This window comes from Oncorhynchus clarkii, chromosome 17 (assembly GCF_045791955.1).
Source record: "Oncorhynchus clarkii lewisi isolate Uvic-CL-2024 chromosome 17, UVic_Ocla_1.0, whole genome shotgun sequence".
Classification (NCBI taxonomy): domain Eukaryota; kingdom Metazoa; phylum Chordata; class Actinopteri; order Salmoniformes; family Salmonidae; genus Oncorhynchus; species Oncorhynchus clarkii.
The window spans coordinates 37,615,462-37,687,550 of NC_092163.1; the positions used below are offsets into that span (position 1 = coordinate 37,615,462).

Genomic DNA, 72,089 nt, shown 5'->3' on the forward strand with positions numbered 1-72,089 from the left:
AATTCTGTGGGTTGTCTGTTAGGCAGCCTACCACGACGGGTAACCTCCCAGCACCTCAGTTATCCAGCTGTCAGCAGCGTGCATCTCTCCCGGCCACCCCGGCTTCCTGAGAACCCCGCTTACCTCCTCCGGAACGCTTCGCTGGAGAGTCAGGAACCTGTCAGGCATTTCTCACTCAGTGTTCCCTCATCTTCAAGCTCTAGCCCTCCTCCTTCCCCTCGGACCGCTCGAAGATAGCATACCTCATCACGCTGATGTCCGGGAGGGCTCTCGTCAGGGCTACAGCAGTGTAGGAACAACAGTCTGCCGTATGCTTCAGTCTGGAGCAGTTCATGGCTGAGGTGAAGAAGGTTATCGATTCTCCATTGTCCGGGAGAGAGGCTGCCCAGAAGTTACTCCAGCTTCGGCAAGACTCCCGCAGTGTGCCAGACTATGCGGTGGATTTCCGCACATTGGCGGCTGACAGTGCCTGGAACCTGGAATCGCTGTTTGACACATTCCTGCACAGATTATCGGAGGAAGTTAAGGATGAGCTAGCAGCCCGGGAACTACCGACGGATCTTGACTCACTCATCGCCTTGACCATCCAGATTTATGGGCGGCTATGGGAACGTAGGAAGGAGAGGAGGACTGATTCCACCTCACCTCCGAGGCATCCCGGAAATCCCCGACCTCTACATTTCCGCGAAAATCCGATGCTACTCAAGTTCCCCTGAGAGTCTCTAAAGTCTGCCGATTCGCCTCTTCCCGAGCCGATGCATCTAGGCAGAGATAGGTTGCCGACAGTTTACGCAGGCTTAACACGGAGAGTTTCCTGTATTGCATGTCCAATAAAAGACCAGGCTCACCGGTAGGGGTGAGTACTCTGGTAGGCCATACGGAGAACTTTCCCTCTCCGCTTACTCGCCATGCTTTTTTTCCTCACAGAAACCAAAGATAATAAGAGAAGACAAGATGAGTTTGGTCTGTTTATAGTATGCATTTTGAAGGGGTGTGTTTACCATCGTTCACATCTCACCATTCACTTCCTGAAGTTCTCAAAAAATGAGTGAACCCTTACTCACCTAATTTTGTTATAGCATCTTTGGTCCGACAGACGATTACGTGAAACCCAGAATGCATTGTATGCCAACAAACTTGGCTCCATCCATCCAATTAGCTTAGCTAATCATAATCAGTACAACCTTCAAAAAATAATTTTACACACATAATACAGTGGGGCAAAAAAGTATTTAGTCAGCCACCAATTGTGCAAGTTATCCCACTTAAAAATATGAGAGAGGCCTGTAATTTTCATCATATGTACACTTCAACTATGACAGAAAAAATGAGGGGAAAAAAATCCAGAAAATCACATAGTATAAATTCATTAAAAATCCTACAACGTTTGCAACTCCCTTCTATTGTTACTATTGTTTGTACAAGCATTTGTAAATTGCTCCCAACGATGAATCAGACTTGTGGAGGTCTAAAAAGAAAATTCTGCAGTCTTGGCTGATTCCTTTTGATTTTCCCATGATGTCAAGCAAAGAGATACTGAGTTTGAAGGTAGTCCTTGAAATACATCCACAGGTACACCTCCAATTGACTCAAATTATGTCCATTTGCCTATCAGAAGCGTCTAAAGCCATGACGTAATTTTCTGGAATTTTTCAAGCTGTTTAAAGGCACAGTCAAGTTAGTGTATGTTAACCTCTGACCCACTGGAATTGTGATATAGTGAATTATAAGTGAAATAATCTGTCTTTAAATGTAACGACTGTTGGTGGAAGAAGGTGAGGACCAAAGCGCAGCGTGGTACGTGTTCATGTTAGTTTATTGAGACTGAACACTACATACAAAAATAACAAAGGGAATAACTGAAACAGTCCTGAAAGGTGAAAAACACTAAACAGAAATCAACTACCCACAAAACCCATGTGGGAAAAAGCTACCTAAGTATGGTTCTCAATCAGAGACAACGATAGACAGCTGCCTCTGATTGAGAACCACACCTGGCCAAACATCAAAGAAATACAAAACATAGAAAATGAACATACAGTGCCTTGCGAAAGTATTCGGCCCCCTTGAACTTTGCGACCTTTTGCCACATTTCAGGCTTCAAACATAAAGATATAAAACTGTATTTTTTTGTGAAGAATCAACAACAAGTGGGACACAATCATGAAGTGGAACGACATTTATTGGATATTTCAAACTTTTTTAACAAATCAAAAACTGAAAAATTGGGCGTGCCAAATTATTCAGCCCCTTTACTTTCAGTGCAGCAAACTCTCTCCAGAAGTTCAGTGAGGATCTCTGAATGATCCAATGTTGACCTAAGTGACTAATGAGGATAACTACAATCAACCTGTGTGTAATCAAGTCTCCGTATAAATGCACCTCACTGTGATAGTCTCAGAGGTCCGTTAAAAGCGCAGAGAGCATCATGAAGAACAAGGAACACACCAGGCAGGTCCGAGATACTGTTGTGAAGAAGTTTAAAGCCGGATTTGGATACAAAAAGATTTCCCAAGCTTTAAACATCCCAAGGAGCACTGTCTCCCCCGGAAGGAGTATCAGACCACTGCAAATCTACCAAGACCTGGCCGTCCCTCTAAACTTTCAGCTCATACAAGGAGAAGACTGATCAGAGATGCAGCCGAGAGGCCCATGATCACTCTGGATGAAATGCAGAGATCTACAGCTGAGGTGGGAGACTCTGTCCATAGGACAACAATCAGTCGTATATTGCACAAATCTGGCCTTTATGGAAGAGTGGAAAGAAGAAAGCCATTTCTTAAAGATATCCATAAAAAGTGTCGTTTAAAGTTTGCCACAAGCCACCTGGGAGACACACCAAACATGTGGAAGAAGGTGCTCTGGTCAGATGAAACCAAAATTAAACTTTTTGGCAACAATGCAAAACCTTATGTTTGGCGTAAAAGCAACACAGCTGAACACACCATCCCCACTGTCAAACATGGTGGTGGCAGCATCATGGTTTGGGCCTGCTTTTCTTCAGCAGGGACAGGGAAGATGGTTAAAATTGATGGGAAGATGGATGGAGCCAAATACAGCACCATTCTGGAAGAAAACCTGATGGAGTCTGCAAAAGACCTGAGACTGGGACGGAGATTTGTCTTCCAACAAGACAATGATCCAAAACATAAAGCAAAATATACAATGGAATGGTTCAAAAATAAACATATCCAGGTGTTAGAATGGCCAAGTCAAAGTCCAGACCTGAATCCAATCGAGAATCTGTGGAAAGAACTGAAAACTGCTGTTCACAAATGCTCTCCATCCAACCTCACTGAGCTCGAGCTGTTTTGCAAGGAGGAATGGGAAAAAATTTCAGTCTCTCGATGTGCAAAACTGATAGAGACATACCCCAAGCGACTTACAGCTGTAATCGCAGCAAAAGGTGGCGCTACAAAGTATTAACTTAAGGGGGCTGAATAATTTTGCACGCCCAATTTTTCAGTTTTTGATTTGTTAAAAAAGTTTGAAATATCCAATAAATGTCGTTCCACTTCATGATTGTGTCCCACTTGTTGTTGATTCTTCACAAAAAAATACAGTTTTATATCTTTATGTTTGAAGCCTGAAATGTGGCAAAAGGTCGCAAAGTTCAAGGGGGCCGAATACTTTCGCAAGGCACTGTAGAATGCCCATCCTAGTCCCACCCTGGCCTAACCAAAATAGAGAATAAAAGCCTCTCTATGGCCAGAGCGTGACAGTACCCCCCCTCCCAAAGGTGCGGACTCTGTCCGCAAAACCTGATTCTAACGGGGAGGGTCCGGGTGGGCCTTCTTTACGGCGACCGCTCCACCTTAGGCTTTGCCCACTTAGGTGGCGCCTCTGGAGCGGGGACCCTCGCCGCCGACCCCGGACTGGGGACCCTCGCAACGGGCCCCGGACAGGAGGGCGACTCTGGCAGCTCCGGACAGGAGGGCGACTCTGGCAGCTCCGGACAGGAGGGCGACTCTGGCAGCTCCGGACAGGAGGGCGACTCTGGCAGCTCCGGACAGGAGGGCGACTCTGGCAGCTCCGGACAGGACACAGGCACAGGATTCACCAGGCTGGGGAGACCTACTGGATGCCTGGTCCGTGGAGGAGGCACAGGATAGACCGGGCTGTGGGGGAGCACTGGAGATCTGGTGCGTAGCCTTGACACCACTCTTCCAGGCTGAATGCCCAGTCTAGCCCGGCACGTGCGGGGAGCTGGAACAGGCCGCACTGGCATCTCCTGGGGAACTGGGGAAACCGTGCTTAGAGCCGACGCAGGATATCCTGGCCCAAGGAGACGCACTGGAGGTCTGGAGAGCAGGGCTGGCACCATCCGTCCTGGCTGAATCCTCACCCTAGCCCGGCAGATGCGGGAATGTAGCACCCCGGGCTAAGAACGCGTACTGGAGATCTGTAGCGCCAAGCTGGCACAAGACGTGCAGGGCTGGGGAGGCGCACAGGGGGCCTGGTGCGTGGGGCTGGCACAGTCTTCACCAGACGGCTAGCACTCACCTCAGGACGAGTATGGAGAGCTGACTCAGGTGACATCATCATCATTTAAAGGCACAGTCAAGTTAGTCTATGTTAACCTCTGCCCCACTGGAATTGTGATATAGTGAATTATAAGTGAAATAATCTGTCTTTAAATGTAACGACTGTTGGTGGAAGAAGGTGAGGACCAAAGCGCAGCGTGGTACGTGTTCATGTTAGTTTATTGAGACTGAACACTACATACAAAAATAACAAAGGGAATAACCGAAACAGTCCTGAAAGGTGAAAAACACTAAACAGAAATCAACTACCCACAAAACCCATGTGGGAAAAAGCTACCTAAGTATGGTTCTCAATCAGAGACAACTATAGACAGCTGCCTCTGATTGAGAACCACACCCAGCCAAACAACAAATAAATACAAAACATAGAAAATGAACATAGAATGCCCACCCTAGTCACAGCCTGGCATAACCAAAATAGAGAATAAAAGCCTCTCTATGGCCAGGGCGTGACATTAAACAATTGTTTGAAAAATGACTTGTGTCATGCACAAAGTCGATGTCCTAACTGACTTGCCAAAACTATAGTTTGTTAAACAAGAAATTTGTGGAGTGGTTGAAAAACAAGTTTTAATGACTCCAACCTAAGTGTATGTAAACGTCCGACTTCAACTGTATTTATATGTACATTTTCTTTTTAATCCCTTTACGTTTGTGTGTATAAGGTAGTTGTTGTGAATTTGTTGGATTACTTGTTAGATATTACTGCACTGTCGGAACTAGAAGCACAAGCATTTCACTACACTCGCATTAACATCTGCTATAGTTGCTTGCGAACGTATTCACCCCCCTAGGCATTTTTCCTATTTTCTTGCCTTACACCCTGGAATAAAAATAGATTTTGGGGGGTTTGTATCATTTGATTTACACAACATGACACTTTGAAGATGCAAAATATTTTTTATTGTGAAACAAACAAGAAATAAGACAAAAAAACATAAAACTTGAGCGTGCATAACTTTTCACCCCCATCCCAGTCTCAAATCTCTGGAAGACTGAAACAGGTTTCCCTCAAGAATGTCCCTGTATTTAGCATTCCTTCAATTCTGACCAGTTCCCCAGTCCCTGCTGATGAAAACATCCCCACAGCATGATGCTGCCACCACCATGCATCACTGTGGGGGTGGTGAGAGGCGTTGGGTTTGCGCCAGGCATAGCGTTTTCCTTGATGGTCAGAAAGCTCAATTTTGGTCTTATCTGATCAAAGTACCTTCTTCCATATGTTTGGGGAGTCTCCCACCTGCCTTTTGGTGAACACCAAACGTGTTTGCTTATTTTTTTCCTTAAGCAATGGCTTTTTTTTGGGCCACTCGTCTGTAAAGCCCAGCTCTGTGGAGTGTACGGCTTAAAGGGGTCCTATGGACAGATACTCCAATTTCTGCTGTGGTGCTTTGCAGCTCCTTCAGGGTTATCTTTGGTCTCTTTGTTGCCTATCTGATTAATGCCCTCCTTGCCTGGTCCGTGAGTTTTGGTGGGCGTCCCTCTCTTGGCAGGTTTGTTGTGGTGCCATATTCTTTCAATTTTTGATAATGGATTTAATGGTGCTTCGTTGGATGTTCAAAGTTTCTGATATTTTTTTATAACCCAACCCTGATCTGTACTTCTCCACAACTTTGTTCCTGACCTGTTTGGAGAGCTCCTTGGTCTTTATGGTGCCACTTGCTTGGTGGTGCCCCTTGCGTTGTGGTGTTTCAGACTCTGGGGCCTTTCAGAACAGGTTTATATATACTGAGATCATGTGTCAGATTATGTGACACTTAGATTGCACACATTTTGTAACAGGGTTCTTCCTGGGAAGGAGAGGCGGACCAATACGCAGCGTGGTTGAAGTTCATGGTTCTTTAATAAGAAAAACTATACATGAACAAACTACAAAACAATAAATGTGAAAACCCGAAACCAGTCCCGTGTGGTACAAACACTGACACAGGAGACAATCACCCACAAAACCCAACACCAAACAGGCTACCTAAATATGGTTCCCAATCAGAGACAATGACTAACACCTGCCTCTGATTGAGAACCATATCAGGCCAAACACAGAAACAGACAAACTAGACACACAACATAGAATGCCCACTCAGATCACACCCTGACCAAACAAAACATAGAAACATACAAAGCAAACTATGGTCAGGGTGTGACACATTTGGACTTTATTTAACTAATTATGTGACTGATATTACTGTTCTAAAACATGTTCTTGGGTTTAAAATAATAAATACTGAAACTTTCAAATTAAGTTTGTGAGTGAGTTAAAAAATTGCTTTCATTAGCTTTTTCTCTCACTGCCCTGAGTTTGGCTGTTTTGGATCTACGAACATTTCCATTCACTTTTTGCTTTAAGGAGAAACATAAGAAACGGTGCAACAAAATGTCCAATAACCTTTTTGAGGAATAGCAACTTTGCTTAACTTCCTTCTTAAGTCTATAGTTAAAGAAAAAATGGCTGTTAAGAAGACATTTCTTCTTACCCCCCTGTTGTTTTCCAGTTGAATTAGACCTATTTAACTGTTTTCTCTCTGAAAAATGTAGTTGATTTAATCTGATTGCCATATGGTTCCATGACTTTGTCCACACAGAGCATCTGAACACACAAAATACATTTAGATGATTTTCATTACATTTTGGGTGTTTTATTTAACTTTTGTACACCTGTGGTGTTCCCGGTCAAAAATGACCGGTCATTAGAAATGAATTGGTGAGACTACAATTAGTGTATAAAATTGAGTTCAGGCACATGCACATTCATCAGATGGACACACTTCTTCTCCCAGACCCCCACATGCATGTGTGTTTGAGCACACACACGCACACACACCTCACTCCCCTTCTTGGCTTCCATGGCAAACCCCAAGGGGACCTTTCCCCAAAATAATCTTTCCCCCACGGGAACCGTTGGAACTGTTGGCATTCTCACAAACAATCGCAACATTGTTTCAATAATATATGGAACTTTTCTCGCAGCTCTGGTATATAAAGCTTTTTTGATGTCTTGCTCACAATTCATTCTGTGGCAGCCCAATGACCAAACGATATACTGTATGTGAGGCTCTTGATCATATCTTTGATCATGACACTGGTGAGGAGGAGAGAAGCCAGGAAACTGACAGGGAAGATGCATTAGAGGAGGAAGTGTCAGAAGTTGAATGCAATACCGAATATGATCAAGACCAAGAGACTACCGATGTGGAACAATCCAGTGATGAGGAAGAGGGCCCTGCTGAGGTTGTTGTTACATTCCGGTCAAAGAATGGGAATTTGTCCTGGTCTTCATCCCCACCTGAGAGGTTGGCTGTCGGCTGAAAATGTTATCAGGATGACCCCAGGGCCATCGAGATACGCCATATCCCAGGTTGATGACATAAAATCCTGCTTCGAGCTGTTCCTGACAGAGTCAATCGAAACTATAGTGATAAATATGAGAAACTTGGAGGGGAGACGCGTTTACAAAGACAACTGGAAGGAGGTACACCGGACAGACATCCAAGCATACGTGGGTCTCTTGATTTTGGCTGGTTGGTACAGATCCAGAAACTAATCTACCACCAGTTTATGGGATGCAGAGTCTGGTCGGGCAATTTTTTGTGCCACTATGTCACTCCAGACATTTCACGTGTTGTCACGGGTGATTCGCTTCGACAACCGTGATACAAGACCAGGCCTCCGTCAACAAGACAAGCTGGCAGCGATCAGAGAGATTTGGCACAAGTGGATGGAGTGGCTGCCACTCATCTATAACCCAAGTCCGGACATCACAGTGGATGAGTGTCTGGTCGCTTTTAGGGAACACTGCCCATTCAAATAGTACATGCCGAGCAAACCGTCAAAATATGGAATAAAGATATGGGCAGCATGTGATGCCAGGACAAGTTATGCCTGGAACATGCAGGTTCACACCGGGATACCTGCTGACGGTGTTCCCGAAAGGAACCAGGGGAAGCGGGTGGTCCTGGAAATGACTGCAGGTCTCTAGGGGCACAACATAACATGTGACAATTTCTTCACCTCATATGCTCATGGTCAGGAGCTACTCCAAAAAAAATGACCATGGTGGGCTCGGTCAGGAGGAACAAGCCTGAGTTGCCTCCTGCCTTATCAACTACCAAGGACAAGGATCGTTTTCCCTCAAAATTTACCTTCACCGATACACACACTCGTGTCCTACTGCCCGAAGAAAAATAAGAACGTGCTTCTGATAACAACTCTGCACAGGGATGTCGCTGTGAGTACCAGTGAGGACAAGAAGTCCAACACTGTTCTGGATTAGAACAGGAACAAAGGGGGAGTTGACAACCTTGATAAGGTATGTTACTTTTTATCTTTCAAGTCTCATGTACTTTTTTTCCTATTACCAGATTGTTTTATCTGCACCATAAAAATAAGACATGTTGTTGTTTGGTGAAATGCTCGATTGAATTTGTGAACAATATGGAGGGAATTCTATTCATTTGAATATGTAAATACTCGCTTGATGCAATTTTCCACGTTACCATGCAAGACATGAAGTATCAATTGCATGTAGTCATTATTTTATTTACTGATTGTTCCACTTCTACAGGTTACTGACACATACTCTTGTAAGAGGATGACGGCACGTTGGCCCTTGGTGGTGTTCTTCAACATCCTAGATGTGTCGGCCAACAACGCGTTTGTGGTGTGGATGAAGGTGAATCCAGGCTGGAAGCAGGGGAAATTCTTCAAGAGGAGACTATTCCTTGAAGAGTTGGGGAAAGCCATGGTGGCACCCCTCATTCAAAGGCGTCAACATCTTCCTCAAACACCATCCTCGGCTGGATTGGTGAGAGATATACAAGAGCCAGAAGCAAGATATACGGCCACCAGAGACAGAAGAGACAAAAGGAAGAGGTGCAAAAGAGATGTCAAAACGAGCATTATGTACCATAAATCCAGTGCATATATTTGCAAGGCACATGCAACAACCACCAGGGATTGTCCAACATGTGCATGAGAACACACAAAATGTAACCACCATTGATTGACAGATTGTGAACATTTGAATGTTTTTGTTATTGTTAGTAATACTGTTATTGTTACTGTTGTTCTTTAATGTGTTCAGACATTCATTTTGTAATATGGTAAAGTTTTCATGTGTAGTTTTGGGCCTATGTCCTTTCTTTACTAATAAAATCATACCGGTCAGTTTTGACCGTGAACACAACAGATGTTATTTTGTGCTACTATTTAAACATTTGAAATGGTTTCAAAACAAATGTCCTTATTAAACTTTGACACAAAGTAGTCTATGATAAATAGCACAATATGTTTCATCTGAGTATTTTTATAGTCAAAATAATCCATACATTATGCTTTTTTTACTAAAACATGCTCAGGTCAATGAGGTCTACAGGCCATAAATAGCAAATAGAAGTTCAAAACTTGTAATGTTCACAATAACTTAAGTTGATTAAAAAGATCTAACACAACAATAGGTAATAATATATGTATCATTATGGATTTATAATCAGCTATATGGGGCGGTCATTTTGGACCGGGAACACATAATTCATTAACATGAAACGAACACAACAGGAGGATTAATTAAGAAGGTTTTGTGACTCTGGGCCCAGGGCCATTAGAAAATATTTAAGATTCATGCCATGAACTGGAACTCCTCAGAACCATCTGCCGCCTTTCCGGAAGGTAAACAATGTAACACTTCCTGGCTTGAAAGAAGTCGCGTGTTTTTAAACTTTTGCACTGACGAACCTACATGGGTTTTTTCCCCCAACGTCTTTGTATTGCTACTACAGCTAATGACCTATGTAGTAGCTTCATATAATTCATATGACGCAATGTTAGTTTGAAATGCCGTTGTAACTTAGTAAGTAACAAGCTTGTTCCTTGCATGACTAGTGTAAGCTGGCTAGCCGGCTAACGTACGCTAGCTACCGCCCGGTAAGTTAGTTCAGGAATTGTTGGCCCATGCCATGTGTCTCACTCTGTATCGATTAAAACGTAATTTTGCATAGTATATAGCAAGCAAGGCAACGTTGTCCAAAAGGAATTTGTTTTGTTGAGTTCATTGACTTGTGTTAGTTGGTGGTATTCATTGAGACTTAAAATAACGGTAGTATCAGCTAACGTTAGTCCAACATGGTCTTCTTCACGTGCAATGCGTGTGGTGAATCACTAAAGAAAGCCCAAGTCGAAAAACATGTGAACATGTGCCGTGGATGTGAAATTTTGTCATGCATTGACTGCGGAAAAGACTTTTGGTAAGTGCTTGTGAATGTTTTTTTCCCCCTTCTTGCTGTGTTAGTTACATCGCAGTTTGGTTGCTTGCTTTGCATAGCCAACATTGAACCAGTATCTGGCTGTGCGTTTAGACACCTCTAACGCCCAAAAGGCTCAGATTGAAGCTCTCATTCACTAGCTGTGTAAGCGTTATAACGTTAAAATACGTTATTGCATTCATCAAATACTTCGTAAAACACAGATGTAGACTAACAGTGAAATGCTTACTTACGGGACCTTCCAAACTATGCAGAGAAAGAAAGTATACGAAATAATAGAAAGTTAATAACATGTAATAATAAATACACAATGAGTAACGATCACTGGCAATACACACCAGGTATCAAATCAAGCTGTATTTATACAGCACATTTCAGACATGGAATGCAAAGCAATGTGCCTCACAGGGAAAACATGGAGGGGAAAAAAAAGCTCTAATATTACCTCCACAACAAACTTAAAATAATTTTAAAAAACGTGACATATGGAAAAGCAAAGCTAAAAAAGATTAGTTTTAAGATCTCTTTTAAATATTTCCAGTTTTGTCCCCCCTTAGGTTCTCTTGCAGGTTATTCGAGAGGCTAACTAAAGGGTGCCTTGTCATGCATTTTGGTCCTAGGCTTTGGGGTAGTTAAAAGGCCAGTGCCAGAGGGACCTACTGGGTGCATAACTTAAAAGCATATCTGACATGTATTGGGTTGCACAGTAGTGGATTGATTAAAAAACCAATAGAAGAATCTTACAATTAATTAAAACTCACAGGCAGCCAGTGGAGAGACCTTAAAACTGGTGTAATGTGTGCTCTCAGTCTGGTATTGGTCAGGGCACTATTATGTTCACTCTAAGGAAATGGGAGACTGTCACGAACACGATGGTGTGTCACGGGACTAGTCTGAAGGTAACCGGTACTGGTTTAAAAAAAACAAATGGAAGTATGAAGGTAGTGTTGTGCTACCCCCCAAAAAAGGGTTAAATATGTATATATGTGTATATGTTAGAGGTCGACCGATTTTATGATTTTTCAATACCGATACCGATTATTGGAGGACCAAAAAGGGAGTACTGATTAATCGGACATAAAAAATATATATATATATTTGTAATAATGACAATTACAACAATACTGAATGAACAACGAACACTTTTATTTTAACTTAATATAATACATAAAATCTATTTAGTCTCAAATAAATAATTAAACTTGTAAACTTTGGTTTAAATAATGCAAAAATACAGTTGGAGAAGAAAGTAAAAGTGCAATAAGTGCCATGTAAAAAGCTAACGTTTAAGTTCCTTGCTCAGAACATGAAAACAAATGAAAGCTGCTGGTTCCGTTTAACATGAGACTTCAACATTCCAAGGTAAGACGTTTTAGGTTGTAGTTATTATAGGAATTATAGGACTATTTCTCTCTATACCATTTGTATTTCGTATACCTTTGACTATTGGATGTTCTTATATGCACTATAGTATTTCCAGCCTTATCTCGGGAGTTGATAGGCTTGAAGTCATAAACAGCGCTGTGCTTCAAGCATTGCGAAAAGCTGCTGGTGAACGGATGAAAGTTTGGTTTGAATGAATGCTTACGAGCCTGCTGCTGTCTACCACCGCTCAGTCAGACTGCTCTATCAAATATCAAATCATAGACTTAATTATAATATATAATCACACAGAAATACGAGGCTTAGGTCATTTAATATGGTCAAATCCGGAAACTATCATTTCAAAAATAAAGTTTATTCTTTCAGTGAAATACGGAACCGCTCCGTATTTTATTGAACAGGTGACAACCCCAAGTCTAAATATTGCTGTTACATTGCACAACCTTCAATGTTATGTTATAATTATGTAAAATTCTGGCAAATTAATTACGGTCTTTGTTAGGAAGAAATGGTCTTCACACATTTCGCAGCGAGCCAGGCGACCCAAACTGCTGCATATACCCTGACTCTGCTTACACTGAACGCAAGCGAAGTGACACAATTTCCGGCACCGCATTGATTATATGCAACGCAGGAGAAACTAGATAAACAAACTAGTAATATCATCAACCATGTGTAGTTAACTAGTGATTGTGTTAAGATTGATTGATTGTTTTTTATAAGATAAGTTTAATGCTAGCTAGCACCTTACCTTGGCTCCTTGCTGCACTCGCATAACAGGTAGTCAACTTGCCATGCAGTCTCCTCGTGGAGTTCAATGTAATCGGCCATAATCTGTGTCCAAAAATGCCGATGATCGATTGTTATGAAAACATGAAATCGGCCCTAATTAATCGGCCACTTCGATTAATCGGTCGACCTCTACACCAGATACTGGGAGATTTAATTCAGCAGGACAATAACCTAAAACAGAAGGCCAAATCTACACTGGAGTGATTTTTTTAAAACCCAGATGTGCTTGAAAATGTATGTGAAGAGTTGAATGGTTTTCTATCAATGATCAACAAATATGACAGGATCATTTAAAAAAAGAATAATGGGCAAGTATTGTACAATCCATGTGTGCAAAGCTCTGAGACTTACCCAGAAAGACTCACAGCTGTAATTGCTGCCAAAGGTGATTCTAACGTGTATTATCTCGGGTTCACATTGTCACTATGGGGTATTGTGTGTCGTTGGGTGAGGGAAAAAATTAATTGAATCCATTTTGAATTCAGGCTAAAACACAACAAAATAATTGTGGAATAAGTCAAGGGGTATGAATACTTTCTATAGGCACCATAACTAGGACTAAACTGATTAGGTATTGGGATAGATACCGTCCGTAATTGGAGTAAATGAAGATGGCTGCTTAGTGAAACTCCATATTTTGCGATCAGCAAATGTGTTTTGACATAACACTTGCAGAGCTGGTGAATGGGAGTTTGAATCTGTGCTTTGTCTCAAACACATATACTGGTTCAAGCCAACATCACACGTTGAACAGGTAAATGATTATGATGGGTACATAGCTATTCTATGTCTTCCCCCAACAGGGGAAATGACTACAAGAACCACATCAAATGCATCAGCGAGGATCAGAAGTATGGAGGCAAGGGCTATGAGGCTAAGTCCAACAAAGGGGATGTCAAACAGCAACAATGGATTCAAGTGAGAAATAGATCGTTCATCTGATTTCCCTCTTTTGTTTCTCAGCACTTTGTGGGGTAGATGATTAATGGATGCTATTTTTCCATAGAGGATCCAAGAAGCCATGAACAAACCAGGAATTGGTGCCAAGCTGAAAGATGTTCTAAATCAAGTCAGTTCGTATGACAATGTCCCACGAAAGAAGTCGAAGTTCCAGGTTGGTTATTTCTATCGTTGCTAAGGATATGATGGTTTGTTTATTGTCAGTGGTGCGTGACTTTGTGCTGGCCCGCAGTGTCCGTTTACTGCTATTTTATGCTTGGCTTGCTGAAATGTTAAATCACTCTGTTGTAATAATGCTGTCACGTGGTGCTCACTCCATCAGAACTGGATGAAGAACAGTCTGAAGATCCACAATCCCACGCTGCATGACCAGGTGTGGGACATCTTTTCAGCAGCAACCAGCAGCGTGAGTATCTCTTAAAGGAAGGGTGTTAACATAATTATGGTTATTTAGCAAACACTTTTATCTAGGGAAGCACCGACATTACATTTTTTGGCCGATGCCGATATTTTCCTTGCCAAAAACCACAATACCGATACCCAATATTACATTTTTTAGCAGCCTTTTAAGCATTCTAGTACAGTTAAATAGTTGAAAGACACACACTGGCCAAAGGTTATTTTGTTGGCATTTACGTATGGCCCTATTACCAGTAAAACATCATCAAAACCTATTTCTTTCACTTACTTGCTGTGCTGTTTCGTTGTTCATTTGTTCAGCTGTTTCATTCTCAACCAGGATTTCATCATACATGTCAAGCAGTGACGTTTCAGCTCTGTCTGTCTGTGGCCTTTTCTGTCCTCTTCCTCGGTGTGCACTCTCACTGTGTTCTTTTCCATCTTGTCCAACTGTCTGTAACATTTCACGTAAACCCTGTTTCTTGTCTGCATCGAAGTAGCGGTCCTTGTACCTAGCATCGAACATGGTGGCGACACAGTAAAGAGGCTTAGAGAGAATGCCACTGAATCGCTTGTTCACAGCCTCTAGTAGAGTACTTTTGCAAGTTTTAACCACACGGTCTGTGTCTGCAGTTTTGTTGAGAAGGCTTTTTAATGCCATGTCAGAGGGTATCGCGTCTGCTGCAGATGCAGTTGATGAGCTTATTTCTCGAGTCAGTGGAGTTAGGAGTGTGTTCATGTTTCCAAGGTTCAAACTAGAGGTCAACTGATTATGATTTTTCAGCGCCGATACCGATTATTGGAGGACCAAAAAAGCAGATACCGATTAATCAGCCGATTTAAAAACTTTTTTTTTTTTGAATTACAAAATGTATTTGTAATAATGACAATTACAACAATACTGAATTAACACTTATTTTAACTTAATATAATACATCAATAAAATAAATTTAGCCTCAAGTAAATAATGAAACATGTTCAATTTGGTTTAAATAATGCAAAAACAAAGTGTTGGAGAAGAAAGTAAAAGTGCAATATGTGCTATGTAAGTAAGCTAACGTTTCAGTTCCTTGCTCAGAACATGAGAACATATGAAAGCTGGTGGTTCCTTTTAACATGAGTCTTCAATATTCCCAGGTAAGAAGTTTTAGGTTGTAGTTATTATAGGAATTAAAGGACTATTTCCCTCTATACCGTTTGTATTTCATTAACCTTTGACTATTGGATGTTCTTATAGGCACTTTAGTATTGCCAGTGTAACAGTATAGCTTCCGTCCCTCTCCTCGCTCCACCCTGGGCTCGAACCAGCAACACAACGACAACAGCCACCCTCGAAGCAGCGTTACACATGCAGAGCAAGGGGAACAACTACTAGAAGGCGCAGAGCGAGTGACATTTGAAACGCTCTTAGCGAGCGCTAACTAGCTAGCCATTTCACTTCGGTTACACAAGCCTCATCTCAGGAGTTGATAGGCTTGAAGTCATAAACAGAGCAATGCTTGACGCACAACGAAAAGCTGCTGGCAAAACGCACAAAGGTGCTGTTTGAATGAATGTTTACGTGCCTGCTTCTGCCTACCACCGCTCAGTCAGATACTTAGATACTTGTATGCTCAGTCAGATTATATGCAACGCAGGACATGCTAGATAATATCTAGTAATATCATCAACCATGTGTAGTTAACTAGTGATTATGATTGATTTGTTTTTATAAGATAAATGTAATGCTAGCTAGCAACTTACCGTGGCTTACTGCATTCGAGTGCAATGAGAGAGAGGCAGGTTGTTATTGCGTTGGACTAGTTAACTGTAAGGTTGCAAGATTGGATCCCCCGAGCTGACAATGTGAAAATCTGTCGTTCTGCCCCTGAACGAGGCAGTTAACCCACCATTCCTAGGCCGTCATTGAAAATAGGAATGTGTTCTTAACTGACTTGCCTAGTTAAAGAAAGGTATTAAAAAATACAATTTAAAAAAAGTGCCCCCCCCAAAATACCGATTTCCGATTGTTATGAAAAATTGAAATCGTCCCTAATTAATCGGCCATTCCGATTAATCGGTCGACCTCTAGTTCAAACATGTTCTCAAATGGCAGCAGCGGTATGAGAACCAACACATTCTTGAGCATGCAATACGGCTTTCCTCCGTACGAAATTCTCGTCGACCCACTGTGCTGTCAGACTCAGCAGGCTCATGGGGCTGACATCGCTGGTCCAAATGTCAGTCGTGAAGCTAATAGCAGTGACGCCCATAGCAAGTACCTCATGGATGTGCGTTTCAACAATGCTGTCTAACTCAGGTAGGGCAACATCTGAAAAATAGCGCCTACTTAGATGTGTGTACCGGGGCTCGAGGTGCTCAACCAGTCGGCGAAAGCCAACATCATCCACGACAGATAACGGTTAATTGTCAAGGGTAATGAATTCCGTTATCTTGGCGTTAATGGATTTCGTCTTTGAATTGTCTCTTTCAAATGACTGCTCGACTTGAACTTGTTTAGTTGTTGGAAGTGTGTGCTTATTTTTTCCCCCGCTTTAGTTCAAGTAGCCGCTGAACGTCTGGGGGTGATGCACTTTCAAATGAGTAATTAGGTTTGTGGTATTGAAAGATTTCACTTTCTCCTCTCCTCGGGAAATAATAGCAGCACAGATGTTGCATATGGACATTTCGTCATCTTCCTTTGAAACTTCAAAAAAATAGATCCACACAGCAGACGTGGGCTAGGTTAGTCAGCTTTGACATTGGTTTTGCACATCGACGTTAATCTAGACATCAGGCCGGTGTTGGCATTTTTAGCTAATATTGTCTGATTCCAATATGCTTACTGATATATCGTGCATTCTGAGGGTGAATGAGCAAGACAAAAGATTTAAGTGCCTTTGAATGGAGTATGGTAGTAGGTGCCAAGCACATCGGTTTATGTGTTAAGAACAGCAACTCTGGTGGGTTTTTCACACAACAGTTTCCTATATGTATCAAGAATGGTCCACCACCCAAAGGACATCCAGCCAACTTGACACAACTTTAAAGAGCATTGGAGTCAACATGGGCAAGCGTCCCTGTGGAACGCTTTCGACACCTTGTACAGTGTTCCTAATGTTTTGTACACTCAGTTTATATGATATATAAAACAGAATCAATGTGAATTTTTACAAATCATGTGACGTTAACTAAAGCAATTGATTTAATTTTCCTAATTCAAAACAATGTTATATGAATAAACTTTTGATTTTTAGCTGGCTCCCGAAGCCCCGAATCAGACAGAGGAACCTAGGCAGTCTGTTGCTGAAAGCAAGACCGAGACTAATGGGAGCCATCAGAATGGCACATCGGAGGAGCCACCACCAGAGAAGAAGAAGTTGAACAAGCGTGAGCGCAAAGAGGCAAGACAAAAGAAGAGCGGGAAGAAAGAAAAGAAAGCCCCGGAGAACGGTAGCACCGAGGAGGAGGAAGCAAGCGCAGGCAAACGAAAGGACAAGAAAAGGAAGAGGAGTTCTGAGGAAGATGGGGAGCAAAAAGGCCATGATGCTGGAGGAGAGGTGACCACCAAGAAACGGAAGACCAGTAAAAAGGACAGTTCCGAAGGTATATAACACATTTTCAGGGGGTTCTTTTCTCAAGTGAGTGTGACACTCCGCGTTTCTGCTCTTCTTCACACTTGCTGTTGGAAAATGCACATTAGTCTTTGATTCAGTTTCTTTTTATTCTACCTTCCAGATGACCAAAACACAGAGGCGGCTGAGGAGGAGGCAGAGGGTGCTGCAGGAGAAGCAAGTTCCAAAGGTACCAGTTATTCTGGGAATGTGCTCATTGTCCTGCATAGTTTTCATAGTGAGAAAAGACTTGGGCTCCATCTGAATTCACCACATTTTTTTCCTGAAGTGTGCACTTGCACACCGCACATGCCCCTTTCATAGATTGAAAAGCATTGGCTGGAGGGAGTGTTCAACTTTGTTAAATCCATGCCGAGAAGGGTGCACACTTTGAGAGGAGTGGAGAATTGGGACGCATATTGGACTTAGTTCATTACCTCCGTTTTTTACATTTTCAAAATGTTGCCACCAGGGGACAGTGTTGACACATCCCTTTGCTGCAGAGTAGGCCTACATGAATGTGCTTTCAATAATTGTTGGAAACAGTGATTATTAGATATCAGACAAAAGCACCTTCAATTTTAAATTGTCATGCATGTAGTCAGACTCCAGCCACCCAAGTCATAGACTGTTCTCTCTACTACCGCACAGCAAGCTGTGCTGGAGCGCCAACTCTGTGACCCAAAAGGCACCTGAACAGCTTCCAAGCATTAAGACTGCTAAACAGTTCATCAAATGGCTACAATTTACATTGACCCTCCCCCTCTTATTTATTTCTTTATCTTAATTGTTTTACATTGACTCCATTGTACTGGCTATATGCACATTCACTAAGGACACTTACTAGACTCTACGCACACACCCATTGACACTCCAATACACACACTACATACGCTTACACACACAAAAGACACACTCATATCGACGCCACACTCACACATACACTTTCACACTTCACATACGCTGCTGATACTCTGTTTATTATATATCCTAGTCACTTTTACCCCTAACCACATGTATAGTGCATTAGGAAAGTATTCAGACCCCTTCCCTTTTTTTCACATTTTGTTACATTATAGCCTTATTCTAAAATGGATTAAATTCATTTTTTTCCTCACCAATCTACACACAATACCCAATGGCAAAGCGAGAACAGGTGTAGAAATGTTATCAAATGCGTAAAAAAAAAATATGGATACCTTATTGAAATATTCAGACCCTTCGCTATGAGACAAGAAATTGAGCTCCGGTGCATCCTGTTTCCATTGATCATCCTTGAGATGTTTCTACAACTTGATTGGAGTCCACCTATGGTGAATTCAATCGTTTGGACATGATTTGGAAAGGCACACACCTGTCTATATAAGGTCCCACAGTTGACAGTGCATGTCAGAGCAAAAACCAAGCCATGAGGTTGAAGGAATTGTCTGTAGAGCTTCGAGACAGGATTGTGTTGAGGCACAGATCTGGGGAAGGGTACCAAAGAATTTTGGCAGCATTGAAGGACCCGAAGAACACGGTGGCCTCCATCATTCTTAAATGGAAGAAGTTTGGAACAACCAAGACTCTTCCTAGATCTGGCCGCCGGGCCAAATTCAGCAATCGGGGGAGAAGGGAGGTGACCAAGAACACGATGGTCACTCTGGCAGATCGCCGGAGTTCCTCTGTGGAGATGGTTGTCTTTCTGGAAGGTTCTCCCATCTTTGCAGCACTCCACCAATCAGGCCTTTATGGTGGAGTGGCTAAACGGAAGCCAATCCTCAGTAAAAGGCACATGACAGCCTGCTTGGAGTTTGCCAAAAGGCACCTAATGTACTCGGGCCATGAGAAACAAGATTCTCTGGTCAGATGAAACCAAGATGAAACTCTTTGGCTTGAATGCCAATCGTCACATCTGGAGGAAAACTGGCACCCTCCCTACGGTGAAGCATGGTGGTGGCAGAATCATGCTGTGGGGATGTTTTTCCACAGCAGCAACTGGGAGACTAGTTAGGATCGAGGGAAAGATGAACGTAGCAAAGTACAGAGATCCTTGATGAAAACCTGCTCCAGAGTGCTCAGGACCTCAGACTGGGGTGAAGGTTCACCTTCCAACAGGACAATGAACCTAAGCACATAGCCAAGACAACACAGGAGTGGCTTCGGTACAAGTCTCAATGTCCTTGAGGGGCCCAGCCAGAGCCCAGACTTGAAGTCGATCAAACATCTCTGGAGAGACCCGAAAATAGCTTGTGCAGCGACGCTCTAACCTGACAGAGCTTGATAGGATGTGCAGAGAAGAATGGGAGAAACTCCCCAAAACTGGTGTGCCAAGCTTGTAGCGTCATACCCAAGACGACGTGTGGCTGTAATCGCTGCCAAAAGTGCTTTAACAAAGTACTGAGTAAAGGGTCTGAATACTTACGCAATGTGAGATTTTTTGGTGCAAAAACTTCTAAAAGCCTGTTTTTACTTTGTCATTATGGGGTATTGTAGTAGATTGATGAGGGGGAAAAGTATAATTTAATACATTTTAGAATAAGGCTATAACGTAACAAAATGTGGAAAAAGAGAAGGGGTCTGAATACTTTCCTAATGCACTGTAAATACTGTACCTCAACTCCCTCGTACCCCTACACATTGACTCTGTACTGGTACACTTTGCATATAGCGTCTTTATTGTTTTTGTGCTACTATTTCCTTTTTTATTTAGCAAATATTTGTCTTACTTTTTAACGCTGCACTGTTGGGAATGGGCTCGTAAGACAGCATGTAACTGTGAAGTCTACACCTGTTCTAGTTGGCGCATGTGTCCAATACAATTTGATTAGTCATGATCAGCTAATGCTCTTGTTTGACTTCCAGGCAAGTTCAATTGGAAAGGAACGATAAAGGCAGTCTTAAAACAATCTCCTGAAGAAGGACTTGCGGTGAAAAAACTCAGGAAGAAGGTATGTTCATCTGAATCAGACATCTATGAATATTGTGCGTCACACAAGATAGTTATAGGTCAGCTTTTCTGGCATCTCACTTTTATTTGTACATTTGATCAAATATAGTTCATACATACTACTGGAGCAGCATGTTTTACCATTTTACATTATGCCTGTAGGGCTAGAATAGTGATATGACATGGTCATGATTGTAATTGTCACTGTTTTCACTAATGGCACAATTCATTTTTCCTTCCAGGTTTTGTCAGCTTACTACTCATTCAGCGGAGCGGGGAATTTCAAATCAGAAGAGGAGCTTCTCGCACTCTTCAACAAGAAGATTAAAGGCAACCCCAAGTTTAGAGAATTAAAAGACAAGGTTAGACTTGTGAAGTAGATCATGAATTCCAGCATGGCTGTTTTAACAACTCACCGTCGTCTTCAGTGGTATGCGTGTCATCTGAAAGATTAAATCATTTTTCAACACCAAGTCATAACCCTTTATTGACTTTTAATTGGACACCAATGTTGTCTTGTTTCTTTAAGACTAGAAACAATGCAGGCTTTAGTGTAAAGAGCCACCGAACATGCCAATTTGCACATGTTTTTCTGTTGCTCATTAGGAAAATTAGATTTCAGTCTTGGAGGTGTGTTTCCTGAAAAATTCCACGTTTGGTTAATGATGTTTGTCCCCTATGAGACACTAGCCTATTTCATGTCCTCAAAATCCCCAGAAAGAATCTATAACTCAAGAACTCCGTAATAAATGTTAATGCTTTTGCCGAGGATATTTTAGTTCAGCAATTTTACATTTAACTAAGGTGTTTGGTGCAGTATTTCTGAAAATATGAGACATGTTGTCTTATGTAAAGAAAGTCAGAGCTGCTGGGCAGGTCTGCCTCACTGTCTATGCTATTGGTTAAAGCTCAATCGCCGCAGCTGGTCATCCCATGTTAGTGGGAAAATGGACATTGTCAAATCAGCACCCAAACTTCATTTACCCATTGTGACGTACGGATGTTCCAAACTCTTTTGGACATGACTGACTATTTAATATATGATTATTTACACTGTAGTCAATTCTGACACCAGAATAACTGTTTCTGACTCATCCATGCCAAATAGGCTGTTTTCAAGGGGATTTGTTGCTTTTTAAAGGCAGTCGCTCTGTTTGCAACATGTTCATTTGAATAGAGACACTTGTTTAATGATTGGTGTGAACGGACCTAATGAGTGTTCTGTAAAAGCAAGACTGACAAATGGAGGTGGTTTAGAAGCACTCGTGTGATAAGGGCTTACCAAGAAAAACTTCCAAACTGACTTATTCGAGACAAAGAAGTTGGAGCACTTAACAAAAAAGGCAGAGATTAATTAGTTGAATTATTCCTTTTGGAAGTTTTTCTTGGTTAGCCCATTCGATGGATGTTTGTCATTGTTGTCTAACACCCCTCCTATTTTCCTGTTTGCTTTAGTGTGGAGGCCCACCTGGACTCACCCCAGGCTAATACTTAGGCTTTAGTTCAGCAAGATAAACACTGTCTTGTTGCATGCTTTGTTTGTTTAATCGTTTGCATCCTATTAATTGAGCAATAAGAATTTACAAAAATGATTTTCATGTGCCTTAGGGTTAATAGTGGTTGTGGAGGATACTGGCTCTTTCACATTCCAACCCACAGTACGGCTGTGAAACGGTACCTTATCTCTGGGATTGGATGTGGAAGGGGAGGGGTGCACCTGAGGTGAATTTGACTCTCACACGGGACGGGGCTAATGCACATTCCTCGGCACCCAAAACGGGGTTCATTTGGCCGGGTACACAGAAGCGCCATAGAATCAAGACATTGGTGTCAGCCTCAGGTGAAGTTTTAATGCTGTCTGATTTCCACCACTCAAATGTTACCTGCATACACACACTCACTGCACACAAACACCCACGGCCACAGTCACTAGGAGATGCTGGAGGAAATATCCTCAGCTTTATGAAGCTCCTGCTAATCCTTCCGAGTTTAACACTGATCCTCATTCATCGCTGCGCTTACCTGTAATTATATATTGCATACTTTGGGTATTAGCAAAGCTGTTACTCAAGTTTGCAAGTATTAAAATTGTGTTTTCTGGCCAGTATTGGGGTTCAAGCTCACATGTTTTAATTGTTTTTCAGTGCAGACCTTACAGAATACTCCAAAGCATAAATGTCATTACACGAATAGTCTTTATTTCACTAAATTTTAACATGGTCATAAAGAGCACATGTTTAACTTCTTAATAAATATGTTTCCCATCTCAAGAGGTTTGAACTTGTTAAAACATTTCTAGCCATCTATATGGGTAACAGAGTTGATATGTTATGCTCAGCGTGCTCAGTTTTCCACCACAAAACACCAGAAAATTGGGGGGAAAAGAGTAGAACCAGCTCACCTGCTTTTTATACTGTAATTTGACTATTAGATGTTCAATATGTTTAAAAGAAAAAGATTAAGTAATAGTTTTACTTCAGTTTGTGTTAGAGGGTTGACATTAAACCGGAGGGACAGATGTAAATTAATCAATAATCACATTAAATAAGTCAAAATCAACAAAATAACTACGGCTTTCCACTGATGGTGAAAACTGGGGAGAACCTTGGTGTTAAGTTGGTTAAATTATTCCTAGAAGTTGGACAAATATGACCAGACATGCCGAAACAGGGATCTTCAGATAAAACAAATGGTTTAGTTAGAGCATAGATGGGTTATCCAATTGTTAAATAAAAAATGTTAAGACAAATGTACACACTTATTTGTCTAAAGAACTTAAAAGGCACTATTTGTGGAGCGACCCACAAGACCTCGCATGATATTGGCTTTGAACATTTCAAGAATGCTGCTTTCTCAAGCTGTCAGTATTGATCCAAGTAATAGTACTGAAACATGATTACAAATCAAATTTTATTTGTCACATAGACATGGTTAGCAGATGTTAATGCGAGTGTAGCGAAATGCTTGTGCTTCTAGTTCTGACCATGCAGTAATATCTAACAAGTAATCTAACCTAACAATTTCACAACTACCGTATGTATACACACCACGAGTGTATAGGAATGAATAAGAATATGTACATCAAAATATATGAATGAGTGATGGCCGAACGGCATAGGCAATATTCAGTAGATGGCATAGAGTACAGCATATACATATGAGATGAGTAATGTCGGGTATGAAAACATTATATAAAGTGGCATTGTTTAAAGTGCGTAGTGATACATTTATTACATACATTTTTCCATTATTAAAGTGGCTAGAGTTGAGTCAGTATGTTGGCAGCAGCCACTCAATGTTAGTGGTGGCTGTGTAACAGTTTGATGGCCTTGAGATAGAAGCTGTTTTTCAGTCTCTCGGTCCCCGCTTTGATGCACCTGTACTGACCTCGCCTTCTGGATGATAGCGGGGTGAACAGGCAGTGGCTCGGGTGGTTGTTGTCCTTGATGATCTTTTTGGCCTTCCTGTTACATTGGGTGGTGTAGGTATCCTGGAGGGCAGGTAGTTTGCCCGCGGTGATGCGTTGTGTAGACCTCACTACCCTCTGGAGAGCCTTATGGTTATGTGCAGAGCAGTTGCCGTACCAGGCCGACAGGATGCTCTCGATTGTGCATCTGTAAAAGTTTGAGTGTTTTTGGTGACAAGCCAAATTTCTTCAGCCTCCTGAGGTTGAAGAGGCCCTGCTGAGCCATCTTCACCACGCTGTCTGTGTGGGTGGACCATTTCAGTTTGTCCGTGATGTGTACGCCGAGGAACTTAACTTTCCACCCTCTCCACTACTGTCCCGTCAATGTGGATAGGGGGGCGCTCCCTCTGCTGTTTCCTGAAGTCCACGATCATCTCCTTTGTTTTGTTGACATTGATTGTGAGGTTATTTTCCGAGGGCCCTCACCTCCTCCCTGTAGGCCTTCTCGTTGTTGTTGGTAATCAAGCCTACCACTGTTGTGTCGTCTGCAAACTTGATGATTGAGTTTGAGGCGTGCATGGCCACCCAGTCGTGGGTGAACAGGGAGTACAGGAGAGGGCTGAGAACACACCCTTGTGGGTTTTGAGGATCAGCAGGTTGGAGATGTTGTTACCTACCCTCACCACCTGGGGGCGGCCCGTCAGGAAGTCCAGGACCCAGTTGCTCAGGGCCGGGTCGAGACCCAGGGTCTCGAACTTAATGACGAGTTTGGAGGGTACTGTGGTGTTAAATCCTGAGCTGTAATCGATGAACAGCATCCTTACATAGGTATTCCTCTTGTCCAGATGGGTTAGGGCATACAAATAGGTTTGCATGTGATATTGCGACACGGGTTATCTAGCCAATTTAGTGAACTGGCCACCAGAGGCAGCACCTTCAACCTTTTTAAATATACAAACATATTCATACAATATTCATGAATAGATTTCACTGGAGCTACAAAACCAGTGAGGTGCTCAGATGAATTTCAAATGTTCACTTGAATCTCATACATCCTCGAACGGCAGCTGGCATCTACTGTGCATGTTTATCAAGCTATGCTGTGGTAGTGTCATTATGGGGAAACAACCTGAAAACAACTCGGGCGTGTCACTACCCATAAGCTGATGAGTGATGGACTTACCCAGTAGCACACTATGTTACTAAGAGAGACAAATGTAAAGTTATTTTGAAAGGCTAAGCAAACAAAAGCAATGCCTGAGTAACAAATGAGTTGCATAACTGACATGGAGAAACAGAAAGACAACAAGCCAGAGACAATAGGGGCTTACCTAAATGAGTGTTACAAAATAACTTGCCATAATTACCATATTTTAGCTGCTGTCAACATTCACATTTGACTGCAGTCAAGGAAACATGCCAAATTGGAGTAATGTAAACCAAACTAAAAAACGCACTTAACTGAAAGCCCATATAAATAGTTAAATATAATGTATGTCAACATCAGTTGAGGCAAGTTTCAACAATTTTTTGATAAGGCATCAAAAAGCATAATTGCACTCACAGATACAAATCCCACCTGGGAATTGGACAAGACTTAAGTTGTTATTCAGTGCAGAATTCAGGCCAAGTAGCCTGTATGTAAAAGTATACTTTTTTTAAACTAGGCCAGTCAGTTAAGAACAAATTCTTATTCACAATGATGGCCTAGGAACAGTGGTTTAACTGCCTTGTTCAGGGGCAGAATGACACATTTGTACCTTGTCAGCTCTGGGATTCGATCTAGCAACCTTTCGGTTACTGGCCCAACACTAACCACTAGGCTACCTGCCACCCCAAAATACATAACAGATAAGCTTCCATACCTGCCACTGAGAATACAGTACTGTATTTCCCAATTAAGTGTGCGAAGAGCAGGAACAAATGCTATGTTTGTTTTTCTGTGCGACTGCGGCTTACAGTGCAGTATAACTGCAGTTCATTTGCAGTACACTGCAGTTATTCTGCAATTACTGCGTCCAAAATACCATAAACGACTGCAGTAACTTTTACTACAATATTTTTTGTAATGGAGGATACAGCTTATTTCAAATTGACATCAAAAGTAAAAAAAAAAAAAAGAAAATGATCCTTTTAGCTAACCCTTTTCCTAAACATCTACTTTCAATCTCCTAACCTGCTGTGTAAATTATCCTAACCTATTACGAAAAATATATTCTGACAAACTGTATCCTTTCTAGTCATAACCAATTGATTCCCCCAGAGAGAAAGAAGAGAAGTGAGAGGGTTCACTCCGCACCAAATCTAAATGACTAATGATGATAAATACAATCCACCTGTGTGTAATCAAGTCTCCGTATAAATGCACCTGCACTGTGATAGTCTCAGAGGTCCGTTAAAAGCGCAGAGAGCATCATGAAGAACAAGGAACACACCAGGCAGGTCCGAGATACTGTTGTGAAGAAGTTTAAAGCCGGATTTGGATACAAAAAGATTTCCCAAGCTTTAAACATCCCAAGGAGCACTGTGCAAGCGATAATATTGAAATGGAAGGAGTATCAGACCACTGCAAATCTACCAAGACCTGGCCGTCCCTCTAAACTTTCAGCTCATACAAGGAGAAGACTGATCAGAGATGCAGCCAAGAGGCCCATGATCACTCTGGATGAACTGCAGAGATCTACAGCTGAGGTGGGAGACTCTGTCCATAGGACAACAATCAGTCGTATATTGCACAAATCTGGCCTTTATGGAAGAGTGGCAAGAAGAAAGCCATTTTTTAAAGATATCCATAAAAAGTGTCGGTTAAAGTTTGCCACAAGCCACCTGGGAGACACACCAAACATGTGGAAGAAGGTGCTCTGGTCAGATGAAACCAAAATTGAACTTTTTGGCAACAATGCAAAACGTTATGTTTGGCGTAAAAGCAACACAGCTCATCACTCTGAACACACCATCCCCACTGTCAAACATGGTGGTGGCAGCATCATTGTTTGGGCCTGCTTTTCTTCAGCAGGGACAGGGAAGATGGTTAAGATGGATGGGAAGATGGATGGAGCCAAATACAGGACCATTCTGGAAGAAAACCTGATGGAGTCTGCAAAAGACCTGAGACTGGGACGGAGATTTGTCTTCCAACAAGACAATGATCCAAAACATAAAGCAAAATCTACAATGGAATGGTTCAAAAATAAACATATCCAGGTGTTAGAATGGCCAAGTCAAAGTCCAGACCTGAATCCAATCGAGAATCTGTGGAAAGAACTGAAAACTGCTGTTCACAAATGCTCTCCATCCAACCTCACTGAGCTCGAGCTGTTTTGCAAGGAGGAATGGGAAAAAATGTCAGTCTCTCGATGTGCAAAACTGATAGAGACATACCCCAAGCGACTTACAGCTGTAATCGCAGCAAAAGGTGGCGCTACAAAGTATTAACTTAAGGGGGCTGAATAATTTTGCACGCCCAATTTTTCAGTTTTTGATTTGTTAAAAAAGTTTGAAATATCCAATAAATGTCGTTCCACTTCATGATTGTGTCCCACTTGTTGTTGATTCTTCACAAAAAAATACAGTTTTATATCTTTATGTTTGAAGCCTGAAATGTGGCAAAAGGTCGCAAAGTTCAATGGGGCCGAATACTTTCGCAAGGCACTGTAAGTCAGTTGCTAACGAGTTGCTAACTGTCAGAGTCGCTAATGAGTTGCTAACTGCCACAATGTATTTATGCACTTTTGTAGATCACTTGCTCTGACCCAAATTATAAAAGATCCCACCAGGATATGTGAAACAGTGCAAAGTACGATTGACTTAATATTGGTGTCTGATAAATCTAAAATATCACAGAGTGGAGTAATCGTATATGGAATCAGTGATCATTTTATTACATTTTGCACAGGGAGGATTTTTAAGGATATATTTATGTGTCACAAAATCGTTAGACTCAGAGGACTCAAAAAATATGGTGTTGAAAAGTTTAGGGAGGAAGTGGATAAAATTGACTGGTCACCTGTGGTAGACAGTGCCTGGGAAGTCTTTAAATGTAGATTATTTGATGTGATGGCTCCCATTAGTTGGTTCAGGGTAAAGCAGAGATCTAGCACTTGGTTTAATCATGAGATTCTAGAATCTATCCAAGCAAGGAATAAGGCCTTTAAAAATTGAAGAACTCTCAAGAGCAGCATGATTTTGTCCTATATAAACATCACAGAAATGAAGCACAGAGCAGGATGGATGAGGCTAAGAGGGGTTACTTTGTTGAGAAAATAATTGAGAAAAAGTACCCTAAAAAGCTTTGGAAATCGTTTATGGAACTAGGCTGTAGTAGTACTACCAAAAACAAACTAAACAGTATTGGACTGAACATCAAGGGGGAGATGGTATATGAAAAAGCAGAGGTTGCCAATGAATTCAACTCTTTTTTTTACTTCTGTTGCCAGCAAGCTGGTTAGCAATCTGCCCACCAGTTCTGGTCTGTATGGAAGCAACCAAGTCAGGAAGTATTATGTAGAGTTAGAGGTTCAGCCAAACTCTTTTTCTTTTGCAAAGGTAGAAACAGCCAAAATAGGCCGTATGCTTGCAGAGCTTAAATGCTCCAAAGCCACAGGCCTGGATAATACTCCTGCACGGTTTCTTATAGATTCTGCTGAGCAAATTGGCCCTTGTATTACGCATATCGTTAATCTCTCTCTAGAACAAGGTACCTTTCCCAGGGACATGAAATAAGCTAAAGTTATACCTCTATATAAGAAGGGGATAAATTATGACCCTGGGAATTATAGGCCTGTATCTATCCTCTGTGTAACATCAAAGCTCCTGGAGAGAGTTGTACATGAGCAAATGTATGAATATGTTAACAAACAGGGTCTAATGTATGATTTTCAGTCGGGTTTTAGAAAAACATACTCCAGTGATTCGCGTCTACTTTACTTGACTGACTTCATCAGGAAAGAGATTGATGAGGGAAATCTGTGGAATGGTACTGCTTGACCTACAGAAGGCCTTTGATACAGTTAACCACTGTCTCCTAATGTCCAGACTGGAGGCAATGGGGTTAAGCAGTATCCCTCTAGGCTGGGTAAAGTCCTATTTATCAGGAAGGGAGCAAGTAGTAGAGGTTAATGGTTCACTGTCTCAGGCAAAACCAAAGAGTTGTGGCGTCCCGCAGGGGAGCGGGCTTGGGCCTCTGCTGTTTTTATTGTATATTAATGATATGAAAGATGCTAGTTCTTGCCGTCTTTTTCTTTATGCGGATGACTCTACACCTTTGGTGTCTCACAAAAGTAAAACTATGTTGGAGAGCATACTTAGCACAGAGCTTACTAACATTAGCCAATGGCTTGGAGATAATAAGATATCTCTGCACTTAGGGAAAACTGAAGCAGTTATTTTGGGATCCAGACCTAAATTGTGTACGTCATCTGAAATCAGAGTGGTTAGAGGGTGAGGTGCTGACTACTAAAACCTCTGTTAGCTACTTGGGATGTATCCTTGATGGAAGCTTGGGAGGTGTGAGCATGGCCAATAAAGTGCTAGGGAAGGTTAATGCCAGGACTAAGTTTTTGGCTAGAAAGTCCAAGCTGCTTGATAAGGACTCCATTAAAGTGCTAACTGCCCCCTTTCAATGCCATTTTGACTATGCTAGTACTTCCTGGTTTGGGGGCTTAACTAAATGTATTAAGGGGAAGCTCCAGATTGCCCAGAATAAGCTGATCAGGGTAGTATTGAAGGTGAGTCCACGTACTCACATAGGCAGGAGCTGCTTTCAGGAAGTAAACTGGCTGCCGGTTGAGGCTAGGGTGTCCCAGATTCGACTAGGTTTGGTTTACAGGAGTATTTATGGTTCTGCGCCCAGATATCGAAGTGATTACTTTCCTCATGTTAGGGATGCACACAATCACAGCACCAGATCAGGTGTTGCTGATATACAGGTTCAGGAGTAATGCTGGGAAAGGTACTTTCTTGTATACTGGAGCCTCAGAATGGAATGAGTTGCCTCTGCATATAAAAACAACTTCCTCTCTGGGCAGCTTTAAAAATAAAGTAAAAATATGTTTGATGTCTTCTGTGCCCATATGAATAACCCCTATGGAATGATGAGATACAGTTGAAGTCGGAAGTTTACATACACTTAGGTTGAAGTCATTAAAACCACTCCACAAATTTCTTGTTAATAACAAACTATAGTTTTGGCAAGTCAGTTAGGACATCTACTCTGTGCATGACACAGATCATTTTTACAAAAATTGTCTACAGACATATTATTTCACTTACAATTCAACGTATCACAATTCCAGTGGGTCAGAAGTTTACATACACTAAGTTGACTGTGCCTTTAAACAGCTTGGACAATTCCAGAAATTGATGTCATGGCTTTAGAAGCTTCTCATAGGCTAATTGACATAATTTGAGTCAATTGGAGGTGTACCTGTGGATGTATTTCAAGGCCTACCTTCAAACTCAGTGCCTCTTTGCTTGACATCATGGGAAAATCAGAATAAATCAACCAAGACCTCAGAAAAAAATTGTAGACCTCTGGTTCATCCTTGGGAGCAATTTCCAAACGCCTGAAGGTACCACGTTCATCTGTACAAACAATAGTACGCAAGTATAAACACCATGGGACCACGCAGCCATCATACCGCTCAGGAAGGAGACGCGTTCTGTCTCCTAGAGATGAGCGTACTTTGGTGCGAAAAGTGCAAATCAATCTCAGAAAAACAGCAAAGGACCTTGTGAAGATGCTCGAGGAAACAGGTACAAAAGTATCTATATCCACGGTAAAACAAGTCCTTTATCGACATAACCTGAAAGGCCGCTCAGCAACGAAGAAGCCACGGCTCCAAAACCGCCATAAATGATGAAACAAAAATACAACTGTTTGGCCATAATGACCATAGTTATGTTTGAAGGAAAAAGGGGGAGGCTTGCAAGCCGAAGAACACCAACCGGGAAGTATGGGGGTGGCAGCATCATGTTTTGGTGGTGCTTTGCTGCTGGAGGGACTGGGGCACTTCACAAAATAGATGGCACCATGAGGATGGACAATTATGTGGATATATTGAAGCAACATCTCAAGACATCAGTCAGGAAGTTAAAGCTTGGTCGCAAATGGGTCTTCCAAATGGACAATGACTGCAAGCATACTTCCAAAGTTGTGGCAAAATGGCCTAAGGACAACAAAGTCAAGGTATTGGAGTGGCCATCACAAAGCCCTGACCTCAATCCTACAGAAAATTTGTGGGCAGAACTGAAAAAGTGTGTGCGAGCAAGGAGGCCTACAAACCTGACTCAGTTACACCAGCTCTGTCAGGAGGAATGGGCCAAAATTCACCCAACTTATTGTGGGAAGGTTGTGGAAGGCTACCCAAAACATTTGACCCAAGTTAAACAATTTAAAGGCAGTGCTACCAAATACTAACTGAGTGTATGTAAACTTCTGACCCACTGGGAATGTGATGAAAGAAATAAAGCTGAAATAAATCGTTCTCCCTACTATTATTCTGACATTTCAAATTCTTAAAATAAAGTGGTGATCCTAACTGACCTAAGACAGGTCATTTTTCTGAGGATTAAATGTCAGGAATTGTGAAAAACTGAGTTTAAATGTATTTGGCTAAAGTGTATGTAAACTTCTGACTTCAACTGTAGATGTTCTTCTTCTCTGTTTTTGTTTTATTATTTCACTGCCATACTTTGTTCGAGTTGTCTAACCATATTGTCTCAAGAGGACCACAATGGAAATAAGTCCCAGACTTTATTGTGTGTTATGCTCAATGATTTTATTCATGTACATGTATGACTTTTTAAAGTTTTATGTGTGCTTGTTTTTTTAAAACGGTTGAATTAATAAACTAAACTAAAAAAGAGAAATGGAACTACAACATTTCACATCACGCCAACCACGCAAACTAGTCTGTGCTACAGTCCGCCAAAAAGCTAGTTATCTTAGTTAGCTTTCTTTCTGCAACCATATCTCTTCAGCGGGAAGGTGCTCATTTTATTGTTTCCGAACGATGTCCAGAGAAGACTTTGGGTCCATCTGATAAGGTGTATGCATGTCCGCTATACATCAAAGGCATGAGACCTGAGGTGTAGTTTTCTTTTTTAGATGTTAGCACATTGTTAGCGTTTTACTTGTTTTGATTACATAAGTGCTTCAAAATTCACAAAGAGTAGCGTTAGCTGATGAGATATCATAGAACAAAATGTATAAGATCTCTCTGTGTTGACCACAGACCTCATTTCGGTGTTAATCCCCAAGAAACATTCATTTCCCCCTAGACTTTCGCCAAGGATCCATGGCAATTCGCCTTTGTCAGTGCCTACAAAAGGACACCCTTACTATTGCTTTCTATAACTATGATGTGGTTGGTTGATACTTAAAACCAGTGGTGAGAAAAGTACCAAAACTTGAGTAAAAGTAATGATAGAAAATGACAAAAGTCACCCAGTAAAATCCTACTTGAGTAAAAGTCTAAAAGTATTTGGTTATACATATACTTAAGTATCAAAGGTAAATGTAATTGCTAAAATATACTTAAGTATCAAAAGTAAAAGTATAAATCATTTTAAATTCCTTATATTAAGAAAACCAGACGGCACCATTTTCTAGTTTTTTTTTATTTAGATAACCAAGGGCACGCTCCAACACTCAAAAGCATGTGTTTAGTGAGTCCTTTAAAGCATGTGTTTAGTGAATCTGCCAGATCAGAGGCAGTAGGGATGACCAGGGATGTTCTCTTGGTGTATGGAGTAAAAAGTACATCATTCTCTTTAGGAATGTAGTGAAGTAAAAGTTGTCAAAAATATAAATAGTAAAGTACAGATAGCCAAAAATAGTAGTAAATAGTACTTTCAATTATTTTTACATAAGTACTTTAAACCACTGCTTACAACAACAAAATTGTAACATTTTGCATGCTTCAGGAAAACTTGGGAAAAGGAACGCGCCTATATTCTTTGATTTCCCCTTGCTAGGACTGTCGCATTAAATAAACGTCACCAGCAAACCTGCGAACAGGAAGCGTTAGCCAAAGCTAGCCAGTCAGACAAGACAAACAGCCTGATATCAAACATGCTTGCTGGTAGTGATTTCGTAAATCTGCGAAATAGATTCAAGAAAGATGCTGAACTTCTTATGCAAGGGGTTTCAGCAGGTGACCGCAACGAAAAGAGTAAGTCATGTTAACTATAAGCCATTAAAATACCCTCGTAGCTAACGTTAGCAGCTAGCACAGACGACAGTTTCAAGAAGTAACAAATCAATGAATGAGTCGTAAATAACTTATTTGGACTGTGTCGTTGCCTATCATATTCAACTTCCCTATTTCCAATTGCTATTACACCGAGGAGGTGTGGAATATGGCCAAAATACCACGGCCAATGGCTGTTCTTAGGACATAACCCTTAGCCGTGGTATATTGGCCATATAACGTTACCACAAACCCCTGAGTTACCTTATTGCTATTATAAACTGTTTCACAACGTAATTAAAACAATACAAAAATAAGTTATTTCCTGTGGTACATGGGCTGCTGTTATGTGCCAGATGTTAAGACTACAAACCGTTATAAATGGCCAGATGTTAAGACTACTGTTATATATGGCCTATTTGCGAGATTGACTTATTTCAATAGGCATATGCTACTGACTAAAATCTGGTAGGCAAACATATAATATCAGGGAAATATCCTCAATGATACATTTGCGATAGAGCTGTGAACATGATCACAATTGATAACATTCAATTTAATGAATTAAACATGGCCATTAATAATTGCATAATAACACAAGCCTACAACAACAAACTGAGTAATAGGCTATTTATTAAAATCAATTTGCCAGCTCCAGGTAGGCTACACAAGTGGCACAAATTGATTTGCAATGGCTTCAGTGATATCGTCATTTCAATATATTTATTGTATCAAATGGTAGGCTACAGTATCCTACAATGGCATATAAATTAATATCCTACGTGATGGCCAACAGATGCAAATATACCCTATCATTCTCCACATTTAATGTCATTTTCATTGTGGACTTTTCCCCCATAACAGAAGCATGTTAGGCAGTTCCATAACTTCCATTTAAAATGTCCACTCACGCAGCACTCTAGAACTGAGCACGAGTAAAACCCTTTGCTTGATTCTGTTATCCATAAGAAAAGTCGACATCAGAATGTAATTTACTTTAAACCACCTTTTGAGAGAATTTATCTAAAGAGCTCTAGTGCACCTAAAGTCGTTTTCCATGCTTTGTCGCCATTATAGCAGTTCTAGTGCGTTAATATGTTTTATAGAAAAGGGATGTCTCCATAATTACCAAACTAATTAGCCTACCTACAACTGGTAAAACGTGTGGGTGTGCTGCCTCTGCTGCAGCACTCTCTCAACCAGTGCTCTCAACGCTCACACACCTCCCCGGCCCTCCCCACAATTCTCTCACTCACTCACGGCAGCAGCAGGTAACAGTGAAATATATATATATATATATACACTGCTCAAAAAAATAAAGGGAACACTTAAACAACACAATGTAACTCCAAGTCAATCACACTTCTGTGAAATCAAACTGTCCACTTAGGAAGCAACACTGATTGACAATACATTTCACATGCTGTTGTGCAAATGGAATAGACAACAGGTGGAAATTATAGGCAATTAGCAAGACACCCCCAATAAAGGAGTGGTTCTGCAGGTGGGGACCACAGACCACTTCTCAGTTCCTATGCTTCCTGGCTGATGTTTTGGTCACTTTTGAATGCTGGCGGTGCTTTCACTCTAGTGGTAGTATGAGACGGAGTCTACAACCCACACAAGTGGCTCAGGTAGTGCAGCTCATCCAGGATGGAACATCAATGCGAGCTGTGTCAAGAAGGTTTGCTGTGTCTGTCAGCGTAGTGTCCAGAGCATGGAGGCGCTACCAGGAGACAGGCCAGTACATCAGGAGACGTGGAGGAGGCCGTAGGAGGGCAACAACCCAGCAGCAGGACCGCCACCTCCGCCTTTGTGCAAGGAGGAGCAGGAGGAGCACTGCCAGAGCCCTGCAAAATGCCCTCCAGCAGGCCACAAATGTGCATGTGTCTGCTCAAATGGTCAGAAACAGACTCCATGAGGGTGGTATGAGGGCCCGACATCCACAGGTGGGGGTTGTGCTTACAGCCCAACACCGTACAGGACGTTTTTTATTTGCCAGAGAACACCAAGATTGGCAAATTCGCCACTGGCACCCTGTGCTCTTCACAAATGAAAGCAGGTTCACACTGAGCACATGTGACAGACATGACAGTCTGGAGACGCCGTGGAGAACGTTCTGCTGCCTGCAACATCCTCCAGCATGACCGGTTTGGCGGTGGGTCAGTCATGGTGTGGCATTTCTTTGGGGGGCCGCACAGAGGTAGCCTGACTGCCATTAGGTACCGAGATGAGATCCTCAGACCCCTTGGCCCGCCCGTTCCCCAGACCTGAATCCAATTGAGCACATCTGGTACATCATGTCTCGCTCCATCCACCAGTCTGCACCACAGACTGTCCAGGAGTTGGCGGATGCTTTAGTCCAGGTCTGGGAGGAGATCCCTCAGGAGACCATCCGCCACCTCATCAGGAGCATGCCCAGGCGTTGTAGGGAGGTCATACAGGCACGTGGAGGCCACACACACTACTGAGCCTAATTTTGACTTGTTTTAAGGACATTACATCAAAGTTGGATCAGCCTGTAGTGGATCAGCCTGTAGTCCACTTTAATTTTGAGTGTGACTCCAAATCCAGACCTCCATGAGTTGATAAATTTGATTTCCATTGATCATTTTTGTGTGATTTTGTTGTCAGCACATTCAACTATGTAAAGAAAAAAGTATTTAATAAGAATATTTCATTCATTCAGATCTAGGATGTGTTATTTTAGTGTTCCCTTTATTTTTTTGAGCAGTGTATATTTTTTTTTAAGAGAAATGCCATTTTGGCCTCTGGCCAATTTAGAAGTGGCCCAAAAACCCGACCAATACATTTTCACCTGCTACATCATTTTCAAAGTAGCCCAATTTCAGGAAAACCACAAACATGGCAACCCTGCATAGATTTCTAAAATTTGCAGGCCAATGACCACTCAAAATCCACCCACAAAGCCTAAAAACTAGACCAACCTTTTTGAGAGCAGTTGACACGTGTTTCCAATAGGTGTCTCCAAAATGACAATCTAAATAGAACTGGTAAAATTGCTTTACTCTGTTCTCTGCATTTCTTCCTTTGTTATTTGTTGATCACACCAAATGATTTAATCTGAACTATACTATAGAAGTGATTGTTAAAGACATGTTTTTCTTTCAGAAAACATTGTGAAATTGTGTTATTCAGAATAATTGTAATGTATATATTATAAAATTGTCAATAGAAAAACAGGTAAAACTAAACTATATGCAGTAGTTGCGTTCTTTCCAGCTTCAATTTGAAGTGATTGTTAGCTGTGTAGTTGGCTAGCTAGCAAAGGGAGAAGAGCCTTGGTAGTGGGGGTTGGAACCAGCTATGGGAACAGAACAAAAAACCGGAAAATAACAATTTGAGGAACTGAACTGGGAACGAAAGTGATCTCTAGTGTTCCGGAACAGAACCATTATTTTAAAGGCATGATATTAGGTTAATAATGTTATTTTACATTCCTAGCATTTTTTTGAGTCCCTACAAAAAATGCCTTCAAAGCGCCTATGCAAAGCACTCACTCTGTCACTCAGAAACTTCTCCTTCTATTGTTTGCCTGCCAGCTAGTTTCTATGCTAGTTAAGGATGCTAAAGTTATGACGGATTTATTAACAACCAAAGGGTAAGATGTGTTTTAAATTCTGGTGCCGCTGCACCCACAAGCATGTTAGCTAGCTCTGGTCCAGGGGCGTTGAGCTAGCATTGATGTTCAAAGTTCCTCCATATTGTAATGAAACAGCATGGAGCAGGTCTCGAACCCTCAACCTTCTAGTCCGAGATCCGGCGCGCTATCGACTGTGCCGCAAAAGCATGCTCAAGCAGCAGAGTCGATTTCCGCGCTTATAAAGTCAGGGTCGTTACACTACTCCCTCCTTTCAAAGAGCGCATCCTCGCGCTAGCTTGCGACTCTACGTCTTATAGGAACACTCTCACCGGCCAAGCACACGCACTGTCGTGGATGCAAGGTCCGATCACTTCTGACACAAATGTAATGGAACGGCAGGGAGCAGGCCTCGAACCCTCGACCTTCTAGTCCGAAGTCCAGCGCGCTATTGACTGTGCCGCAAAATCATGCTCAGAGTCGATTTCCGCGCTTATAAACCCAGGGTCGTTACAATATTAACCGCTTGTCCGTAGCTAGCTAGGAATCTAGGTTGGCATATAATTATGTCATTTGTTGACGTAATGATAGGCCTACTAATATACTAAACCCATAATGCACCTCATATTATGATGCCAAGCCTCCTCCATGTCCACCCCCTATCTTGCTCTCTCCCCACCCTGCAAAATTTCAGTTGCATCTCACACTACACTTGTCTGTTCGTCAAGCATGTAAACAACTAGTTTAACTGGTCCATAGAAAGCTGCTCTATCTGCATTGATTGATTGGTGGAGTAAATTAATGAGTTAAATGTAAAAACGGTCGATTTTCACAGGTTTAAAAAAGGAACGGAAAGGAACGATATAAACGGGTACTTTTCTGGTTCGAACCAGTTCAGGCCTTTATTATGCTGGTCGGATAGTGGTTCGAAACGATTGGAAAATCATTTTGGTTCCAACCCCTGCTCCATAGCAACCATTTTTGTTTTCCATAGCAACCTGCCAATCAATTGAACAACCTGTAAACCTTGGCTGGAAACAATGCTAATCGAACGAACGACCAGACGGTTTGGGTAGCAACCTCGGGACTATATCTTTGTGGAAGGATGAAATCGTATGAATTCAAAATAATGTTTTTAATGATTCTAACCGTTGTATTTGTCTCGAATAGGCTTGCAAAATTCCGTGAACTTTCAATAAATTCCCTGGTTTCCCAAAATCCTAGTTGGAGGATCACGGAATCAGAAGGGAATAAGCAAGAAATCCGGAATCCTCCAACCAGGATTTCTGGAAACCAGGGAATTTATTGAAAGTTCCCAGAATTTTGCAACCCTTGTCTCGAACCTAACACGGCCCAATATATCCTCCAAACCACGTCTTTAGGTATTATCACTTAAATATAGCCAACATTGTGCCATCACACAGGAGGTCCAGCAGGCAGATTTGACAACAGAGAACAATTGTCTTATCTTCAGGACCAAACTGGGCAACATGCCACTGATTCTTGATTGTTTTGACTGTGCAAATGCTGTGTCAGCACTGCAGCAACATGATAGTTTCAGACTATACTTCTGGACTGTACTCAAGACTCAGCCCAGTGCTTGCGTAAGCTGATATGCATCAAAAGAAACAGCAGACCCAACATTGGCTGGCTGGATGGTCCAGTTAATGGTATTCTTTTACGCTGGCGATATTTTATGCCACATTATTCATGTGAAATATTCCCTTATTTTGTATACTATTAAATGACCTTTGAAGTTGCTATTTGAACTGTCTAGTATGAGACAGCGGCATCTTGGTGGGCCGGATTTTCAACTAGAGGAGATTTTTGTTCCAATGCCAGTGCACTGAGTTCATACCTGAGGACAGACCTCGCAGCTTGTCCACTTCACCAGCCAACTCCTGTCTCTGATACTTTTAATCAACTGCTAAATTATAGGGATTAATAGGCTTTCCAAAAAGTTATCTTATCGCCTACTGCCCCTCGTGCTATCTGTTTCATCTTGAAATGTCTTGAACCTTTAAAAGGTGCGGATTGGGCACCTTCTGTTCTCATATTCTGTTGTAAATTCAATCTGTTTTTATAACCCCTTGGCAGACTGACAATATTCAGCATTATACTCAATGATGCTGAATAGCCTAGGCTACAGCCTACTATCATGGATAGGCCTAGCTAGATTGTGTAGCACCCTTCAACAAATCTCTAAACACTAAACTGTGAGCGCAATTACACATGATCACTGTAGGCCTTTGCTGTTTCTTTTGAGAAATATACTGAATAAGTGATGATCTATGCCTACTTCATTACCAGTGACCATGGCATTTTGTCTCAAACCTGCAGGTCAAGAAGAGAAAGATGCCAAACCACTCTCTCGGATCAACCGCCATTCAGTCTTCTGGATTGTGTCATCTGTTGGGTTGACGTATTATTTCGACTTCCTCCGGGTCCTCATGGAGAATGAGGATATCAAAAGGTGTTGTTTTGATGAAAAAATATTTTGTCCGCAAACCAATCCAGCTAGTTTGAAAATATGAGGAATTGTGTGTGTAGGTCTTTGCAGTGGGTCATCTGTGATCAGTAGGCTAATCAAATGGGTTGTTAACCTGGATCCAGACTTGAGAATTGGTCAATGTAATTGGAAAAGTCCCAAATATTGTGCTTATTTGTTCTTTTTTTGGTTAGGCACATTTTATTCATGCAGGATTATCTGAATAATCAATGTTTGCAGAAACGCAATTATGACGACTGCATTTACCAAAGTTCCTATCATGTATTTGCTGCTTTGGGGTTTTGTTTTCCAGCTGGTGGTTCAATCTTGGTGTGATACTGCTGGGAATATGCCTATCTTTGGCCACATTTTGTATTGTATATCTGGAGTGGTTCAAGGGCATAAAGGACTACGACCAGGAGTACCCTGCTATTGCCCCTATTACCACAGCAGCCTTCATTGCAGCATCATGCAGGTAATACTCTTTCAATTACATTGTACATCCTCAAAACTGACATGGGATGTGTTAACATAAAGGGTGTTTTTTTCCCCTCTTGCCGACATTAACTTACGCCTCTTGTAGAAGTGCAAGGTGCTTTATGTTACAAATTTCATTAGTTCAAGCATAGAATATTAACTGTCAAACATACATTTGTATAATTGTTACTCTCCTGTGGCGGGGTTTTGCAGAGAAATAATATATTACTTTAGCTACGAAGGCTGTAGGAAACCCATCACTTATCTTTGCAAAAAGTAACAAGGGTTTACAAAAAAGACAGATTAATTTCTTATTTGCTTACTTTAATCCATTGTTTATCCTCAACAGTGGATTAAAGTGAGAAAATAAGAAATGAATCTCTTTTTGTTGTTCTCCAACTCGTCTCTGCCTCGAATTAGTCCTTTTGGAAGTTTTTCCTTGGGTAAACCCTTTTTGTTGGATTTTTGTCATTGTTGTCGAGCACCCCTCCTTAGTTTTCTTTGTTTGCTGTAGCACGGCAGCCTTCCTGAAATCTTCGCAAAAAGTACCTTAATATTCATTAAAGCATACCCTGTTATTGATCTACAGTGTCTTGCAAAAGTATTCATCCCCTTGGCGTTTTTCCTATTTTGTTGCATTACAACCTGTAATTTAAGTTGATTTTTATTTGGATTTCATGTAATGGACATACACAAAATAGTCCAAATTGGTGAAGTGAAAGGAAAAAAAATCACTTGTTTCAAAAAATAAAAAGTGGTGTGTGCCTATGTATTCACCCCCTTTTGCTATGAAGCCCCTAAATAAGATCTGGTGCAACCAAAGTCACATAATTAGGCCTCCTGTGTGCAATCTAAGTGTCACATGATCTGTCACATGATATCAGTATATATACACTTGTTCTGAAAGGCCCCAGAGTCTGCAACACCACTAAACAAAGGGCAACACCAAGCAAGCGGCACCATGAAGACCAATGAGCTCCCCAAACAGGTCAGGGACAAAGTTGTGGAGAAGTACAAGTACAGACCAGGGATGGGTTATAAAAAAATATCAGAAACTTTGAACATCCCACGGAGCACCATTAAATCCATTATTAAAAAATGTAAAGAATATGGCACCACAACAAACCTGCCAAGAGAGGGCTGCCCACCAAAACTCACGGACCAGGCAAGGAGGGCATTAATCAGAGAGACGACAACGAGACCAAAGATAACCCTGAAGGAGCTGCAAAGCTCCACAGCGGAGATTGGAGTATCTGTCCATAGGACCACTTTAAGCTGTACACTCCACAGAGCTGGGCTTTACGGAAGAGTGGCCAGAAAAAAAACATTGTTTTACAAAGAAAATAAGCAAACATATGGAAGAAGATACTCTGGTCATATGAGACTAAAATTGAGCTTTTTGGACATCAAGGAAAACGCTATGTCTGGCACAAACCCAACACCTCTCATCACCCGAAAAACATCATCCCCACAATGAAGAATGGTGGTGGCAGCATCATGCTGTGGGGATGTTTTTCATCTGCAGGGACTGGGAAACTGGTCAGAATTGGAGGAATGATGGATGGTGCTAAATACTGGGAAATTCTTGAGGAAAACCTGTTTCAGTCTTCCAGAAATGTGAAACTGGAACGGAGGTTCACCTTTCAGCAGGACAATGACCCTAAGCATACTGCTAAAGCAACCATCGAGTGGTTTAAGGGGAAATATTTAAATGTCTTGGAATGGCCTAGTCAAAGCCCAGAATTCAATGCAATTGAGAATCTGTGATATGACTTAAAGATTGTTGTACACCATCGGAACCCATCCAACTGGAAGGAGCTGGAGCAGTTTTACCTTGAAGATTGGGCAAAAATCCCAGTGGCTAGATGTGCTAACCTTTTAGAGACAGACCCCAAGCGACGTGGAGCTGTAATTGCTACAAAAGGTGGCTCTACAAAGTATTGGATTTTGGGGGTGGGGGGAGGGGTGAATAGTTATGCACGCTCAAGTTTTCTGTTTTTTTGTGTTATTTCTTTGTTTCAGAATAAAAAATATTTTGAAAATATATATATATTTCTTCAAAGTGGTAGGCATGTTGTATAAATCAAATCAAACAAACCCCCCAAAAATATATTTTAATTCCAGGTTGTAAGACAACAAAATAGGAAAAATGCCAAGGGGGGTGAATACTTTCGCAAGCCACTGTATGTGAATGGACACAAATGGCATAGCTAGCTGGCTACATAATGCTTTTGGTTAGTAAGTTGTTAGCCTATTTTACAATATCTCCAAAGATGATCAAAGAATGATTTTGATCAAGCACATTTTTAAATTTCTTCTCCCCAGTTTAAATATAGCACTGTGGCCTGTGTGGTCGTTCCTCACCCCCATCCTCCTGTTTACCCAGTTCATGGGTGGTGTTATGCTCATATCCATGCTTGGGTGAGATGTAAAGGTAAGATGGCAACATGTAAATAAAGATGGTCTTATGAATCAACAATATAGATTGTGTAAGAATCGGTATTGTGAACAGTATTGTTAATATTTGTTCCATCCAATACTTCTCCCTCCATTTCAAACTGATATCATTGTATTGCATAACTACCAATAATAGATAACTAAGTATCTACTGCTGAGTGCAATTATTTTTGTTTCATTTACAGTACTAAAGCCTCAACAATGACGACAGTTTGACTTTCGTGTTAACAAATTGATAATGTTCAGGAAAGTTTTTTTTTAGCGTAAATATATTATATTTGATAAGTTACCAAAGCTTTTTAAGTGCTTTAATTGTTTTTGTATATGTTTTTGAATCGCATGTGTATTTTTGAGTCACAAAGCCATTGTGCTATTAACATTGTAAATGTGTCCTGACATCCTGTCAAATCTGCTAAATAAATAATGGTTTGTAGCTAATGTCAACCTTGTTTTCCTGTATTGTTGGCAAAAAGTCTAACTGTCTAACTGATTGATATGAACTTGAGTGTCTATTTATTTAATACTGTATGTGGGACTAATAGGTCATTTAAGTGGACAAAATTCTTCCACTCATTGGGTCACAAATAATCCTCAAGGTTTTTGTTGCATCAAGATGAGCTATACTGTAGTTGTCTAACTGTTGTGGGATCAGTTATTATAATCTCCTTGATAAAATCTATAGGCCTAACTAAAAATGTACAGGTCTACACCTGCAAGATGGTTGTAGAATCAAACAGCCTTTAATAACAACTGCAATAAGATACACTTGAGCAAGTCACCTTAAAACCCTTTACATTCGTAGGAATTGGCCTTATAGGGATAGGGCTAAATTGAAATGTTTCTAACAGAAGTATATGAAAAACATATGCATAACTGTGGTAGCAACTGAAAGGGAACAATTTGGAGATAATGGGAAAATTATTAGACCAAATGTGAGGACACAACAGTTCATCTGACACAAGACTTAATCCAAATATTACTGTTGATTTTATGTGCATTTGACATTTCCTGCAGTTTTCAACGCATTTGTTGAGAACAATATCTGAAAAATACTCTGTATACATTCAGTAACATGATAAGAATATTCCTGTAAAATGTGGGGTAGTGAGAGGGCTACTTCTAACTCCACGTGGCCACACAACTCTCCAAAATGTGCACAGTTCCTAAGTAATTTAAATGCACTTATGATCCCAAGAAAAGTCTCCAACTGTGCCGTTGAAGAACTTTTATTTTTATTTTTTTTAAACTAGGGAAGTCAGTTTTCAATGACGGCCTAGGAACAGCGGGTTAACTGCCTGTTAAGGGGCAGAACGACAGATTTGTACCTTGTCAGCTCGAGTGTTTGAACTTGCAACCTTCCGGTTACTAGTCCAACGCTCTAACCACTAGGCTACCCTTGCTGAGCAAGCACAATTGAATTTGTTTTGTTTGGAACACAGACATGTATCCCCGACATCACACAATTACTGTTGAGGTTTACGCAATCCAAAAACACTTCCAAACATTAGGAACGCCTTCCTAATATTGAGTTGCCACCCCATTTTGCCCTCAGAACAGAGTCAATTTGTGGACTACACGGTGTCGGAAAGTGTTCCACAGGGATGCTGGCCAATGTTGACTCCAATTCTTCCCACAGTTGTCAGGTTGGATGGATGTCCTTTGGGTGGTGGACCATCCTTGATACACATGGGAAACTGTCGACTGTGGAAAAACTCAGCTTCGTTGCTGTTCTTGACATACTCAAACTGGTGCGCCTGGCACCAGTGGAGGCTGCTGAGGGAGGACAGCTCATAATGGCTGGAACGGAGCTATTGGAATGGCATCAAACGCAGGGAAACCATGTTTGATGAATTTGATACCATTCCACTGACTCCGCTCCAGCCATTACCACGAGCCCATCCTCCCCAATTCAGGTGCCACCGACCTCCTGTGCCTACTGACATACCTCATTCAAAGGCACTTAACTTTTGTTTTGCCCATTAACCCTCTGAATGGCACACACACACAATCCATGTCTCAATTGTCTCACAGCTTAAAAATCCTTTAAACTATCGCCTCCCCTTCACCTACACTGATTGAAGTGGATTTAACAGGTGACATCAATAAGGGATCACAATAGCATTCTCCTGGTCAGTTTATGTAAATGTTTTGTACACTCAGTGTAAAACGCAATCTGGGGTAGGTGGGCATCATTTGAAAGTTTGTTCTATTGCTAAGTTATAAGTTATAAAGTACAATCCTAATGTTTAGGCTTTCACGGGGCAATTCAGAGAAACTGATCGTAATTGTGTGTATAGAAAGGAGTCGTGTGCTTTAGGTGTGTGTTCAGCGGCACATTTTCATCACAATAGACAAACAGGCTCATTCTGTTCAGAACAACCCAGAGTATGACGCCATGTCGTCTCGTAAATAACTATGTACATCATAGTGATCATAAACGTTGATACTGTATGCCATGAGTTTCATATGGAAACATGTAGTGCATATTTGGGCTCGGGTGTTTGGCTTGCTTGTGTGACATCATAGTGGTATTTGTCATCATCCTCAACGTCTCATATTTAAAAATGCATCTAGTCCCTCACTCAGACAACAAACAAGTAGCTCAAGTTGCTTAATTAGCGGGAGGGATGGGGGCAACTTCTTGTTGCATGCGGTGCTCAAGTTCAGAACTGCTGTCAGTCAAAACCCATCCAGCGCTGTGACGTGCAGAGCCTGAGCTTTGATGTCATTTCTAGCATGTTACTGTACAGCCACTGTGTTCCAATTTAGGAGCTTATCAGTGTCCAAAACTGCCATGTTCAACCTGTATATGGGTACAAGTGTAAATGTCTACCTGCATATTATCGGTCTGTAATAAACAACTATTGCTGGCCTAGAATCGAAAACACCCGACTCCGTCGATCCAAGGGAAGTTTCAAACCTAAATAGGCCTATCTTTGGTTTAATATGAGCACAGGGAAGTTGGAACCCCACCAGGCATGCGCGCGCGCTCCACTGGTCAAAATGACCGCCTCCAATCAATTTGAAATGCACCGAAACAGAATCAATCAGGTTGATGGAATTAACATTTAATGGATGTTTGTTTACTTGACTGATAGGAATCGAGAGCAATGATTAACGACATGGTGTCATCTCCGATTAGGATTCCGATTCAGAAAGGTTTGCGCAGATGATCACCTCAACTGAGAGTCCACGAGTTTATTTCCTGATGCTTTGACTGCAATGATCAAAACAATGAGTGTAAATACAACAACGGAAACGAAGTTCTGATTAGGCATGTAGAGTAGTATTGAGTTTCGATATAGATCTGCGCCAACCTATCTCATGTGCTAATTGATCATTATTTCATGGACCTGTATTTGTTTTACGCCTCTCTTGTAAGCACTATTCAATGCACCCTGGTCAAAGTATAATTTGCTGCCTATAAAACTGCAGCTATGGCAACATAAAAAGCACCAAATGGAATTTGGAGTCATGCGTAAAAGGTGTAAACTACTCGGGACAACATCTAGGTCAGGGGTTCCCCGGTCAGATTTTCCCAGAGTTCCCGAAGGATATTGAAATATAATGGCTCCCATTGTTAAACCATTACTCCTACCTGTACCAATTTCACTAAGTGTATCTCACACTATCTACCACGCATTGATAGCCTATTGCATGCAATATGTTATCATGCATTGGATAAATGTGTTTGAGGGAGGAGGGGGGGCACAACAAGTTGACTAGGTTAATTTTGACTTTACTTATATCCCCCTCACATAAAAAAACAACAATCCCCTTAGTGCTCTAGATGTTGCCAAATACGATTTCATTTCAGGGGGGGGGGGGGGGGGGGGGGCAATTCTCATTGTTGATGAGTCCTCCTACTTAAACAAATCCATTTACAAGAAGGGCCATTGTAAATTCGACCATTGAAATCCGATTAAGTTTTTTTCACTCTTGGAAAGCATAGTTCTTAACCATGACAAGGCAAGTGGAGGTACACGTTAACGGACTATTGGACTGAGGGGCGGTTGGGTACGAGCACATTTGGAGTGTTGGGAACACTCTTAGCCCCATACCTCGCCTAAGTGGTTTGACAAATATCGTTTTCTTTTTATCTTACACGGGATAACCCCTCAAAACGGATTTCAGAGACTTGGATAGAAGTGCTAGTTGGCAACGACTATAGAAACGAGGATCCGTTGACGAAAAAGCTTTTGGGGGATTAAGTTATTCCATGATCACTATTTTTTATGCAGATTACGTGAAAGGTTGGCACTACTAGTCCACCAAATTAGCAAAAAAACGTGTGACAGGTCCAACCGGACCACGGACGGCGGTCTCCGATGGCTGAAACTCAATCTATTAATCTGAATTCACACAGCTAGAGGGTATATGATGCGCTATAAAGTAGCCTAATTTCAGCTAAATGGTCCAGGGTGACAATATGTTACATCAAACACACCAAGTTAGTGAAACTGGACACTGAAAGCATGCGAAACAATTGAGACCGTCTTTGGATTGAATCAACATGCAATTGGCACAGTTCCTATCCATTTGCGTCCCCGCCTTGTTGCAACAGGTTGCGCGCGTGGCCTTCCACAAATGCACTTATAGCGCACAGTTTTGACTTTGCTCTTACTTTCTGACTCGAATGTTACAGATTTCGGCGCCATGGTTGAGCACGGAGGCCTTGATCTTATGTGTTTAAATAAGTCCTACAGTCACAGTTCCACTACCTCGTCCTCCAGTTCAGAGCGAGAAAAGAAAATATTCACCAAGTTGAAAGTCAGTTTGACTGAGGACTATCCGCAGAAGAACGCTGAGATCCTGAGCGGCCAGTATGGGACTAACTTACTTTTGATCGGCGTGTCGCTGATGCTGGCTATTGCGCACCATGGCGCATCAGTGAAGGAAGAGCACCTGTTGTCGTTTATCACGACCCTCATGATCCTCCAGCTGATATGGATGATATGGTACATCGTGAGCAGAGACAGGCAGAGTAACTTACAGCCAGAAAAGGATGTGCATGCTACTACCTGTTGGATAAGAGGTGAAGCTGACACGCATATTTGGAAGATTTAGTCTTTCCTTTACGTAAAATGGTGTTGCGAATGTATTTATTTAACCTCGAGGTCGTTATTAGTCCATAGGAATAACGTGGTATTATATTATATCTCCAATGTTTTATATAGTTTAATACTTCTCAAAACTAGCTAAATGTGGCGTATTTTCCGAATATATTTGTTTTTGGTTTTCAAACATTTTATTGACATCAAAAGCAATTAAAGGTTCATTTGCATAGTTTTCCGTTTCCATGCAGCCCCATAATAACGAATGTTTCATTGATATAGGTGGGTTAACTCTTCTTGCGCTCCTCTCGTTGATCATGGATGCCTTCCGAATTGGTTATTTTGTGGGCTATCGATCATGCGTGTCGGCCGTTCTAGGGGTATACCCTATCATCCACGCAACTCACACAATAGCACAGGTAAGATACAACCCCCATTCTATGTTAATTTGATCACGCTTTTCATTATGGCCTATACTTTCAAGGATTTAGAAAGTGGTCTGTAATTTATAAACGGTTAATTATTCATTTAAAGATTGTTATTTTGGTGCTTGCTTTAATAATATGCTTGTGAATGCTCTATTGATTATTACTGTCATTATTGACAGTGCAGCCATATAAGCTCAGTATTTGCCAAGCAGCTAAATGACAAGCACACAGTTTAAACCAATGTATTATTAGAGCCTACAATTGCAATGTACAGAGGCTAAGTAACAATTAACAGCTTATAAACCATGAATAAACCCCCTTTTGTCCTCTTAAATGTGTAAAGTGTTACAGGTAAGCTGGCTGCTCTGTTTGAAAAGTTATTGAGTAATGGTATCAAAATTCCACTTGAACAGGTGTAGTGTTTTGTCTTGAAGTGGAATAATGTAAGCTTTGTTACTCAGGCAAGAAAGAGAGTTGTCTGTACAACATAATCCTGTCATTGTCCATGTTATTGGAGTCTAATGTAGCACAGGCAGAGGTAATCCATCAGCTGAGAGGTCGCTTGATATGGCCTTCACATTCTGATGATTCATTTTCACAGTCCAAATGAAAGCCTTCACCAGAAATTGAATGTTTTTTTTATTTATTAATTTTTTTAAATGTATTATATAGTGTGTCTTGTCAGTGCTGTGATACAAATATAATTTTTTGAGTTTTGTTTTAGGTCCATTTCCTTTGGTTTCACATCAAGGACGTCATCAAGACCTTCGAGACCTTTGAAAGGTATTGTGAAATATAATAAATCAGTATTTTGAGATTGTCACAACCCATGCACGCCTCTCAAGCCTAAGGTATGTTTAGGTTCTGCTCATGTACATTTTTCATTGGTGCAATTCAATAAAACAGTTGATGAGTTTATTTATCCTGTTATAAACATTGTACTAATTTAAAGTGTCATTGTAAGATCATATTGTTTCATGTGTGTTTCCCTCAGATTTGGCGTCATCCATGCAGTCTTCACCAACCTGCTACTGTGGTGCAACGGTGTGATGTCTGAGGCTGAGCACTTCCTAAACAACCACAAGAGAAGGCTCTCTTCCCTGGGCTATGTAAACCTCACCATAGGTAAGGGGACCAGGGGTCGAGTGGCTGCTTGTACCCAAAGAAAAAAGGACAATAGTTCACTTGAGAAGCTCACTTCATTGGATGAAAGACAGGGGTGCGAGGGGGGTTGGAGGGGAAGGTGGGATGGATTAGGCAGTCCGGCAGGTCTTGTTTGTGTCGAACGCCTCTCTCTTCGGTTTCACGAGACATGCACGGTCGCTGGCCCCCACCACCCACCCCACCCCCCCAGCTCTAGCGACCTCAGACGCCTTTGTCCCAGGCCGGGCTGCTCCCGAGGGCGCTGCAATTACAGTAACTGATACATCTTAAGCCGTGGCTGCTCCACCGGCTCCCTCATATCCGGCCGACTGTGAGGCTGACTGTGCCGCTGTTGTTCCCTTTTTAATTAAAGAGAGCAGGGCCGTAGTGGTACCCTTTGGGGAGGGGGTCGTGAGTGGGTAGAGATAGTGGTGCTTCAGGGTTGAGTTTAAAATCAGTCTCTAGAGGGCAGCACTAGGAAAGAGTAGTACAAATGGTAGGGGCTTCAAGTACAAAGGGAAGCATTATTTTGAGGAAAGACTGGAAGTCATTGTATACCATTTTGTGGAATTGTGTATTTTGGTGTTCAGAAGGTTGATTGATACACTTGATCCACCAACCTGATGATCCTCATCACACATGTGAAGAGCAGTTTGTGGGAATATTTATCAGACCACCCACTGGTACATGAAGGATTGTCAAAGTTGAAATGACTAGGACATTGAGCTGGGAGGCTCTAACAGGACATTTTCTCTATATTCAAGTCCAGACCAATTCATTTGGTAAATATCTGAATTCTAAAGTCAATTCCCACCTCAATTTAAAGTGTATTGTTGCTTTAGACTCTGGTGGCAAATAATTGATTAATTATGTTACATAAGACACAAAGAAAACAACTGGCTTCATGCAAACAAACCTTGAAATATACTTTATTGCCATACATAATTTATTTGGTTATATTTGAATAACTTGGGAGTTTACATCCTCTGTGTAGTCTACCTGTATACACAAACTGGAGGCCACTGTTTTGTAAGGTACATTATGATTGCAGAAGTGGGATTTCACTGTGCTTGAAACTGACAAGATATTGTTTCTTTTTAATGTGTTTCAGTGGATATGGAGCCTCACTGTAATTGCACTACCAGCGCCTGCTCCATGTTCTCCAACAGCCTCTATTACCTATACCCCTTCAACATAGAGTACCACATCTTTGTCTCTGCAATGCTCTTCGTCATGTGGAAGAACATAGGGCGCAGCATTAACCTCCAGTACAACCGGAAAAGGCCGGCTACCAGGACCCAGGGGCTGGTTGTCGGCCCCATCCTGGGTCTTGTCGCCCTGGCCAGCACCATCGGCGTGCTGGTGGTCTACATCATCCACGTGGAAGAGTCGATGGACACCCGGGAGTCGGCCATTGCAATGTTCTACTGCTACGGCATCGTCATGCTGGTGTTCATGTGCTCGGCCGGGGCCACGGGTCTGCTCATATACCGTGCTGACCCTATGCCCATGGACACCACCAAGAACCCCTCGCGGACGCTGGACACAGAGATCCTATTCGGATCGTCGGTGGGCTCCTGGCTCATGTCCTGGTGCAGCGTGGTGGCTGTGGCAGCCTCAAGCAGCAGCCCGAGCTACCGCTGGACCAACCTGATGTACTCGCTGCTCATTGTCCTGGAGAAGTACATCCAGAACCTGTTCATCATAGAGTCCCTCTACCGCCAGCGGGAGGACGGTGAGAGGGAGGACGCTGAGGCGGCGGGGCCTGTGCCGGAGATCTTCTCTGTGACCTCCTCCTTGGCTCCGCCCTACAACGGCATCATCAACCGGGCGTACGAGAACCCAGACAAGGGCTGTGTCACGCTGGAGAACGAGCAGGTGGAGAACGGACAGGTTTACGGAACATTCAGCTCACGGAAACATTCGGCGGTGCCCCTGCACGCCGGGAGCAACGTGGCGGAGACCCCGAGCAAGAAGAGGCAGATTCTGAAGAACATCGCTGTCTTCCTCTTCATGTGCAACATCTCAGTAAGCTTGCTGTTTTTTTAAACTTATGATTTATTATTTATTTATTGACAATAGTCAGCATTGATGTTATTGTCTCATAACTAGTTCTCAAACACATAGGATTCCCCATTTCTTACCCTACTAACTACTCTTATTCTCTACCTTTAATGCAATGTTCCAGTAGGGAAATGCATTGTGTGTGAGTTTATGAAAATACAAGGCGTATTCACCACACACAAAAACAAAACAAAAAAAACAACAACAACAAGGTAAGTTTAACCTTATTTGGTATCTCCTCACTGCAGCTCTGGATCCTTCCTGCCTTCGGCTGCAGACCCCAGTATGACAACGGCCTGGAGCAGGAGACGTTTGGCTTCACCATATGGACAACAGTTCTCAATTTTGCCGTGCCCATGAACCTCTTTTACCGCATGCACTCTGTGGCCTCCCTCTTCGAAGTCTTCCGAAGGGTGTGACAAGACGAAGAGGGACCGACGAGATGACGCAACATGCACAAGAACACTTGTCACCAAGGGCTCCATAGAGGAAATTAATAGCAACACAGGTCAACCTTTCAGGAGGAACTCTTGTCATGTACTTTAGACTTCTAAATAAGCATTGAAACATGTCAGTTTAGGGGGATTATACTAGATGAGATGTCCCTTGTAGCGATGCATCTTCGGAAACATTTTGTAGCACCAGATATAGACAACAAATTACATTGATATCAGACCCTGGATTCAAATAGTATTCGGAATCTTTCAAATACTTTAGCTGTGCTTGATTGAGCTGGCCTGGCACAATGTAACCAATGGAATAGCCCCAAATGTGCAAGAACTGATCCCCCGCCCCCGGAGGCTCACCCAAAACGCCAAAGTCTTTGAAAGATTTCAAATAGTATTTGCTTTGTTGTGTGTTGCTGCACTGAAAAGTGAAATTGACATTTGAATTTAGGTCTCTGTTATAACAAGTGTTTGGGTTTGTCTTTTGATGTTCATCAAATTTTTGTTGAATGCGTTATTAAAACGCGTATGTAATAGTTTAGTGTCGAGTTGTCTCTCAGACCTAGTACAGATGTAAGCCAGGCTATGTATGAATGCATCATGAGAGTGGAGCATGATAAGTGATGATACACGATGAAAGTAGATGGTGCAGTGAAACAACTTATATCAAAAAGCCATGCCACATTCATTTTTCAAATCCTGTATCATGGTGAGACTAGTGGGCCTCATCCCCGGTTGTGCTGATATCACACACACCACTGTGTTTGCAGCAGTACTCCAACATCACAGAGAAGCCAAAGAAGCTCTCTCGGTCTCGATTATTCAACGTCACATAAGAACTGTACTATGGATTGTAAAGATGAGGTGCAACTGTAAAAGCCTTAAAGGGTTTTTTTTTTGTTGTGTGTGTGTTGCCATTTTTATGTATATTTCAAATGCACAGTGTCATGGAGGATGTTCTCAGTGGTCGGAAAAATACACAGGAAACTCAATACTTCTGTGTCAAACACTTGAACTACTTGGCTGGCCACATTCTAGAGTCCTACATGTACTGTAGTATAGGGCAGCGCTAGACTTTGATTGCTCTTCGGTGTAATATTGGACTGTAGTTCTCAGAATCTCCAACAAATGAACACTGGACTGTAGTTCTCACAATCTTTCGCAAACGTCTCATTGTATTGACTGTCCTCAATCATGACTTGTTGACATCATTCCGTGTATATTTGATGACATACACATTCAGTTGAATGCTGTACAGTGTTGACTGATCTTTAATGCTAGTAGCTCTCCTTTTCTTTTAGTTATATTTTTCTTCTTCTAATGAACCTGAAATGTGGTTTCCTTAAATATATTTAACATTTCAATAATTGGTATGGAACTCAATTTCACTAAGAAACCGCCTGGGAGTGTGTGAAGCGTGCTCCAATCCACACTGATGTATTCCCTGGACCCATATTAAGCCTAGTTCTGGACTAAAACAAATGCTCAATGGAGAATCTCCATTGAAAGTGTCCGTAAACTGGCCACCGTGCCCCATTTGCTCTCCCAATCCATCATGTTGGTGAAGAGACTAAGTATGCACTCTGCATTTTAAAGGGACAATCTGCAGTTCAAACAACACCAAAGTGTTTCCACCCTGCCACTGTTTTGGTAAACAGCAGAAGAATAGGGCGGTTATTATGTTATTGAAAAGGGAAACTATACAATATTTGCACAGATCAGTATATACTGTATTGACTGACATGCATTTTCCAAAAAGCAAATATGTTGTTTTAAACTGAAACAACCCTGAAACTGAACCAAATATCTTGATTGATGTAGTTTTGAAAAGTAAGCGTTGACAATAATCTTAACCTGTGATGTTGTTGATCGATTTTGTGATGAATTAGTGAAATGTAGTGCTACTGTATGGTTAATTTTTGGACAACATATTTAGGCTGTAGGGACTATCAGAAAACTGTGAGTTCTACATTGGTGCTAACTACTGTACTTGTTTTCAGTTGTACGTGCCAATCTGTGGTCAATGCTTATTGGTAAACCTGCACCAATACTATATCCTCCCTGTGTACATATCTGAACGTAGATTAAAGTGAATGTACATAAAGGCTCCTGGCTCTGTAATAAAAATTATTGTGAAACTGACATTTTAAGTTAAAAGAAATTACATACATTTGGTCTATTATCTACAGTGAAGTTATGAAGATATAACTCAAATAAAACATATGTACATGCATGGGTCCTATAACCCACTGCTGGTAGGGGACCCTGGTCTCTCTTTGCATGTTAGCTAAAAGTTCATCAATTCACTGTGGACCCCTTCATCAGAGCACATAGGCCTATGTAGCATAGCGCAATGCTCAAATAGCAGAAGCTATCTTCTTTCCCCGCAAGAGTTAAAACCATATTTTTGGAAACAAGATGAATCAATTTGCCTCGTTATAGAACTCTGGGAATATAGGCCTAAAGTTCTCACCCCCAGTCTCAATTGATCCTGCTAATTATTAGAATTTTTGTGACCATTTTCTAAGTTGCTAAAATGTCGTCTTGATGGAATAGCTGGCCACGTGGTGGCGACAAATGTTAACTTTCTAGCGGACTATGCGTTAGTGCGTAAAACCTCGGAATCAGATACATTGCAAAGGTTGTTGCCCAATTCCAAGCGTGCTATATTATCTTTGTATTCAACTCTTCAATAAAGGTCAGCGAATCTAAAATTTTGCGATCACCCATTGTTGTCAGTTAGCCTAGTCCCATTGTTTGTTGGTATGAAATGGCTAAATAATTTCAAAACCGTGTGACTATATTCCCTAGGGGTTTTACAAATGATTGGTATATAGCCTATTTATTTTCTGAATTATGTCAATCATCATTTCAAATGCAGAGTATTATCTGAATATAATTCATGCTCTATAGATAAGCATATGCTAGCCTATTATAAATAGTTAACATTAAAATGTTCAATTTGTATACATCTTTGTCATTGATTGACACTGTGCGGGTTGGGCACAGGGGCTGACAAATCTATTTTGTTTGGTAAACGCTCACTCACTATATTCAAGGAAGGTGAAAGTCAGTTAAAAAAAGACTGATCATCGTATGCACAAATTCCCACGAATGAATGAAGTAAATCATGTCAGAATTCGACATAACATATCCTAGATTTTACTCGACAGAATTTTGCAGGACGCTGAGAGATTATGTAGATGGAACATCAGATCGATTTGACAGGCATGTTGTTGACACGCCTAAAAATAAAGATGACGTTTAATAGACGGAATCTGCCAACGCAAGAGAGGATACACTGCAACTGCAGATGTTGCACTGAGTGCACTGAGTTATTGTGTTTCTACTTTCACGTCAAGTGTGAGAGTGGATGTCTAGCCTGAAGTTGAAATTAAACTGAAAACATCACGCTCACTCCAAACGTGTCGTGCATAATTTGGAGAGAGCTGTACTATCAATAGCTCACAACGTAGTCTAGTGATGACCTTAATAAATGTATGACTTATATGCAATGTTTGTTTTCACACAAACAACGTCAATTAACAATACAATTCCATCCACAAAAGGCTAATTCTAAAATAAGTATCGTGCGTAAAATTCGCATTCCTGAGGGAGAGTTGTCTCATGTGCAATTTCAGCACCACTGACAGCACCCCTGGATATTACTATTCATTATCCCCACAGCAATGAAATGCTCCATATTTTTTCACTGTTTATAGAAAAGTAGAGATTAAAATTTAAAAAAAACATTCACTCAGGCCTACATTTTGCAAATTGAATTGTTGCTTTTGAAGAACAGGAACCTACAACTGGAGTGTGCAACCTAATCCAAAAATAGAATCCAAATAGAATGCTCATTGGTATCTTTCTAGCGAGAGGAGTAGAAACTCAATTCATGTAGTGCGTGTTTCCACAACGGAGGTGTGTGTGTGTGTGTGTGTGTGTGTGTGTGTGTGTGTGTGTGTGTGTGTGTGTGTGTGTGTGTGTGTGTGTGTGTGTGTGTGTGTGTTGGCTCAGGGGACTCCCTCCCTTCTCAAAGCGCTCACGAACTCAAAGTAGCCTCGACCAACAGTGTCAGTGCTGCTGTCTTACTTTGGCAAGGCAGGTCAGACGACACGCGAGGTAATAACATGCGGTCGCCAACGCGCTTCAATCTTTTGGCGCACCGAACACCCAGTTCGGTTCAGCGTGGATGCAACACATTTGTCGCAAATTCACTAAGCAATCTCAAATCCTTTGTTTGTATATTTATTTCAAATAGAATGGCTGACGAAGGGACGACAGAGCACCGTGAGTTGGTTAGTACTGCGTCCTCAGACGCGCATGGCGCTATGGACTGGCTTTCCACCTGAGAGGACACAGAGAACCCTGCGAAATACAACTCAGTGCATAAGAACCACTCCGTTCCGTTATCTCTTGGGGAGATTATGTGGAACTCGACCGAATCGGAGGGAACATCCGACGGTGGAAAGGAACTGGTCATCCGGACAGTGACGGGCTGTTTGCTCTCACTGCTCATCCTATGGACACTGCTGGGAAACCTTATGGTGTGCTCTGCCGTGCTACGAATTCGGCAATTACGAAGTAAAGTGACCAACATTTTCATCGTTTCTTTGGCTGTGTCGGATTTATTCGTTGCAATTCTGGTGATGCCATGGAAAGCTGTGGCTGAGGTGGCGGGGTATTGGCCATTTGGCACTTTTTGTAATTACTGGGTGGCGTTTGACATTATGTGCTCAACTGCGTCTATCCTCAACCTCTGCATTATCAGCGTGGATAGATACTGGGCTATATCAAGTCCGTTCCGCTACGAGAGAAAAATGACCCAACGAGTTGCCTTTGTGATGATAAGCGTCACGTGGACTTTGTCTGTTCTCATTTCATTCATACCCGTCCAACTGAACTGGCACAAAGCCAGCGAAGACGAAATAGTCAGAGCGCATAACGCCTCCTTGGGTCAAGTAGAGGAAAACTGTGACTCTAGTCTCAACAGAGAATACGCCATATCGTCATCTTTAATAAGTTTCTACATACCCGTAGCAATTATGATTGTGACGTACACGAGAATCTATCGGATTGCTCAGATCCAAATCAGGACCATAGCGTCCCTAGAGCGCGCGGCAGAGCACGCCACAAGTTGCAGGACCAACAGACTCGAGTGCCAACACCACAATACATTGAAAACGTCTATTAAAAGGGAAACCAAAGTTTTAAAAACGTTATCGATCATTATGGGTGTTTTTGTGTGTTGTTGGTTACCTTTTTTTATTTTGAACTGCATAGTTCCATTCTGTGACAAACCACAGACTGACCAAGATGCAAGTCTCCCGTGCGTCAGCGAGACAACATTTGACGTCTTTGTGTGGTTTGGCTGGACTAATTCATCCATGAATCCTATTATTTACGCTTTTAACGCAGAGTTCAGAAAAGCATTTGCCAGTCTGCTGGGTTGTCGTAATTTCTGCTCCAGCACACCAGTTGAAACTGTGAATATTAGCAACGAGTTGGTCTCCTACAACCAGGACACACTTGTCCATAAAGAAATAGTGAACGCCTACGTCAATATGATCCCCAACGTAGTGGAATGCATTGAGCACGAGGACACGTTTGACAGGATATCACAGCTAACTCACAACAATGAAAATGGCACCGACTCCGTTTGTGACTTGGACGACTGTGAGGAAGAGATTAGCATCGACAGGATGACACCATTTACCCCCAATGGTTTACATTGAATTCACTTGTCTCACCTCGTGCGTAAGAGGATGTATTGCTTCAATCAGATATGTGAGATGTGGTGTTGTTGTCCCATGCTGAAAAGTGACGTAAATTTGTGTCTTATAAGAGACGATACCAGTCTTTGTTTATTCACATGATCTCTAAAAGTTATAGCTTCTATGTATTTGGAGCAGCAGATGTATTGAAACCAGTTGCTCCAATTGGTACAAATTACCCTAGATGGTATTCAGAAATGACTGCTTATCATAATCCGATCAATGACAGTGGGACTACCGTCCTACATACTATGGAAAATATGGTAAACCTTACAGGCGCAGTGTAGCCACATGCAGTTGTGTAAATGCCTTATTTATTCTGGGAAAGAGTGCAATATCATTTTTAAAACAAGGGGAATGTTAAAGGATTACAAAATGTTTAATTTACATGAGGCCAAAATATTAAAAGTGCTTACACGCTCTCTGATGTCTCGCGCGCACAAACAAACACACACACACACACACAAAAATAGCCCTGCTCTCCACGTACTGAAGTAACTGCACAGTAGGCAAAGCATTCTCAATCGAATTATGCACCTGCAGTAGCAGACCTCTTATAGGCTTGACTTTACCCATAATAAACCCACACCGGTCCAAAGCTAATTAGGAACTTCCTTTGAGTGATTATGGCGAACACCTGCCAAGTATGACGAGCTTACGGCCAGGTACCACACCCTAATAGGGTAACCCCCCCCTACAGTTGAATGTGCACACAATTATAATATTTTTTTGTATATATTTTATTAAAATACGCAAATTAGGTGGCCTCGTTAAATATTTCGCATATCACGGAAATCCATTTTTCTGGACACTGGATGAAGTCGGCCTAAGGATAACCACACACAATTTGGTGAATGCAGATGCGTCTGAGGCTGAAAAAAATGAGTTAGCATGTGGGAAGAGTCTGACTTTCGGCAAATGGCAGTTAAAGACAAGTAGACTGAATTTAGCCTACCAACCCACTGGGCACAGATATCAATTCGCCATCTATTCCACGTTGGTTCAAGGTAATTTAATTGAAATTACGTTGAAACAACGTTGATTCAACCAATGTGTGCCCATGAGAAACGCCAAACACCGACATTATTTAGACCCAATCACCATCTCTTCAAAAGAAGTTACTACATACAGTCCAGTTTGTAATATTGTCTATGAAATGGGTTTTTATTAAATTATGTGTGATTCAATGTTGTGAGCTTTGCAATGATCGATGTATGGACATTTAAAGCGGGTTACAATTCAATAACATATGATGGTAGTATGGTAAACTAACGAAAATATACATTTTCCTCAACCTATTTTTACTTTTTAGAAATATTAATATTATTGGACTAAAATACAAAAAAATCTCAAAATTGCTAGGTAGATGAAAAAATGTAATTTCAGTTTGTGGGGCCTGACCTTAAGGGGTATTCTATTCTACCTCTCTCTATTTGGTGAGAAAAATGGCCAAGACACACAAATCCAACCACTCTCCATTCTCTATCATACAGCATCCATGTTAAGAAGTCCACCAAACACCATTCGTAAAGCTAATTCCCTTTTGACAAACACTGGTTGAATCAACACAGTTTCCATGTCACTTCAACCCCACAAATCTATGTGATAACGTTGAATGTGGAAAACTGATTGGATTTGCAACAAGTAATAAACATAAGGGCATTTCATATTTTTATTCACCCACATTTGAACCTAAAGCCAATGACATGGTGCATTTTCTGTTTTTGTTTTCACAGTTGAATTCACCTTAGTTGACAACTCAACCAAATGTAAATCAAAACTAGATGTTGACCTGACGTCTGTGCCATGTGGGTTGGCTCTATGAATCTCCCCAATTCTCAGTTAACAATCAGCTTTTCAAGATCACATAATATGTGATATGACATACTATGTAAACAAATTAATCAACAATTACAATTATGTGCAATGGGGTAATACAAATCTTGGTGTGAAATTCCACAGTGGGACCATGGTCAGCTTGATTTAATTTAATTTGAGCTACTTTACATATTTTGAAAATGTACAGATGATATTCAATGTATACTGCCATCCAAACAGTGAAGTGTGTCACCATTTTGAAATAAAATACTCTCTAGCAGAGACTCAATTTATTCTAGTGGTCACTGTTCTTGTAGCCTGACTACCCATCTACATCACTCTGGCCAAATGCCACGCCCACTAGCGTTTCTTCTTCATGATGAGTCTGGATTTGCTTTCCTCCCTGACATCTTGTAGAATGCAAACACATTCTGATCATTTGGGTTGGGCCAGAGCCGGCCTACATGATGATGTTTTCAACTTTGATACTCTGATTGGTTAGATTGGTTAGAGATGATCCAATTGCTGATGAATTTGTTTTGTACAACACCGCTAATTTTCAAGTCAACATAAGCGACTTCCAGGATGTCAGTTTCAGACTGAATGTATGTTTGAGCGATCGATAGAGCTTCAGAATTCAATTCAGGATAAGTCGTCAGGCAACTGTTGTTATAGAATGAAAGGGGACAATTATACTGTGTCCATATTATGACAGCCTCAGAGTAACAAGGAGTTAGTCAAGGAACTGCTTTGTGTTTTATTCCCTAGTGGGAAAACAATGTTGTATTTGATATTAGCAATCTTTAATTTAATAAGTTCTTAGTTAATAAGGAGAATACCATTCAAATCTATTTATATGATACTGCTAATAGGCCTACACAAAAAATACAGTTAAATGCTTAAGTGTTTAAATACTTTTGGTCTTTGGGAAAAAGTTGCACCATTGTGTTGTTCAAGGTCTCCTTTCAGAGTTGTTGAACATGCCACCATCGCAGGCCCTCCCAACCAACCATTCATGTATTAACTGTCAGAAGTAAATTTCCAGTTGAAAAGATCGACTTTGCTCAGACAAAATCATCCAGAGGGAAAACTTCCAGACATTTGCCTCACCTTGCATCTCTGTAGAGTTGTTTGAGTCTTCAGTTGTCACTATTTCCTTCCCATAAAACAGAGTTTAGTTATACAGTGAATTGTTCTCATTTTGTCTCTGAAGAGTAGAACAAAACCTAGGGAGATGGCTACGTGCCATGCTCTTGTCTCAGTGAAACCACATGGGCTTAGCGCTGTGGCTCGTCCTCCCCTCCCCGCGCTGAGGAGATGTGAAAGGTAGTTGGTCATGATGTTCTGCGATGACAGGAGGTTTGAAGAGGAAGCAGAGGCAGGCTCAAGGGGGTTTCTCTATCGGTCACTACATATTCATCAAAAGCCTCTCTCTATTTCGATAGATTCTCTCTCTCTCTCTCTCTCTCTCTCTCTCTTTGACATTGTTGTTTACTCACCTATAATTCACTAATTTGAGTCAATTGGAGGTGTACCTGTGGATGTATTTCAAGGCCTACCTTCAAACCCAGTGCCTCTTTGCTTGACATCATGGGAAAATCAAAAGAAATCAGCCAAGACATCAGAAAAACAATTGTAGACCACAAGTCTGGTTCATCCTTAGGAGCAATTTCCAAATGCCTGAAGGTACCACGTTCATCTGTACAAACAATGTTACGCAAGTATAAACACCATGGGACCACGCAGCCATCATTAACGCTCAGGAAGGAGACGTGTTCTGTCTCCTAGAGATGAACGTACTTTGGTGAAAAAAGTGCAAATCAATCCCAGAACAACAGCAAAGGACCTTGTGAAGATGCTCGAGGAAACAGGTACAAAAGTATCTATATCCACAGTAAAATGAGTCCTATATCGACATAACCTGAAAAGCCACTCAGCAAGGAAGAAGCCACTGCTCCAAAACCGCCATAAAAAAAGCCAGACTATGGTTTGCAACTGCACATGGGGACAAAGGCTTTTTGGAGAAATGTCCTCTGGTCTGACGAAACAAAAATACAACTGTTTAGTCACAATGACCATCGTTATGTTTGGAGGAAATAGGGGGAGGCTTACAAGCCGAAGAACAACATCCCAACCGTGATGCACGGGGTGGCAGCATCATGTTGTGGGGGTGCTTTGCTGCAGGAGGGACTGGTGCACTTCACAAAATAGATGGCATCATGAGGTAGGACAATTATGTGTATGTATTGAAGCAACATCTCAAGACATCAGTCAGGAAGTTAAAGCTTGGTTGCAAATGTGTCTTCCAAATGGACAATGACCCCAAGCATACTTCCAAAGTTGTGGCAAAATGGCTTAAGGACAACAAAGTCAAGGTATTGGAGTGGCTATCACAAAGCCCTGACCTCAATACAATAGAAACATTTGACCCAAGTTAAACAGTTTAAAGGCAATGCTACCACATACTAATTGAGTGTATGTAAACGTCTGACCCACAGGGAATGTGATGAAAGAAATAAAGCTGAAATAAATAATTCTCTCTACTATTATTCTGACATTTCACATTCTTAAAATAAAGTGTTGATCCTAACTGACCTAAGACAGGGAATTTTTTAAGAGAATTAAATGTCAGGAATTGTGAAAAACTGAGTTTAAATGTATTTGGCTAAGGTGTATGTAAACTTCTGACTTCAACTGTATATATACTATAAAAAAAATATATTGTAAACTCACTGTACTGAAAGTCGTTTTGAATAAAATTGGGTTATTATATTCTGTTTTGTTATTGATAGCTAGTATTTACTAATTTCATAATTTACTCTCTCTCTGCTTTAGCTTTTTCTCTTCACCTCTTCTAACCTTTCTTCCCACATCAGGGTCCGTCTCTCCCCGACACCGTGCTTGATTCAAGTGTTTACGCCTTGCTGTTCGTATCTCCTCTCCGTCTCTACCAGACGTTTGATTCACTTAATAATTCCCATTGGTCATGTAGGGGAATGCAATTGCTGTCCACTTTCGTAGAGTCACTTGGACTACTCCGTTACATCTCTTCTAGCTCTAGGCTTAGGGGTCTATTCAGTCTGTAACGCTGGAAGCATTACCGATTCCACGCTAGAATTTTAAAGGTAATGTCCGATTGAGCCTACATATGCAATGTTTACCGTGAATGTGGTCTCCGCTAAAACGGAAACATTGCCTTTTCAATCACGCTGCAAAACTGAACTTCTGCAATTCGGATTGACTGGAGTCCTAAATCTGGGTGGGAACTGGGAATAGGGTATGTTGAAGGCATCACCTCCCTGATACATGCTGTGGGTGAGTTCCACTACTTCCTCCCTGTGAGCCATTAGAAAGCAAAAATGATGGATTTCATTCTAATGAACAGTTAACTCGTAGGCCGTGCGTTCACACTACCTCCCTCAAACAAACAAGATTATATATCAAAATTCAACATTTTGCAAAATGTACTATTATATTGTTGTGCGTTGTGCACACTTACAATCCTCAAAGATGCTGTGTACTTCAAAATTCAAATAATTTGCAGATCCTTGTACATCCCAGGGGGTACTCATAACGTTTTTGGACCGACTGAACATATTGTCAATGACTTGTCATATCCTCAATACATCTGAAACGTTTCAGTTTCGAACCTCAACCCGGTAACATGGCTAAATAAATGCTATAGCCTCTCTTTGCATCAACAACACCGTCATTTAACAAACATTGAATACATTTTGGTTGTTTTTAAGTGCTTGAATGGAATGAGCAATACCTATTCAACTATGAAAACATTTGAACCATACACATTCAAGACACCACACATTCACTACTGTTGTACATTACCTCCTGGATATGGTCACTACACCAACAGCATGGTACTCCCCAAAAGGTCAAAGGGCAGCAAGGATGACCCTTATTTCTTGTAGAGGTCCTTGTTATACATTGACTCTCAGTTGGCCTCTTGTTTTCTCTAACTTCACAGACCTGAATTCTATGTACGGTGTCATAGTCACAAGCATGCCCATGTCCCTTCCTCCTGTAAGGTGGTAACTGATCTTTAATAAGGGAGCATCATCGTGCTTCTGGTGTATTCTGACCATTAACCATGGTACACTCCATTTACAACAGAGTCGTATTCAATAGGCACCAACTGGAAGAAAATATATACGGAAACAGTGAGGGACTTCCTGAACTTCTCCAATAAGAAATGCTAATTTTAGTTTTCTTTTGCCAAACCTTTTGCTACAGTGTGCCCTAATGAATGAGTCAAGTAAAGTTAAAATAGTATGTCCAATATGTGTATGATGAATTCAGTTGCTTTTACAGCAAGACGGCTCAGAGATATGGAATTCAAATTAAGCAGGAAATTATAAAAGGAAGGACATTGGCATAAGGATAGTTATTAAATATTGTTTCATGTCGTACTTCTGTACAGTAATTGAAAATAAACGATTCTCATGTCACTGTCACCTTGAGATAAATGTGGGGATTTGTGTATTTTTGGCCTTGTACGTCACACCACCCTATAATAAGTGCCCATCCATTTAAGGTCGTCTTCAGATGTTACTATTATCGCCATACAGCTCTAATTGATGCAAATTAACTGAAGGCCGCTGTTAAATGTCATTCTTATTCAGCGAGAGTGAATTTAAAGTGGAATTGTAATGCATAAGTTCGGAACTCCATTAGGATACATAATGCCGGGGGAGTTTAATTTTATATCCCTATATCAAAATAGCAAAAAAGTTTAAACGATTGAGTGACAGGTTGGCGCCCCAAAACATCGGTATCTCCGCTGCACTGTGTCAGTACAATGGACAGGGCGTGCTGCAATGTGTGTAGGCAGCCTGGTTTCATAGACTAGACGTAATATAGTAAATGTAAATCTAAAACACTCAAATTAGTATGATATGTTACGTTTGGTATGGTTACATAAGACAGAAGGTTACTTAAAAGTGCAATATGCAGAAATCACACCGCCATTTTCTGATTGCTAAATTTCGAATTGTTCGGCTAGTTTCAGTTTATATGACAAAATAAGCAGTCATTGTGTAGAGAATCATTGTACCATCTAAAATGCTGTGAAATATATTTTCCATTACCAAAAATATTGTATTTTTAGCTGTTTGAAGCTGATGTACAAAACCCAAAGTAAAAGACACAAAAAACTAAACTTAAGAACGGGAAGCATAGTGCACATAGAACAGATCGACCACTTCTTAGACTTGCTTTCAATAAGAATTTATAACTTGGTCAGGTCGCCGAAAAAGTTACATTTTGCAGCATTAAGGCAAAAACGTATTGCATGCTTTGCATATTCGTAACATATTGTACGTTTCGCAAATTCGTAACATATCATACATGGATTTATGTACAGAAAAATAGAAAATGCTCTGAGACCAGGTTGCAGCAGGGGGTCTATGGAAAGCCACTGGGCAGTAAGGTATGACCCCTTTGGGTTATTGTAAAAAGCAGGGGAAAAATGCTTCTCATCTTTCTTCTCTTTGGTATTTTAGGAAAATTAGGAAAGCTAAGGAATTTATCTGTCAAAATTGTTGCAACCCCTATTACTAGCCTTTTCAACCTCTCTTTCGTATCGTCTGAGATGTAGTAAGATTAGGGAGGTAAGGCAATAAATAGGCCATAGTGGCAAAATAATTACAATTAGCAGTTAAACACTGGAGTGATAGATGTACAGAAGATTAATGTGCAAGTAGAGATACTGGAGTGCAAATGAACAAAAATATAAATAACAATATGGGGATGAGGTAGTTGGGTGGGCTATTTACAGATGGGCTGTGTACAGGTGCAATGACCGGTAAGCTGCTCTGACAGTTGATGCTTAAAGACAGTGAGGGAGATATAAGACTCCAACTTCAGTGATTTTTGCAATTCATTCCAGTCATTGGCAGCAGACTAATGAAAGGATAGGCGGCCATAGGAGGAGTTAGCTTTGGGGATGATCAGTGAAATATACCTGCTGGAGCACGCGCTAAGGGATTGGTGCTGCTATGGTGACCAGTGAGCTGAGATAAGGCGGGGCTTTACCTAGCAAAGACTTATAGATGACCTGGAGCCAGTGGGTCTGGCAACGATTATGTAGTGAGGGCCAGCCGATGAGAGCATACAGGTTGCAGTGGTGGGTGGTACATGGGGCTTTGGTTACAAAGCGGATGGCACTGTGATAGACTGCATCCAGTTAGCTGAGTAGAGTGTTGGAGGCTATTTTGTAAATGACATCGCCGATGTCGAGGATCGGTAGAATACTTATGTTTGGCAGCGTGAGTGAAGGGGGCTACAGAGGTACAGACAACAGGCCCTCAAATTTGGCACACTGAACTCTATCTGAGAAGTAGTTGGTGAACCAGGCGATGCAGTCATTTGAGAAACAAAGACTGTTGAGTCTGACGATAAGAATACGGTGATTGACAGAGTCGAAAGCCTTGGCCAGGTCGATGAAGACGGCTGCACAGTACTGTCTTTTATTGATGGCGGTTATGATATCGTTTAGTACCTTGAGCATGGCTGAGGTGCACCCGTGACCAGCTCGGAAACCGGATTGCCCAGCGGAGAAGGTACGGTGGGATTCCAAATGGTCGGGGATCTGTTTGTTAAATTGGCTTCCGAAGACTTTAGAAAGGCAGGGCAGGATGGATATAGGTCTGTAACAGTTTGAGTCTAGAGTGTCACCCCCTTTGAAGAGGGGGATGACCGCGGCAGCTTTCCAATTGAAATTGAGGTCATGTAGCTTAGATTGTAGGACTGTCGGGGTGTTAAGCATATCCCAGTTTAGGTCACCTAACAGAATGAACTCTGAAGATGGATGGGGGGCAATCAATTCACATATGGTGTCCAGGGCACAGCTGGGTGCTGAGGGGGGTTTATAATAACAGTCGGCAACAGTGAGAGACTTATTTCTGGAGAGATTCATTTTATTAATTAGAAGCTCGAACTGTTTGGGCATAGACCTGGAAAGTATGAAAGAACTTTGCAGGACATCTCTGCAGTAGATTGCAACTCCTCCCCCTTCGGCAGTTCTATCTTGATGGAAAATGTTGTAGTTGGGGATGGAAATCTCAGAATTTTTGGTGGCCTTCCAAAGCCAGGATTCAGACACAGCAAGGACATCAGGGTTGGGGAACTTCGTGGAGTTTAGTAACTTTCTCAGCACTTGTTGTCTTTTTAAGTACTTTCTGGGAAGGATCCTCAGAAGAGTTTTTATTGTCACAAAAAAAGATTGAAGATATTGCTGAGGCTCTAAAAACACACTATGTTCTTGCTCACATCTTATAAAATAAAACCGCTCATAAAACTGAAAGAATGTAAAAGATGCTAGTTACACCTTTTGTTTGGGATACTTGACCCGTCAATTATATTAACCCAATTGACGCCTCTGGCAGCCCTGTCTTGACTATTATTTGTAGAATACCTCTATCCCTATAAAATCAAATTAATATTATATCTCTGTAAAACCCTGAAGAAAGGTCTATTGATCGAAATGTTAGTGATAAGTGATGAGATCCATTAAATTTGTTGACCAAATCCAATAAAATTATGCTTTAAAAAACTTGTATCATCACCTGATGATGTTCATTGTGATTGACAAGACTAGAATAGACTATACTAGACAACCCTTGGCCATCGATGACGAGCAGGGTCTGTCAATCCTCAGTGACATGTGCAACCTACATCAAATTATTACTGAGTGTCTCCCCTTCAGGGACCCTTGTGATTACACAATCAATCAATCAACAGAAGGTTTCCGTGGGTGCTAGTTTGAACGCCAACATGCTAGGGTGACACTCTAACCCAACTCCCCAGGACTCTTTGACCTCTAACTGGCATGCAGCATCTGGCTGCCTGAGGTCAATACTTTCCTGTCTTGGAACATATCCTGACATATCCATATCCTGAGATACGTTGGTGAAGTGTAAAAAAGGAATAGTTGAAGTTACAATGAGGATTTTTGAATGTTTCATTATTTGTATTTAGTCCGCAATTTAATGAGGACTAACCTGTCTCGGAAGATACCCTGCTTATGGTGTTGCCCAGCTTCTCTGCCCTTAACCCTGCCCTTCCTCAACAATGCCTTGACTTTGTTTTAGGTCGTCTTTGCAGTTTATCAGATCTCACAACTCCTGGTGAAGTATTTAAAAAGATTGAACTGAGGTTTTCTATACAGTACTTTTAAGCCAGTAGTTCTGAAAGTATCGCTCAAGAGCCTAAAAGGGTCCCCAACAATTGTGCACAATTGTGTACAACGTGATCATGTCATTCGTCTCGAGCCCCTGTAGCATGTGCACGAAGAGAGTAAAAAACTGTGGTGTGCATGTTGGGCTCACCACACAACCTCATTGGGCAATACTGTGCCAGCCTGATCCCGCCTTCCACTTTAACCTTGCAACCTCATTCCACCTGCCAATCAAAATTGTCCTACACACGGTATACACACGGTATAGGTTATTGATTAGAAACTTAATACGATGGAAACAGGTCCCTAGCGGACAAAGGACAACATGACTGCTTGTTTATCAAAAGAGGGAGGAGTAGAGAGGAACAAAGGGAGAAAGAAAGAGAGACAAACTTTTGCACTTGGAATTACGCTCACTGTAATCATAATACTTTGCCCCAAACCACCGCCCGTTGGGGGTAAGAAATAATTGATGTATTTATGTGTTTGAATGTCTTCCTTCATCGTTTATCTCTGTTGGACCCAGGCCTTTGTGGAAAGTTTTCCGTTGGCCTTCTCCCGAGCTCTTAAGTGTAAGGCTCTGATCTTCCACAAGAGGTCACAATGTCCTTCTTCTCAGTTGGCCATGGCGTCAATGCCTTGTCCTGTAGTCTAAAGCAGACTAACAGGGTGGTATTTACTTTCACTCCCAGGAAGAGAGGTTCTCTGAAGATAGCTAATCAGCCATGTCGATGGTCCCCAGTGGGGTGATGTGAGCAGTATTTGAAGAGAGTAAGAAGAGAGTATTTGAAGAGAGTAACAGGATGGTCCTACTTAAATGAACTTTCTTAGATACAGTACTTCGAACAGCTACTCAGCAGCAACATTGATTGTTAGAGAGGCTACTTTGTCGTCTTCTGATATGTTAATTCTCAACTCATCCTTTATGCACACTGGTAAAAAGGGGTGTGTGCTTACGCACTCTCTGAGATCCCTTGGGTATGGCTACTTACTGGGGCAAAGCATCATCAAAACTATGATCCCAATAGAAAACTAAAATCACATTCATATCTTAACAAAAATATTCTCAACATCTTTGATATTTCCTACACAACGTAAAGGATGAAAGCCTGACATATACAGTGTGTATACTGTTCAAGTTACAATATTTTAGTTAACATTTTAATATAATTTTTAATGACATCACAAAATCAACATTAGTTTCTCATCATTCCCCACATTTGGATGTTAGGAATATTGTTCCAGTGTCCACTTTTGGGCGTTAGAGTGTTTGGGCGGCAAAAAGTCTCTGTTAACAAAGGACATTCCAATCACCAATACTAAAAGCTAAAAAGAGTCCTCTGTTGCATACAATTTACACCTGGGCGTGAGGTGTCACAAAACCCCCACATCAATCCCTCCTCCACTCTAAAGGGTGAGAGCGATCTGGTAGAAGTTGATCCCTTTTAACCTTATCTTTGGATCCTCATAGGAGAGTCATGACACAAGTTGTGGGTGTTGTATCGCGATTCACGAACAGGATAAATGGATGAACGCTAGCTCTCAAACTCTAGGCGGCATTCTGCCTTCTCCCTACATTATTCAGTGGTTAGCTTCGCCTACAATTGGCTCAAGTGAACAAAAATCCTGACGCTGTGTTTTAACGTTTAGAAATATCAATAATCATCGCTTGTGATACAGGCTTTTGAAATATATGGCCCTTAACTTTCATCAGCGAAAAATAATACTTCAAATAAAAAATAAACACTTATGCCGCACTTGTCTGTGTAGAGTATAGGCTGAGTATCACAATAGAATCCTACTCTAATCCTACTCTAGTTCGTTTTGTTTCGGTATGTTGCATTGAAAGTGGCTAATATTGCATTGATTCGAGAACAATTATCACAGTAAAGGGAAACAGTGATCGTGTTAACTAACAGGGAAAACTCTAGAAAGTTGAGTGAAGTTTAAACTCGTGCTTCTCTCCGTGGGCTGATATTTCTTCTGCACTCTACTGCCAGGCGAGCTGCTTGTCAGTCTCGGGGCTACTGCGCACCTGCGCACGCACGCAGCTTAGAGGAAACATTACATTTGAGTCGTAAAAGACGGTCTGTCCTTTATCCTCAGTCACTTCAGAGTCCTAAAGGGAGCAGTTGATTTGTCTTGTGATAGGCTTCAAAAGGGGGCCGTCGAATACAGAGCGGTAAACGCTTGGCCTGGAATGTGGTACTTAGAAAACTCTGTTCTACATTACTTACTCCACCCCGATCATGAGCGCTCTGCCGCAACATACGTTATAAGGTATTTCCCAGGCATTCTCAGTTCCATTACATTACAATACATTAATAGGGCTGCAGTAGGCCTATATGCAAATAGATCATTGCCATGTATGGATCTGTACCATTTAATTGAACTAGACTGTGTACACAGCTGTGGTCATGAGTAGATACCTTCTTTTGAGATCAAAGCACATTTTCTTCATATCCTTTGCTCGTTAGTGAGTTATTAGCCCAGTTATAGATACTTTGTAGTCAGCAATAGGAGAGTGTTTGCTTCCTTCAACTGCAGACAAACGGGTACGTTTATAGACATCTTTGAAAAGCAAGTCGTTAGGTTAAGAGCATTTTTTGGGGCTTAAAGGGACAGTGTTGTATTTTGAGACTTGCTTGAATAAGCTAAGAATCCAATAGGCAGAGGGTTCATTTCAAACTTTTTTAACAAATCAAAAACTGAAAAATTGGGCGTGCAAAATTATTCAGCCCCCTTAAGTTACAGTTTTTTTCGATTGCTAAACGACAGTGGGCACAACTGGAGTCACATGTGCAAAACTCTAACTACAGTCTGCACTACCAACAGTCACCTGAGCTAAACAGTTCACATCACCTGCAAAACTCATTCCAAGCAACACAACTCTTAACACATGGCTCAAAACACGCTCAGTGCAGCCAAACACTATGCACAACCCTCACTGAGATAACACACACGGTCACTCAGAACACACTGAGAGTAAAAACACTAGCATCAAACACCAATACAGAAAATACAAACTTTTCATCTTTACAGTTTGAACAATTTCAGTGACTTCATACAAAGTAATATTTTCTTCAAAGAAAAGAGTGACATTCTTTCACATGATTTATTAAAATTTTTAGAACATAACAATTCTTTAAGGTAAATGAAAATTAGCAGTTTGCTTCAATAGTCTGTAGTAATTTACGGAATTACAGTAATGATAAAAAAAAAAGGTAGAAACTAAAAGTACATACTGTAATTCAAACAAATAATTGAGGGGCTAATCCTGCCTCTCTCTAGCATCAGGCCACAGGTTTTCTTCAACATCACATCTAATGTTTTCTCTTGCCATGCACCTGGGGAAGAACCTTCTGGAGTGCCTTATCCATCCCTGGCAGTCCTCTGGACTCGTGTCCTCACATCCGGCACGCATGGCTTCCAAAAGAGACATTTGGTCATGTGGGTGGTGACCAAACACTTTCCACCTCCAGGCAGAGAAAAACTCCTCTATTGGGTTGAGGAAGGGTGAATATGCAGGCAGGTACAAAACCATAAATCTGTGATGTGCTGCAAACCAATCTGTGACAGCTGCAGAGTGGTGAAAAGCAACGTTATCGCAAACTATGACAAAAACTTGGGGGTTTCTTACTGGCTCCCCCTGTTCTGCTGTCACTAGCTGAGCATAGAGCTGTTCTAGGAAAGCTATAAGCCTTTCTGTGTTGTATGGGCCAATGAGTGGTGTGTTGAGAAGCAAACCATCATTGGCCATTGCAGCACACATGGTGATATTTCCCCCCCTTTGGCCTGGAACCTCCACAGTGCCCCTTTGACCTATAACATTCCTTCCTCTGCGCCGTGTTTTGGCAAGGTTAAATCCAGCTTCATCGATACATACAAATGAATGTGGTCTTTCCAGTGCTTCCACCTCCATTACTCTCTGAAAAACAGTAAGTGCACAGTTTTACTGTAGAAATGCTAGTGTTTTTTTTTACTGTAAATATTTTGTATAGCTGTGTACGTAACCTCAGACGTCTTACCTGGACATATTGGTATCTTTGCTCTTTTACCCGTTCACTGTTTCTCTCGAACGGTACAGTGTATAACTGTTTCATTGTAACTTGGTGTTTCTTTAGGACTCGAGCAATAGTTGTTGTGCTGACAGAATTAACATTTTCAAATATATCATTATCAGCCAGCACTCTATCTTGAATCTCCCGCAGTTTTCTTGCATTGTTGACAACAACCATGTCAACAATAGCATTTTCCTGCGCATCTGAAAATATTTTTCCTCTTCCCCCTGTTGGGGGCAGCCTTTGGGTCCTGTTGTAAAAATATATTTTACAGTCAAACTTACTGTAATATATATCTGTGTAAATATTCTATAATTGCAATACAAAATAGATTCCTGTAATGTTTTCATTTACTGTAAGGATGTAACTCTCACCTGTTTGCATGATGGAAAATTCGCATTACAGATGCCACTGTGGATCTTTGCAGATTGGGTTGCACCCTCAACCCTGCCTCTCTCAATGAGAGACCATGGTTCACGACATGGTCTATAAGTGTAGCCCTTATTTCATCTGAAATAACAGCTCTTTGTCTTCTTTGTCTTCCTCCACGCATCCGCCCTCTCCCTGCCACCCTTTTCCCTCCACGAACCCATCTTCCTTGTTCCATTTCCAAAATTAGTCTTTCTGAGC

The 72,089-nt window shown here is 41.4% G+C and overlaps 3 protein-coding genes and 2 pseudogenes across 3 annotated transcripts; all 5 read left to right on the forward strand.

Annotated features, from left to right (window-relative positions):
- The first annotated feature begins 7,707 nt into the window (after positions 1–7,707).
- Positions 7,708–9,639, forward strand: LOC139369424 (piggyBac transposable element-derived protein 4-like; annotated as a pseudogene).
- Positions 9,640–10,210: 571 nt separating this feature from the next.
- Positions 10,211–21,330, forward strand: LOC139369729 (Ly1 antibody reactive homolog (mouse)). The gene is made up of 8 exons (XM_071108989.1): positions 10,211–10,783; positions 13,780–13,894; positions 13,983–14,090; positions 14,259–14,342; positions 17,572–17,920; positions 18,053–18,118; positions 20,773–20,858; positions 21,100–21,330. The coding sequence occupies exons 1-8, from the start codon at positions 10,662–10,664 to the stop codon at positions 21,235–21,237; spliced, it is 1,068 nt and encodes a 355-aa protein (XP_070965090.1). The 5' UTR covers positions 10,211–10,661; the 3' UTR covers positions 21,238–21,330.
- Positions 21,331–33,261: 11,931 nt separating this feature from the next.
- On the forward strand, positions 33,262–42,921 carry LOC139369730 (transmembrane protein 128-like). The gene is made up of 5 exons (XM_071108990.1): positions 33,262–33,436; positions 39,396–39,528; positions 39,857–40,018; positions 42,346–42,454; positions 42,663–42,921. The coding sequence occupies exons 1-4, from the start codon at positions 33,337–33,339 to the stop codon at positions 42,443–42,445; spliced, it is 495 nt and encodes a 164-aa protein (XP_070965091.1). The 5' UTR covers positions 33,262–33,336; the 3' UTR covers positions 42,446–42,454; positions 42,663–42,921.
- A 4,212-nt stretch (positions 42,922–47,133) lies between these two features.
- Positions 47,134–53,719, forward strand: LOC139369731 (otopetrin 1). The gene is made up of 6 exons (XM_071108992.1): positions 47,134–47,512; positions 47,814–47,950; positions 48,684–48,742; positions 48,954–49,084; positions 50,214–51,130; positions 51,415–53,719. The coding sequence occupies exons 1-6, from the start codon at positions 47,134–47,136 to the stop codon at positions 51,583–51,585; spliced, it is 1,794 nt and encodes a 597-aa protein (XP_070965093.1). The 3' UTR covers positions 51,586–53,719.
- A 2,219-nt stretch (positions 53,720–55,938) lies between these two features.
- LOC139369732 (D(1B) dopamine receptor-like) lies at positions 55,939–57,350 on the forward strand (annotated as a pseudogene).
- Positions 57,351–72,089: the final 14,739 nt, after the last annotated feature.

What these genes read in the sequence shown, in the direction of transcription:
- LOC139369729 (XM_071108989.1), top strand. Translation starts at nt 10,662, where the DNA reads ATGGTCTTCTTCACGTGCAATGCGTGTGGTGAATCACTAAAGAAAGCC. An exon ending in GAAAGAAGTCGAAGTTCCAG is followed by an intron (nt 14,091 to 14,258) that starts GTTGGTTATTTC and finishes TCACTCCATCAG; the next exon opens with AACTGGATGAAGAACAGTCT. An exon ending in TAAAAAGGACAGTTCCGAAG is followed by an intron (nt 17,921 to 18,052) that starts GTATATAACACA and finishes TCTACCTTCCAG; the next exon opens with ATGACCAAAACACAGAGGCG.
- LOC139369731 (XM_071108992.1), top strand. Translation starts at nt 47,134, where the DNA reads ATGGTTGAGCACGGAGGCCTTGATCTTATGTGTTTAAATAAGTCCTAC. An exon ending in ACCTTCGAGACCTTTGAAAG is followed by an intron (nt 48,743 to 48,953) that starts GTATTGTGAAAT and finishes TGTTTCCCTCAG; the next exon opens with ATTTGGCGTCATCCATGCAG. An exon ending in CTATGTAAACCTCACCATAG is followed by an intron (nt 49,085 to 50,213) that starts GTAAGGGGACCA and finishes AATGTGTTTCAG; the next exon opens with TGGATATGGAGCCTCACTGT.
- LOC139369730 (XM_071108990.1), top strand. Translation starts at nt 33,337, where the DNA reads ATGCTTGCTGGTAGTGATTTCGTAAATCTGCGAAATAGATTCAAGAAA. An exon ending in GAGAATGAGGATATCAAAAG is followed by an intron (nt 39,529 to 39,856) that starts GTGTTGTTTTGA and finishes TTTGTTTTCCAG; the next exon opens with CTGGTGGTTCAATCTTGGTG. An exon ending in TTCATTGCAGCATCATGCAG is followed by an intron (nt 40,019 to 42,345) that starts GTAATACTCTTT and finishes TCTTCTCCCCAG; the next exon opens with TTTAAATATAGCACTGTGGC.